The 60,127-nt window shown below is 48.4% G+C and overlaps 8 protein-coding genes across 12 annotated transcripts; 5 read left to right on the top strand and 3 right to left on the bottom strand.

The window, feature by feature from the left end:
* The first annotated feature begins 2,351 nt into the window (after positions 1-2,351).
* LOC106894453 (C-C motif chemokine 4-like) lies at positions 2,352-3,514 on the top strand. Its single transcript, XM_014953100.1, has 3 exons — positions 2,352-2,548; positions 2,731-2,845; positions 3,018-3,514. Exons 1-3 carry the CDS (start codon positions 2,470-2,472, stop codon positions 3,121-3,123), a joined length of 300 nt encoding a protein of 99 aa, XP_014808586.1. The 5' UTR covers positions 2,352-2,469; the 3' UTR covers positions 3,124-3,514.
* Positions 3,515-4,439: 925 nt separating this feature from the next.
* Positions 4,440-5,556, top strand: LOC106894479 (C-C motif chemokine 13-like). The gene is made up of 3 exons (XM_014953133.1): positions 4,440-4,512; positions 4,955-5,072; positions 5,457-5,556. The coding sequence occupies exons 1-3, from the start codon at positions 4,440-4,442 to the stop codon at positions 5,554-5,556; spliced, it is 291 nt and encodes a 96-aa protein (XP_014808619.1).
* Positions 5,557-6,438: 882 nt separating this feature from the next.
* LOC106894466 (C-C motif chemokine 4-like) lies at positions 6,439-7,406 on the top strand. The gene is made up of 3 exons (XM_014953119.1): positions 6,439-6,572; positions 6,862-6,970; positions 7,132-7,406. Exons 1-3 carry the CDS (start codon positions 6,500-6,502, stop codon positions 7,223-7,225), a joined length of 276 nt encoding a protein of 91 aa, XP_014808605.1. The 5' UTR covers positions 6,439-6,499; the 3' UTR covers positions 7,226-7,406.
* A 5,261-nt stretch (positions 7,407-12,667) lies between these two features.
* Positions 12,668-13,638, bottom strand: LOC106894467 (C-C motif chemokine 4-like). The gene is made up of 3 exons (XM_014953120.1): positions 13,505-13,638; positions 13,104-13,212; positions 12,668-12,942 (listed from the first exon to the last, which is right to left on the bottom strand). The coding sequence occupies exons 1-3, from the start codon at positions 13,575-13,577 to the stop codon at positions 12,849-12,851; spliced, it is 276 nt and encodes a 91-aa protein (XP_014808606.1). The 5' UTR covers positions 13,578-13,638; the 3' UTR covers positions 12,668-12,848.
* LOC106894392 (PHD finger protein 7-like) lies at positions 13,597-15,229 on the top strand. Its single transcript, XM_014953025.1, has 7 exons — positions 13,597-13,618; positions 13,833-13,951; positions 14,051-14,152; positions 14,461-14,585; positions 14,668-14,827; positions 14,947-15,053; positions 15,187-15,229. The coding sequence occupies exons 1-7, from the start codon at positions 13,597-13,599 to the stop codon at positions 15,227-15,229; spliced, it is 678 nt and encodes a 225-aa protein (XP_014808511.1).
* Positions 15,230-15,722: 493 nt separating this feature from the next.
* LOC106894455 (C-C motif chemokine 4-like) lies at positions 15,723-16,698 on the bottom strand. The gene is made up of 3 exons (XM_014953103.1): positions 16,565-16,698; positions 16,159-16,267; positions 15,723-15,997 (listed from the first exon to the last, which is right to left on the bottom strand). The coding sequence occupies exons 1-3, from the start codon at positions 16,635-16,637 to the stop codon at positions 15,904-15,906; spliced, it is 276 nt and encodes a 91-aa protein (XP_014808589.1). The 5' UTR covers positions 16,638-16,698; the 3' UTR covers positions 15,723-15,903.
* Positions 16,699-29,116: 12,418 nt separating this feature from the next.
* Positions 29,117-54,210, bottom strand: LOC106894473 (merlin-like). Of its 3 annotated transcripts, XM_014953124.1 has the most exons (21): positions 53,835-54,210; positions 53,270-53,359; positions 52,760-52,865; positions 49,435-49,683; positions 47,842-47,959; positions 45,958-46,083; positions 45,483-45,605; positions 41,759-41,842; positions 40,966-41,034; positions 40,663-40,745; positions 39,379-39,454; positions 38,783-38,920; positions 36,966-37,040; positions 36,066-36,179; positions 35,528-35,650; positions 34,780-34,997; positions 33,771-33,873; positions 32,914-33,041; positions 32,175-32,325; positions 31,271-31,480; positions 29,117-30,278 (listed from the first exon to the last, which is right to left on the bottom strand). In XM_014953124.1, the coding sequence occupies exons 4-21, from the start codon at positions 49,440-49,442 to the stop codon at positions 30,243-30,245; spliced, it is 1,983 nt and encodes a 660-aa protein (XP_014808610.1). In that variant the 5' UTR covers positions 49,443-49,683; positions 52,760-52,865; positions 53,270-53,359; positions 53,835-54,210; the 3' UTR covers positions 29,117-30,242. The 3 variants fall into 3 exon arrangements, with proteins under 3 accessions (XP_014808610.1, XP_014808612.1, XP_014808611.1); XM_014953126.1 differs by lacking the exon at positions 49,435-49,683; XM_014953125.1 differs by lacking the exon at positions 53,270-53,359 and having other exon boundaries at positions 53,835-54,153.
* A 66-nt stretch (positions 54,211-54,276) lies between these two features.
* MRPS17 (mitochondrial ribosomal protein S17) lies at positions 54,277-57,935 on the top strand. 3 transcript variants are annotated; one of them, XM_014953129.1, is made up of 3 exons: positions 54,277-54,347; positions 55,743-55,889; positions 57,198-57,935. In XM_014953129.1, the coding sequence occupies exons 2-3, from the start codon at positions 55,767-55,769 to the stop codon at positions 57,486-57,488; spliced, it is 414 nt and encodes a 137-aa protein (XP_014808615.1). In that variant the 5' UTR covers positions 54,277-54,347; positions 55,743-55,766; the 3' UTR covers positions 57,489-57,935. The 3 variants fall into 3 exon arrangements, with proteins under 3 accessions (XP_014808615.1, XP_014808617.1, XP_014808616.1); XM_014953131.1 differs by lacking the exon at positions 54,277-54,347 and adding an exon at positions 54,471-54,493; XM_014953130.1 differs by lacking the exon at positions 54,277-54,347 and adding an exon at positions 54,810-54,990.
* Positions 57,936-60,127: the final 2,192 nt, after the last annotated feature.

Genomic DNA, 60,127 nt, shown 5'->3' with positions numbered 1-60,127 from the left:
TTGCAGGTGCCCACCTCCCCCCTCCCCCTGGAGGGCTCAGCTCTTCCCCCCCCCCACACCCCCCCCACCCCCCCTCCCGAAGCTCCTACCACACCAGCCGTGGTGGGAGGGATGTAGGGATGCGGCAGCATTTCCTGGGGTCTGTCACCTGTATCCCCCACATTTCCTGGAGGGATTTCCCCAGCCACGGGATTTCCCAGCAAACAAAGGTGGTAAAAGCCAGAGCTGGCAGAGGCTCAGGACAGTGCCCTGGGAGAGGGGGCAGGCAGAGATGGAGGCTTGTGGACTGTCCCCAGCGGCTCTGCTCCTCACCACACTCTGAAGCCAAGCCCAGAGCCAGAGCTGTGATTGCCAGTGAGGAGACGGCACGAAACGGTGGAATTAAGGGAGGAAAGGGGGTTTTTTTCAGCCCAGACCACATGTGGGACTGGGAAACCTATGGGGCCACCCCAAAGCAGAGACTGGATCCACTCATCACAGCAGTGGATCTGCCCACGTCCCATGCCCTTTTCTGCACCAACCATGGGAGGGCTGATCAACTGGAGTGGGGGGGGGAAGACCAGTTTCTCCTAAATTCATCAAGAGCCACCAAAGCACCTGGTTTTGCCTCTGGCCCCTCTGAGCCCCCATGGACATCCCCTGCTCCAGTGCCAGGTCTGTGCAAAAACCAGCACACCCTGGCTGATGTGGGGAGGGAAACGGGGGATATTTCTCCCGAGACAAAGGCGGGACCCAGGAGTGCTCAGGGGCCCAACCAGGGGCTGAAAATCCCCCATGGTCCAAGATTCCTCCTTTGCAGGGTCCACTCACCCCCTGGGGCAGACACCAGTGCATCAGGACAGAGGGATGCTGCAGGTGCCAGGAACGTCATCTCCGGAATTCCCCAGGCTGATGTATCCATGTTTGGCATGCCAGTCTTTAAAAAGTGCCTTTCCCAGAACTCTCTTTTCTTTTCCTTGTTCTTCTGTTTCATTTTCGTATTGCAGGGACTATTTTCTACCCTTAGGAGGCCACTTTTACCTCATCTGGGCCAGAAGGTCCTCAGTGCGTGGGGGTAAGAAGGGGGATAAAGGGAAAGGGTGGATTCAGGACGGGAAAGCCGAGCCAGGCAGCTGAGCCAGACCAGGACCAGAGGCATCCGCTTCCCTCCGCTCCCCCAGGAGAGATTAAATGGGAGTTGGGGTGATGAGGGGAAGGCGCCCTGCTCCATCAGCCGGGCACAGAAACACAAGCCCCCTCCTTGTCCGCACCCACCAGCCCTGGAGCATCATCCAGCCCCACTTGCTGCCCGCTCCTATTATTTATTCCACTTGTGCACTCCAAAAAAAATTGAGGCTGGTTTCCGGGAAATGGCTTTGGAGAAACGCAAATGGAGAGACACACATGGTCCCACCGTGGAGATGGCCCCTCCTCCCATCAGGACAGGTCCTTGCCGGGACCAGCACACCATGTTCTTCTCCCCAGCTAGGTCTCCCTCCATGGTGGGGCTGCACCAGGGTGGCCAAAATGCCAGCAGGGTGCCGTCAGCGTCCCCTGCACGGTGGGACGTGGCTGCCCACACAGCTGGGCTGGCGGGGATGTACGTCTGCATCTCCCTGCTGCTTCCCACCGCCCGCCAGCTGCCGGCAGCTGGGATGTGCCTTGGGATTTGTTGAGACGGGGGGGGGAGAGGGGGCTTTTTGGACAGCTGCAGCCAGGCAAAATCCACTGGGGAAGCCTCAAACTGGCCCCTGCCTTTCCCAGCACAGCACAGCCAAAAACACGAGCTGCTGCTTTGGTGCCGGGGGGAGGGAAGTGGAGCCCCGTGTCCAGCCTTTTCTGCACCCCAACTGGGACTAAACACCCCCAAAACCAGCGCCGAGCTGTGTATGTGCCTGGCACAAACAAACAGAAGCTGTTTCTCCACGGCTTTTGTGAGGAGGAGGGGATTATTTGGCCATTTGTCCCCTGGGGCGGGATGCAAAGCAATAGGATGCAAAACTTTGTGATGCAGGGGGAGGACGTTGACCACCAGGAACATGTGGGGCTGCTGGGGACCCTGCAGGGTGCTGAGCCTGGCCCTGGTCCCATCCGAGGGAGATCCCCAGACCCTCTCGCCTGCCACAGGGTTCCTGCTGTGGGGCACACAGCCAGCCCAGGGGATGGAGATGCAAGCCAAGCTTTGGGAGCAACCCTGCCACTGGAGGTAGGAGGTCAAGAAAAATCTCAAGCCTATCACAGGGAGGGCAAAAGCACAGCCCAGGAGCAGGTTTTTTCCCCTTCCCGGAATTGTGCTGGGAGGGGATGAGTGTTGCTCACTCTCTGTGCTCTGGGACATGGCAGGGGACCAGGTCCTCCCCCTGACCACGCAACTGCTGGCCCTGGGGGAAGCCAGCCCCGCTGCTCCCCCATAAAAGCAGCCCGGTGGCCGTGACCCCAGCAGACGGCGGCTCTGCCCGGCGCTACCGAGGGGCCCTCCTGCAGTCCGTCATGGCGAAGGCAGCCGGGGTAGTTTGCACCCTCCTCCTCCTCCTCCTCGCTGTGCTGTGCTGCCAGAGCCTGGCTCAGAGTAAGTACTGCCCCCAGCTCTGTTCCCATGGGCTGGGGGACAGGGACAGCCCCCAGGGCTGTGGGGACAGGTTCGCTTTGTGCATGGCATGCAGGGGGGCTCCCCCCCGAGAGCTGCTGTTAGGGTGGGCTGAGGTGGAAAGCGAGTGTCTCCAGGCTAAGCTGAGCTCACGCTGTCCCCAGGAGCCCCGGCCATGCCGGACAAGTGCTGTTTCAACTTCCAGATGAGAAGGATCAAGAGAGACAACATCGTCGCCTGTTACCCCACCAGCCCTGAGTGCCCGCACCAGGCTGTGATGTGAGTACCCTAAACCCGGTCCTGGGGGTGAAGCACCTCTAGACCCTGCCAGACCCCACGTCTTGCTTTGATGGGTCCAATCCTGGTCCTCTGTACCTCTGAGCCCCTCAGAAACTCAGCGCCGGGGTCCCCATACCACCACCCCGCTAACCCAGTCTTTTCTCTGCCCCAGCTTTAGGGTGAAGAGCGGGAAGGAGATCTGCGCCCAGAAGAGCAGGCCCTGGGTGAAGAGGTACCAGAAGAGCTTCCAAGTCAGCTCCTTCTCCATCCCCAGCTAGAAAGGCAGCCAGAGGCAGTGTGTCCCCTCCACAGGGGACGGGATACCACGAAGGTGACCCCCTTGGCAGCGGCAGCCACGGGAGCACCACATTTGGATAGAGCAGCTCATCGGTGACATCTTCCCCACCACGCTGTGATGACCCTCACCACCTCCCTGAAGGCAAAGGGCCTCGGCCGTCCCCGGCACCCCACTGGGATGGGGTGTGCCAACCCCATGGGGTGCTGGGGTCCAGCCCCACTGCCAGCCCCCCAGGCTCTCAGCCCCACTCTGCCTGTACCCTTCGCAGGCAGCAGCAGCGTGGGGGTGAGGCTGCGCTCGCCGGACCAGCTGCAGCAGAAGGGTTAAGGGGGGAGCAGCTCCACGGTTATTATTATTTTTTTGTACAACACACTGAATAGAATTAAAGGTAATCTCCTGCATGCAAACATCTGGCTGTGCAAGTGTCTTGGGAGCAGGCAGACCCTGCTGCTGGCTCTCCTACCTGGGTGTTAAATCACATCTCTAAGTGCTGGGGTCAGTAAGCAGCTGGGGAGAGCTGAAGCCCCAAGCACGTCCCTGTGAGGGAGTCCAGGGGGTGCATGGGGCCAAACCATGTCCGTGTACATTTTGGGAAAGCTACCAGAGAGGCAAGAAGCAGGCACAGCCCATGAGGAGGGGGCTTCCCACGCTCCTCATCAGCCAGATCCCTGGCCCAAATTTGACCAGAGCCGCCCCTCGGGGATACCAGGTCGGGCCCCACTGACAGCCCACATTCCTGGGATGCCATAAGGAGATGTGATGGGCACTGCCACAGTGACGGACGCTGTGATGGGCAGCCAGCGACGGGTCTCAGGGTGGGCTGGGATGAGCCCAGCCACTGCTGAGCTGCTCACCCCGGTGCAAAATTGCAAGAGAAGCATCACAGCCAAGCTGACAATGGTTGGTTTTTTTGTAAATAAACTTGCTGAGGGCTTCAGGAAGGCCAAGCATCATCCTGTGTGGTTTGCTGGTGGCAACAGCCAAACCCAAAATAGACTGCCAGCCCTGGTGCATCACCAGCGATGCAGAGCTGTCGGCTGCTCACCACACTTTCCAGCAGCCCTTGGGTACCACAGGGGCCAGAGGGGCTGGGAGAAGGAATTTCCATTCACTGGTTGCCCTTTATCAGTATCTCTGGGTGGTTTTTCCCCTGGGGAGAGTCCAGAACTGTCACGGAAAGCCTGGCGGGCGTGGGTATATCATGATGAGGTGCCAGCAGGAGAAGCAGGTAGTTCTCAGTGACCCCAAGTCAGTAAGAGCTGCCATCTGCTGTGCTGACCAAGCTCCAGGTTGGACATGAAGGTCTTCTCCTTGGCCCTGATCACTCTGCTGCTGGCTGCAATCTGGACTGAAAGCCAGGGTGTCTCCTGTGAGTATTGACATGGAGCCTTACCCCATACCTGCCCTAGCTTCATACCCAGCTCTTCCACTGATGGGCTTTGGAGGGGTCAGGGAGAGGGGTGAGAGCTTCAGCTCCTGCTTGTGTCATGGGTTTGGGGCGATGAGGGGCTTTGCCAGCTGCCCAAGCATGGGGCTGTCCTGGTTTTGTTCAAAAGGAGCAAAAATAGGCTCGGGGATGGCTTCAGACTCAGCACCCCAGCTGGGGAGCGCAGTAACAACCTCCCCCCCAGCAGGGAAATGGGGGGCTCCCACCCTGGGGCAAAGCAGCACTGCTGGGGATGCGAGAGGGGACCCCTTGTAGCAGGAGGGAGCAGAAGAGTCCCCAGGGGAGCACCCACACCCCGCGGGGCAGCATCCACACCCCTTACACCAGACGTGGGAAAGCACCAACCCTTCTCACCTCCTCTCAGTCCGCAGCCCCTACGGCAAATGCTGCTACAAGGATATGTTCTTCAAGGATAAAATCCCTTCCTCTCTCATCAAGAGCTACCAGAATACACCTCCCCACTGTTCCCGCAGAGCTGTGCGGTGAGTACCCCCTTCCCCCACCCAGCCTTCCTCCCTGGCATCCTGCTCCTCACCCTCACCTACTCACCTTCCCTGCCAGTGGTTCTGCCTTTTAGGCTAACCTAAAACAAGCCACCTGCCCTGCCCTGGCTCTTTGCATGCACACATACACACTCTCCCCTGGAAGCTTTATCCCAAATAGCCCCCAAATCCCCCCATTTCAACTGCCACCCAGAAAAATGGGAAGGAAACCAAGGTTTCAGAGATTGCTAAAAGTCAGCACTTTAAGGGGATGCAGGGGGGCAGGATGCTGCAGGCATTCCCAGGCTGGTGGGGGAAATCCAAGGTAGAGCCAGATCTTGCATTCCTCCCCCCCCAATAACACAGCTTCTCTCTGCCCTGCAGTGTGGAGCTGCTCCAGGGAAAGAAGGGCTGCGTGGACCCAAAGGAGCCTTGGTTCCAGAAGTATCTGCAGAAGAAAAAGTCAAACAGCGCCTCCACGTGAAGCTGCCTTTCATTTAAACTCTATTTATTTGCATCTTGTAATTATCTGCACGTTGGGATCTTGTCCCCTCCCCTGCCATCGCCCCCTCCACACTTCTGTATGTCCCTCCGTGGGTTTAATAAAAGACCTCATGCTGACCTGCAGCTGGAGTGAGAGGATGGAAAGTTGCTGGGAGAAAGCAGGGCTCACACCAGGGCTGGGCATCCCCGTGGGGGACCCAGGAATAGTCCGGCAGCACCTGGGAGGGCAAAGGGCCAAGCTTGGTGCCCCCACCTCCCCCCCAAGATGAAGCAGCCCCTGCGCGGGTGTGAGGTTTAAGGGTGCCCTGGGCAGATGCCCCCCGACCCCACGTGGGATATGGATGGAGATCGGGATAACGGCAGGTGCAGGCTGGCAATGGGAGAAAGGTTGGCTTTGGGGGCTTGGCTTGGTGTCTTCCCAGATAGATCAAGGGCTTATCCAGGGATGGCTACAAAAGGAGAGGGACCCGGAGACTTAGCACTGTCCTTCAGCCCCTGCCAGACCCCAGAGATGGGCAACCATGGGGATGAATGTGTGGGGAGAGCTCCAGGTCCCTGGAAACCGCATCATCTCGAGGAGAAAATCCACCCGCAGCGCCGGGAGGGGCAGGGTCAGTGTCATGGAAGTTTGGGCTGCGTCTGATCCCCACCGGGCACGCGAATGGAATCTGAAAGTGGCAGCCGCGTGGCTGCACTTCCCCTTCTGCGGTTTCCTTGCCTGCTCCAGCTCAGCAAATCTGGGCGATCCTGACATAATTTCCCCAGTATGATGCTCTCATTTTCTTTCCTTGAAACCCCGCGCCCGCCCAGTGGCCGGGGATAAAAGGAGGGCACGGCCAGAGGGGCCGAGCATGGTGCAGAGGAGAGCCCTGCAGCCCCCACAGCTCCAGCTCCGCTTGCGCATCCCAGGCCCCCGCAGCAGCATGAAGGTCCTCGCAGCCACCCTGGTCACTGTCCTCCTCGTGGCCACCTGCTCCCCGTCCCAGGCTCATCTTGGTGAGTCCGGCACCGCTGTGTCCCCCCGGGGCTGGGTGTGACATCCAGAGAGTCCCATCCCCATCACCAGGGAGCCTGGGGCTGTGGGGAGGGCTGGCAGCAGGAGACACCCCCAGTGCTGGGACTCGGGCTTGGGTCTCAGGCCAGTCTTTGGGGGCCACCAGCATGGAATATGACCCAAGGCTGGGGATGGGAGATGGCAAAGCCCTGGGCAAGCCCAGATGCCAGTGGGGTCAGAGCCCGTGCTGTGTCTCAACGGGGCTCTCTGTCTATCTCTCTGCCCTCACAGATGGTGTCCCGACTGCGTGCTGCATCAAGTACCAGAAAAGACCAGTCCCACGGGCCCTCATCACCTCTGCCTACATCACCAGCAGCAGCTGCAGCCAGCCGGGAGTGATGTGAGTGCCCGGGGTGGGATGGTTGGGGGAGGGCCTTGAGGGTGGCTGGGAGGGGGACAGGGACATGGCTGGGGACATGGGGAGGGGGGGACTGCTGGTGGAACCAGGCACAGGCACCCCGCTGCCCCGGCACGGCACCAACACGGGTTTTCTCCCAACAGCCTGGTCACCAAGAAGAATAAGGAGCTGTGTGCGGACCCCCGGGAGCCCTGGGTGCAGGCGCGGCTGAAGGACTTCCAGACCCCGAAGAACTGACCTGTCCCTGCTGCCACCCACCATGTCCCCGGTGCTGCCCCCAGAGGGCTTGTCTTCCAGCCCCAGGCACGCCAGAGAGTACTTGAACTGCAGCCTTCTTCAACAGAAAATTTATTCTATTTAACTTATTTCAGTTAAAGTAAATATTTTTTGTTAATAAAAAGGAAACTTGAAGAATGAACTTCTAGGATGGATTTCTTTATGTGGTCTAGCGAGGCAGTTGGGTGTCGAGATGACCTCCTCTTGCTAGGCCGAAGGACCTGCGCCGGAGGGGCCGGAGTCCTGGCCGGCTGCAGCGAGGGGCACTGCAAGGGGCAGGGAGGTGATGAGCACAACCAGCCCAAGCCATACTCCCTCCCTCCCTCCCCAGCCCACAGCCCCACGCCTGTCTGCAGGTCCCAGTGGGCTGTGGTGGCCACTTGGCCCCGGGGACCCTGTCCCTCTGGGTGCACCACTCAGCGGTGCGCGTGTCACTGCAGTCGCTGCACTGCCAGGACCTGGCATCTGCTCCCAGGCCCGAGCAGCGCTGACGGGTGCCCTGGGAAGCACAGGAGCTGCAGAGTAGAAGTCTCCTGGGCCTACGGGGACCAGTGTCACCGACACCCCGTCTCCTCTGCCTCCTGCCCTCCTGCCGGGCAGAGGCACTGCTCAGCATCACAGGAGCCGTGCTGTTCCTACAGGTCTTCAAAGTAGCCGTCCAACTCCCAGGCAGCGTCCCTGTGGGAGCAGAGGAGAGCTCAGGCCTGGGCTCCTGGGGACACCCTGCCGCAATGCGGGGAGGCAAGAGGGGGTGGTCCCGAGCCTCACGGAGCGGGAGGGAGACAGGGGGGACAGGGGGGATGGCACCGACCTGTCGGGGATTTTGATGCCCAGTCGAAACATCTCCTTCTGAAATGTGCCCATGTCCTGGCACAGTGGGCATCTGAAGTGATGGAGGGCAGCAGCCAGCGCCTGGCCCTGGGGCAGAGATGGCATCAGCATCAGTGGCAGTGGGCTCCCATGTGCTCCCCCAGAGCTGGGTGCCGGGGTGATGACAGGGGTGCTCGTTTCAAGGGCCTGGGGGTGATGCCACCCACCTGGATGCATCGGCGGTGGAAGCAGGCGCTGGTGCAAACAGGACACATCAGGGTGTCATAGCAGGGCCGCTCTGCCACCGCCTCCAGGCAGATGGGGCAGTTCTGGCCCTGCTGCAGCGCCCGCACCCGCTGTACTGGCCGATGCTTCCAGCAGAAGGACCTGCGTGACGGAGGTGACAGTTTGGCGCCAGCTCTCCTCCAGCCCAGCCCCGTCCCCACTGCTGTGGGGCAGCTACACTCACTTGAACTCCCCAAAGAACTGGGAGATGCAGCCCCGCTCCATCCCGCAGGGGAAGTGGAAGGTTCGGCGGCAGCGCCGGCGCCCGCAGGTGACCGATGCGCCTGGCAGCCGGCAGATGCAGCACCTCTGGGGGAGGAATGGAGGTGGACGGTGTTAGTGCCGCGTGCCCCGGGGAGCCCAGTTTCCCCTCGACCAGCACAGCCCCACCACGTTCTGGTGTGCCTCCTGGCCGGTGACATTGGGCCACGGCCAAATCCACCGACTCCCTCCACATCCCCAATTTCCATAGAAATGGTCCTTTTGGGATGGATGGGGATCTGGGGGTTACTTGCTGATGGCTTCCAGAGCATCCCTGGGGGGTTACTGGGCTGTGCATTGCAGGACAGAGGCATGGGGACCACAGTGGGGACACACGTTCCCCTCCCTGGCCTCACCTTCTGTGCCACCCGCTCCAGCTCCTGCCGGATGTCAGGGAAGAGGAAGCCATAGAAACCCTCTTCATCGGCTCCTCTCTGCATGAGACCGCTGGCGTGGTACTGCAAGGGAGGAGAAGAGGGCACATGGCAGGGGCTGTCAGGGGTGCAGGGCTGGGAACTGCAGCTGCCGGGGACCGGTGTAGGAAGCAAGGGACTCACCAGGCAGTTTTCATGAACGTAGAGCCCGTCCTGCTGGCACAGCTCTCCAACTATCTCTGTTTCAACATCTGCCCGCCGGCACAGCCCACACGCTGCTGGGGGACAGCCCCAGCGTCACCCCCAGCACCGTGCTGCCAGGGTGCCCGTGGGGGTAACGGCAGGAGCGGAATGGGGGAGAGGCCGGGGCAACTCCCCACAGCACAGGGGCCTTGTCTTGCGTGGCCGGGCACCAGCCAAAATCCCCTCTGGCGGGTGCCCGTGGGGATGCTCATCACTCACTTTGCTCTTTGGGGTCTTGGCGCATCCGTTTTGGCTGCGGAGGTGCACCGGAGAGTCCTGCCTCCTCATCTTGGAGCCCGGCAGGATCCTGGGCAGGGGGTGACTGGGGGCGACTTCGTCGTCGTGCTCTCCTCTCCATCACGGCTCTTGACGAGACGGAAGGGGTCGATGGACGTGGAGACGTTGGTGTGGTTAAAGACCACCCAGATGCTCCAGCGCCTCTGGCAAACACACTGCCACGCTGGGGGCAGTAGTGCAGGGGCATTTATACGGCCTGGGGGCTTTGTGACATGGCACCGCACACACGCGTGTGTCATAAACGGGGTCCCACAGGTGCCCGGCAACGCCCGGTGCTGCAGCAGGACCAGACCAGCTGCCTCATCTGCCTGGGGGCGGTGGTAGAGTGGCCCTGCTACGACACCCTGGTGTTGGGCTCTGCACAGCAGCGGGGCTGGCACCCCGCAGCCCATGGGGATTTGGTGGCAGTTGCTCCCTTTGCTCCCCCAGGCCCTGGAGACTTCTACTCTGCAGCTCCAGTGGCTCCCAGTGCTCAGGTGTGGGAGCAGATGCCGAGTCCTGGCAGTGCAGTGCCATCGCCCCCTCCACGCTACTGTCTGGCCCTCCGTGGGTTTAATAAAAGACCTCGTGCTGACCTGCAGCTGGAGTGAGAGGATGGAAAGTTGCTGGGAGAGAGCAGGGCTCACACCAGGGCTGGGCATCCCCGTGGGGGACCCAGGAATAGTCCGGCAGCACCTGGGAGGGCAAAGGGCCAAGCTTGGTGCCCCCACCTCCCCCCCAAGATGAAGCAGCCCCTGCGCGGGTGTGAGGTTTAAGGGTGCCCTGGGCAGATGCCCCCCGACCCCACGTGGGATATGGATGGAGACAGGGATAACGGCAGGTGCAGGCTGGCAATGGGAGAAAGGTTGGCTTTGGGGGCCTTGGGGCTTGGCTTGGTGTCTTCCCAGATAGATCAAGGGCTTTTCCAGGGATGGCTGCAGAAGGAGAGGTGTCATGGAAGTTTGGGCTGCCTGAGTTTCTGTCTCTCTTCTCGTTGGCTGAGAAGTTGGAGTTGGAGCTCACATTCTTCCCGACCGCCCGACCTCTTACAGGTGTAGTTCGCCCCTTTTTCCAAGAGAAGGCACACACACCCTACTCTACAAAATCATTTTCCTAAACACGCCTTGGATTAGGTGATTACGCTACACATTATTTCACAGTCTTTGCTACCATCTCCTCGGCAGATTTGCTGTCCAAGACGGGTTTCTTTGGCCCAATTGACACTCCCCTCCCCTCTGGGTTCCCGTGACGAAGGCCGTGTTCCAGGCTGTTTCTCTTCGCCCAGATAACGCTCTGCCAACGAGGATCCCTTGACAGACCAAGGGCATTTCTGGGGATTAATCGGATACAATTTATTAGACTCTACTACCACGAAGACTCCTGTGTTAGTACTGACACGCTAACAAGACTATATTAATTAGCTGAAGCAAAACTTAGCTCATGTCCCACAGCTTAAGGTACAGAATAACGCTTGTGTTATTAGACATGTAGATGACATCCTAATGATTCCACTGAACCTATACTCTCAAAACTCTGATGGGCCGGCAGTGAAGTCAGTCCTGGAGGCAATCTCTGGTTCGATCGGGCTGCGCTACCGGCCCGGCTGTCTTTCAGTCTCCTGAGGAATGCCCAACATGGCCGCCATTTGTAGCATGTGAAGGCACGGCCCTCCTCGGTGATGCAGCCAGAGCCGTTTCTTCTAACAAACAGGCAGCTTATCTAGTCCTAATGTATCTTCTATGCCGAATGACCCGATCCTGCAGCCCCCAAGTGCCAGGGTGCCCGTGGGGGTAACGGCAGGAGCGGAATGGGGGGAGAGGCCGGGACACCTTCCCTCAACACAGGGAGCACGCGGAGAGCGAGAGCGGCAGCGGTGAGCGCTGCGCCTTGAAATGGGATCGCGATGGGGCTGGTGAGGGGGCTTCCCGGAGCCGGAGGAGCCGAGGAAGAGCGGAGAGACCCGAAGCGAGTCGGGAATCTCGCGAGGGAGCCGAGAGGGGGACGTCCCAGGGGGCGGGCCGGGCGAGCCGCGGCACGTTTAGAAGCGGCCAGAGACACCCTGTCAGCGCGCGCGCGCGAGGGGTCGGGGTGTGGTCTCGTGCGCGGGAGTGGGAGTGGGAGTGGGAGTGGGAGTGGGAGTGGGAGTGGGAGTGGGACTGGGACTGGGACTGGGACTGGGACTGGGAGGGGGAAGGGGAAGGGGAAGGGGAAGGGGAAGGGTCCGTTCGGGTTCAAGAGAGGAAATGGTGGCAGTGTCCCCAGCATCTGACAGATGCACCCCTGTTGTCACCTCATCACCCAGCTCCAGGGGAAGAAGGGGACCCCACTGCCACTGATGCTGATGCCAGCTCTGCCCCAGGGCCAGGTGCTGCCTATTGCATGGCAACGATTCCGCTGCCCACGGTGCCAGGACACGGGCAAGTTCCGGTATGAGGTGTTTCTTTTGGGCATATAAATCCCTGACAGGTAGCAGCCTCTGCCCGGCAGGAGGGCAGGAGGCAGAGGAGATGGGGTGAGTGTCGGTGACACTGGTCCCCGTAGCCCCAGGGAGCAGACGATGCCTTCCTCTCCCCCTTGGGGCAGGGATGGAGGTGCCCTGGGGTGCCAAGCAGGCAACTGGCGCAGGGTGCGTGTGGGCAGCTCAGCCCCAGCTGCCGGGGGGGTGCAGCAGGGTGGAGGTGGGCTCTGCACAGCACCGGGGCTGGCACCCCACAGCTTGGGGGAATTTGGTGGCAGTCGCTCCCTTTGCTCCCCCAGGCCCTGGAGACTTCTACTCTGCAGCTCCTGTGCTTCCCAGGGCACCCGTCAGCGCTGCTCGGGCCTGGGAGCAGATGCCAGGTCCTGGCAGTGCAGCGACTGCAGTGACACGCGCACCGCTGAGTGGTGCACCCAGAGGGACAGGGTCCCCGGGGCCAAGTGGCCACCACAGCCCACTGGGACCTGCAGACAGGCGTGGGGCTGTGGGCTGGGGAGGGAGGGAGGGAGTATGGCTTGGGCTGGTTGTGCTCATCACCTCCCTGCCCCTTGCAGTGCCCCTCGCTGCAGCCGGCCAGGACTCCGGCCCCTCCGGCGCAGGTCCTTCAGCCTAGCAAGAGGAGGTCATCTCGACACCCAACTGCCTCGCTAGACCACATAAAGAAATCCATCCTAGAAGTTCATTCTTCAAGTTTCCTTTTTATTAACAAAAAATATTTACTTTAACTGAAATAAGTTAAATAGAATAAATTTTCTGTTGAAGAAGGCTGCAGTTCAAGTACTCTCTGGCGTGCCTGGGGCTGGAAGACAAGCCCTCTGGGGGCAGCACCGGGGACATGGTGGGTGGCAGCAGGGACAGGTCAGTTCTTCGGGGTCTGGAAGTCCTTCAGCCGCGCCTGCACCCAGGGCTCCCGGGGGTCCGCACACAGCTCCTTATTCTTCTTGGTGACCAGGCTGTTGGGAGAAAACCCGTGTTGGTGCCGTGCCAGGGCAGCGGGATGCCTGTGCCTGGTTCCACCAGCAGTACCCCCCTCCCCATGTCCCCAGCCATGTCCCTGTCCTCCTCCCAGCCACCCTCAAGGACCTCCCCCAACCATCCCACCCCGGGCACTCACATCACTCCCGGCTGGCTGCAGCTGCTGCTGGTGATGTAGACAGAGGTGATGAGGGCCCGTGGGACGGGCCGTTTTTGGTAGCTGAAGCAGCACTTGGTCGGGACACCATCTGTGAGGGCAGAGAGACAGACAGAGAGCCCTGGTCACAGGGCACAGCACAGGCTCTGGCCCCATCGGCACCTGGGCTTGCCCAGGGCTTTGCCATCTCCCATCCCCAGCCTTGGGTCATATTCCATGCTGGTGGCCCCCAAAGACTGGCCTGAGACCCAAGCCCGAGTCCCAGCGTTGGCGGTATCTCCTGCTGCCAGCCCTCCCCACAGCCCCAGGCTCCCTGGTGATGGGGATGGGACTCTCTGGATGTCACACCCAGCCCCGGGGGGACACAGCGGTGCCGGACTCACCAAGATGAGCCTGGGACGGGGAGCAGGTGGCCACGAGGAGGACAGTGACCAGGGTGGCTGCGAGGACCTTCATGCTGCTGCGGGGGCCTGGGATGCGCAAGCGGAGCTGGAGCTGTGGGGGCTGCAGGGCTCTCCTCTGCACCATGCTCGGCCCCTCTGGCCGTGCCCTCCTTTTATCCCCGGCCACTGGGCGGGCACGGGGTTTCAAGGAAAGAAAAGGAGAGCATCATACCGGGGAAATGATGTCAGGATCGCCCAGATTTGCTGAGCTGGAGCAGGCAAGGAAACCACAGAAGGGGAAGTGCAGCCACACGGCTGCCATTTTCAGACTCCATTCACGTGCCCGGTGGGGATCGGACTGGGCTGTGCCGGCGGGCAGATGTTGAAACAGAGATAGTTGGAGAGCTGTGCCAGCAGGACGGGCTCTACGTTCATGAAAACTGCCTGGTGAGTCCCTTGCTTCCTACACCGGTCCCCGGCAGCTGCAGTTCCCAGCCCTGCACCCCTGACAGCCCCTGCCATGTGCCCTCTTCTCCTCCCTTGCAGTACCACGCCAGCGGTCTCATGCAGAGAGGAGCCGATGAAGAGGGTTTCTATGGCTTCCTCTTCCCTGACATCCGGCAGGAGCTGGAGCGGGTGGCACAGAAGGTGAGGCCAGGGAGGGGAACGTGTGTCCCCACTGTGGTCCCCATGCCTCTGTCCTGCAATGCACAGCCCAGTAACCCCCCAGGGATGCTCTGGAAGCCATCAGCAAGTAACCCCCAGATCCCCATCCATCCCAAAAGGACCATTTCTATGGAAATTGGGGATGTGGAGGGAGTCGGTGGATTTGGCCGTGGCCCAATGTCACCGGCCAGGAGGCACACCAGAACGTGGTGGGGCTGTGCTGGTCGAGGGGAAACTGGGCTCCCCGGGGCACGCGGCACTAACACCGTCCACCTCCATTCCTCCCCCAGAGGTGCTGCATCTGCCGGCTGCCAGGCGCATCGGTCACCTGCGGGCGCCGGCGCTGCCGCCGAACCTTCCACTTCCCCTGCGGGATGGAGCGGGGCTGCATCTCCCAGTTCTTTGGGGAGTTCAAGTGAGTGTAGCTGCCCCACAGCAGTGGGGACGGGGCTGGGCTGGAGGAGAGCTGGCGCCAAACTGTCACCTCCGTCACGCAGGTCCTTCTGCTGGAAGCATCGGCCAGTACAGCGGGTGCGGGCGCTGCAGCAGGGCCAGAACTGCCCCATCTGCCTGGAGGCGGTGGCAGAGCGGCCCTGCTATGACACCCTGATGTGTCCTGTTTGCACCAGCGCCTGCTTCCACCGCCGATGCATCCAGGTGGGTGGCATCACCCCCAGGCCCTTGAAACGAGCACCCCTGTCATCACCCCGGCACCCAGCTCTGGGGGAGCACATGGGAGCCCACTGCCACTGATGCTGATGCCATCTCTGCCCCAGGGCCAGGCGCTGGCTGCTGCCCTCCATCACTTCAGATGCCCACTGTGCCAGGACATGGGCACATTTCAGAAGGAGATGTTTCGACTGGGCATCAAAATCCCCGACAGGTCGGTGCCATCCCCCCTGTCCCCCCTGTCTCCCTCCCGCTCCGTGAGGCTCGGGACCACCCCCTCTTGCCTCCCCGCATTGCGGCAGGGTGTCCCCAGGAGCCCAGGCCTGAGCTCTCCTCTGCTCCCACAGGGACGCTGCCTGGGAGTTGGACGGCTACTTTGAAGACCTGTAGGAACAGCACGGCTCCTGTGATGCTGAGCAGTGCCTCTGCCCGGCAGGAGGGCAGGAGGCAGAGGAGACGGGGTGTCGGTGACACTGGTCCCCGTAGGCCCAGGAGACTTCTACTCTGCAGCTCCTGTGCTTCCCAGGGCACCCGTCAGCGCTGCTCGGGCCTGGGAGCAGATGCCAGGTCCTGGCAGTGCAGCGACTGCAGTGACACGCGCACCGCTGAGTGGTGCACCCAGAGGGACAGGGTCCCCGGGGCCAAGTGGCCACCACAGCCCACTGGGACCTGCAGACAGGCGTGGGGCTGTGGGCTGGGGAGGGAGGGAGGGAGTATGGCTTGGGCTGGTTGTGCTCATCACCTCCCTGCCCCTTGCAGTGCCCCTCGCTGCAGCCGGCCAGGACTCCGGCCCCTCCGGCGCAGGTCCTTCAGCCTAGCAAGAGGAGGTCATCTCGACACCCAACTGCCTCGCTAGACCACATAAAGAAATCCATCCTAGAAGTTCATTCTTCAAGTTTCCTTTTTATTAACAAAAAATATTTACTTTAACTGAAATAAGTTAAATAGAATAAATTTTCTGTTGAAGAAGGCTGCAGTTCAAGTACTCTCTGGCGTGCCTGGGGCTGGAAGACAAGCCCTCTGGGGGCAGCACCGGGGACATGGTGGGTGGCAGCAGGGACAGGTCAGTTCTTCGGGGTCTGGAAGTCCTTCAGCCGCGCCTGCACCCAGGGCTCCCGGGGGTCCGCACACAGCTCCTTATTCTTCTTGGTGACCAGGCTGTTGGGAGAAAACCCGTGTTGGTGCCGTGCCAGGGCAGCGGGATGCCTGTGCCTGGTTCCACCAGCAGTACCCCCCTCCCCATGTCCCCAGCCATGTCCCTGTCCTCCTCCCAGCCACCCTCAAGGACCTCCCCCAACCATCCCACCCCGGGCACTCACATCACTCCCGGCTGGCTGCAGCTGCTGCTGGTGAAGTAGGCAGAGGTGATGAGGGCCCGTGGGACGGGCCGTTTTTGGTAGCTGAAGCAGCACTTGGTCGGGACACCATCTGTGAGGGCAGAGAGACAGACAGAGAGCCCTGGTGAGACCCCAGGGCACAGCACAGGCTCTGGCCCCATCGGCACCTGGGCTTGCCCAGGGCTTTGCCATCTCCCATCCCCAGCCTTGGGTCATATTCCATGCTGGTGGCCCCCAAAGACTGGCCTGAGACCCAAGCCCGAGTCCCAGCGTTGGCGGTATCTCCTGCTGCCAGCCCTCCCCACAGCCCCAGGCTCCCTGGTGATGGGGATGGGACTCTCTGGATGTCACACCCAGCCCCGGGGGGACACAGCGGTGCCGGACTCACCAAGATGAGCCTGGGACGGGGAGCAGGTGGCCACGAGGAGGACAGTGACCAGGGTGGCTGCGAGGACCTTCATGCTGCTGCGGGGGCCTGGGATGCGCAAGCGGAGCTGGAGCTGTGGGGGCTGCAGGGCTCTCCTCTGCACCATGCTCGGCCCCTCTGGCCGTGCCCTCCTTTTATCCCCGGCCACTGGGCGGGCGCGGGGTTTCAAGGAAAGAAAAGGAGAGCATCATATCGAGGAAATGATGTCAGGATCGCCCAGATTTGCTGAGCTGGAGCAGGCAAGGAAACCGCAGAAGGGGAAGTGCAGCCACGCGGCTGCCACTTTCAGATTCCATTCGCGTGCCCGGTGGGGATCGGACATAGCCCGAACCCCCACGACACCGACCCTGCCGCTGCTGGGAGGACCCCACCAGCCATGAAGCAGGCTGTGGTACAAAGCTCCGTCGCCAGAGTCGTGAGGGAAATCCCAAGCTGGCAGCCATGAAGCAACACCAGCAAGAAGCTCCAGGCTGTGATTCCCTTTGCAACAGGAGGGAATCTAGGCAGCGATTCCCACTGCCCTCCAACCACCCCATTCATTGCAGCCTCTTGACAATCAGGTTGTTGCAACTACTGTTTGCCCACTTCTTCCCAAGTAGGACAATTTCATACAATTTAAGTTCTCTCTACTGGCTTAGCCCCAAAAAAGCAAACAAATCTATGTCAGGAGACCATGCATTAAGAGTAGAATCTGGAGGGAGGAGAGGATGCTGCTGGTACCCACCAAGATCAGCTCATTGCAGGCTTGCAGATGAAGCCCTGAGGAGATCATAGCACGACTGAAAAAGGGCAGCATTTGCAAGCCCAGAAGGTAATTCCCAAATGCCGGTGCACACCCAGAAAGAAAGAGCTGCCAAACTTGTTGCTTTCTCCTTATTTTCTCTTTTTCTGGCCTTGCCATCATGCTGCCCCATGGTACCACAAAAGGTTTGGTGCCCAGCTCCCAGCTGTCACACCAACCCCTCGCCTCTCACTGCTGGCCTCCTGACCCTTGGCATGACTAATTCTCACCACCCTGATTCAAGGGGAAAGTCTAACTCACCAAGAAGCTGAGCAATGGCTGCATCCATCCTCCCATCCCCACCGCACGGCAGGAGTGATGCTCCCCATTCACACGCAAGGATAAACCTCTCAGTGGCTGCAATGGCCATTTGCCCAGAAAATCTCTTCCTGCCAGCAGGTGCCTTGCTTGAAGGATGCATCCTTCCAAGCTAGCACTTGTCTAGGATTGGGGAAATAGGTTGTGATTGTTTCTTTTAGAAAAGATGGCATGGAGGTGAGAATGGGTGAATGCATGGAAATCATCTCACTGGAGATGCTCAGGAGGAGCTGGTCTGGCCTCAAGGCAGTGGTATGAACAGAAACAACCTCTCCAGCTCCCTTCTCCAACTGCCTTTATCATAGGACCATAGAATGGTTAGAGTTGGAAGGGACCTTAAAGATCACAGAGTTCCAACCCCCTGCCCTGGGCAGGGACACCTCCCACCGGACCAGGTTGCTCAAAGCCCTGTCCAACCTGGCCTTGAACCCCTCCAGGGATGGGGCAGCCACAGCTTCTCTGGGCAACCTGTTCCAGTGTCTCACCACCACAGTAAAGAATTTCTTCCTAATATCTAATCTAAATCCCCCCTCTTTCAGTTTAAAACTGTTAGCTGTCATCCTATGGCTCCAATCCCTGATCAAGAGTCCCTCCCCATCTCACCTGTAGGTGCCTTCAGGTACTGGAAGGCCATTATAAGGTCTCTCTGGAGCCCTCTCTTCTCCAGGCTGAACAACCCCAGCTCTCTCAGCCTGTCTTCATAGGAGAGGCGCTCCAGCCCTCTGAGCATCTTCGTGGATGCTCAGAGGGCTGAGACCCTTCCTCCACTGGACCCTTTGTTTCTGCTTAAGCCGCTCTGTGCCTGGGGCTACAAATGAATAAATCCTTTGTAACTAATAGCAACCAGGATCTTCACCTGGGGCATGTGAGGAGGGCTTGGAGGAGAGGTAGTACCTGCTGTAAATGCTCCTGTTTGTCAAATGTCACTGGACACACAAAAGCAGAGGGAAAAGCTGACTTCCTCAGGGGACTGAAGATCTGCATGAGCTTTTCTGTTAATGCCATTGCAGTCACTAAGAGGTTTCTATTAACCTCAAAGTGTCCTCTGCATGCAGAGCAATCCCAATTTCAGGGGTCAGCCAGCAGAAGCCTTTTGTGTTTTTATGAACCTCTCAGCCTGTAAATCCACATGTCTCCCAGAAAGACCTGCCCCAGACCTCTGCCTTCCAACCACCCCATTCTGGCACCTCTCCTGCCCTCACCAGAGCCAGCTTTGCTTTGTTTAACAAGGAGAAATGTGAAGGAGGACATATGCATGCAACAGGCTGTTATAATGAAGACAACCAGCAATTGCTCTCTGGGTTGGCTGTAGGAAGAAGACACTGAGCTCCCCAAACCCTGAGATACTTCTGGAGAGAGCAGCCCCGAGCCAGGGTTGAGCTGGGCTTGGGCAGGAGAACCGAGTCATGGGATGAGCAATGGCAGTGGGCAATGCTGGTGTGGTGGGAGCCCCTTTGCCTGGCCAAGCAGGGAGAAATGGGGTGGGATAGGCAAGAGAGTAGCAATGGGAAGCAGCAAATGCCAGGGTGGTGGTAAGGAATATCCCACACCCAGCAAATATTAGAAACTGAGGTCATCACAATGACAAGCAGGAGCGTGATGATCTGTGGGCATTGGCCTTAGCAGTTAACCAGAGGAAAGCTTGTCATCCGGTAGGAACCACAGAAAATCTCACAATTGCAAAGATAATTTCTGATGGAAAAGGTGAAAATATTTCCTCTTTGCTGCACTAGTTGGTCAAGCTTTCAGTTCTCCATTTAGAGGAGAGCCGGATGGGACTTCTTAGTGGATGCTGATGAAATACTTTCCATTCTGACTGGAACTGAGGATATTTCAATGAATTGCACAAAACTGCAGCTCAGCAAAAGTAGATAGTTTGTGTCTAAGGAATTAAATATAAGGAACTGATGTAAAGGGAGAGTGAAGAAATGACTATGGTTTTATTTCTCCTTCCATGGAAGCCCTCTGTAAGCAGATGACTTCCTAATCCACCTGAGAAACACAAGAGAAATTCAAGGGTAGGGATGGGGGGAAGGAAGAACCCGGCTTTACAAATGCAAATTCGAAAAACAAAAGAAAGTAAAAACCCATTAGTTAGGAAGGGCTTGTCTCTGCAAAAACAACACAAGAGGTTATGGCCAAGATCTCAACAGAATCAAAGTTTAGTGCACACAGGTGAGAAAAGGGAGAATAAATAAGAGAAAAAAGAGAACAAATAAGTAAGGAAGACGTAGATAAGGCAGGTATGGTCAAGCAAAAAGGCCCCAAAGATTCCCCTAAGATCCTCCTGAGCCAGGCTGTGGCCATGGCTGGTGATTAGCAGGACAAACTCAGAGTAGGAGAGGTAGCAGAAAGGCAGTGATGAGCAAACATGATACTAGTCTTGCCTTTGGCACTACCTTGCATGTGTCTCCTCAAGAAAACAAGGGAATTCAAGTGTAAAAAACACATTACAGCCAGGGGCTGCAAGCACAGTTGAAGAGCAGAGGGGCCATCATACTGATCCGAGGGCAGGCACTTGGCAAGGCAGAGGGGGACAATTCAAGGAACAGTGACATGCAAAGAGCTGCCAGAAACTGCAGGGACAGCGTGCAGTCAGAGCAGCCCCCCCAGCTTTGCTCAGTGCTGGGGTGACAGCTGCTGGTGAGGAACTTGCCTCTTAGGGCCTCCCTTTTCAAGAAATAGTGATAGGAGAAGAGCAAGAAAAGAGCAGCAAGCCCCACGTCCGGATGGGGCAGCCAGCCAATGTCTCAGGATTCATTTAGACTAGAAAAGAAGACGAGGGATGATCTCTGGCAGAGAGGACAGCATTGCTTCTGGTCCCCAAGCCTGCTGAGGAAAGCTGAGAGACAACTGCCTCGTACCACCCGGCTTTGGGAAAGCCTCCCCAGCTCTGCAGGGAGTTTACCCCGAGGTACAAACCCCTGCCAGCCCGCAGGAGCAGGCTGTGTTGCTGCCCCTGAGTCGGGGCCGAGGGATGTTCTCTGCACCCCTTCCAGGTGCACGTGGAGGTGGTTTGCAGCGCCCAAGGGATCCCGGCTGCCCTTCTGCCTTTACTATGCACCAGCATAAGACAGAAGGAAAACCGCAGGCAAAAAGAAATCAAAGAAACTGCCAATGCCACGATCTCATGCAAGTGTAGAGAAAACCACACGGCGTTACGAAACATCCGTCTGGGAAGTGACACTCATCATTGATAAAAATTATGCAAAGGGGTCCCGTGGCTAGAGGTTACAAGGAAAACACAGATCAGCTACCAGTCTCGCCCCGCGCTGAGCTGTCACTGACCCTTGCATATATTGTTTTATGAGAATAACTCAGCATTCAAAGTGGAATTCCTAAACCAGACTGTGATAAATGATTTTTTCCTCAAACAGGATTCCAATTAGAGTTTACAATTTATTAAATGAGTAAAGACAAGCAAACAGCGCTGGGTGCACCGGGAGTCTCCGCTCAACCAAGGCACACACGTGCCAAGTCCCGTTTTGGGGTTTATATCGCTTCTCCTAATACATATTCATATAAAGGTTGGCCTATGCTAATGATAGGCGTGTCTTCTTTGGCGCATGCCCTCCTCACCTTCTGGAATCTTCTATGAGTTTTCCTTCGCTCGCCCCCAGGATGACCCCCAACTCCAGGCGTGCGCCCCACAGACCCCTCCCGCTCAGCACCAGTAACAAAAAAATGGTTTCCTTAGGGGTTCTTACAAGAAACAGAAACTACATACATACAATCCCACTTCTCCCAAGCCCATGGTCATACAAGGACAAACAGAACAGTTAAAGATATTAACACGAATCAGATGAACACATTTCACACAGACCCCACTGCTACCCTCTTAATTCAAATTCCCAAATGTCCCTTCCCCCTCAGAGGACCCCGTGCCGTGCCCTGCGCAAAGACCCACAACCCAGGACAGGGATTTTTCTATGGTCCTGGATCAAAGACAGACCTCTTCTCCCCCCGGCTTGAGTGACTTCTATGCTAGACTGGAAGGAAAGAGAGTGGTCAGAGCAAAAATAATCTCTCCCCAGGCAGGAGGTTGCAGCACACAAAGTCTGTGCCCACGTGGGGATTAGTGAAGTCCAACAAAAAGAGAGTCATTTGATCCTGCAGGCACATGTCCCTGCCACCCTCCAGACACCTGCATGGGAGCACCCTGCCAAACCGGTTTCAGAGCACAATAGGTGAGATGCAGGGAGTTGTCATCCGACCCAGCTTCATCTCCACCTTGCCTTATCTGTGCAGAGATAACTTGGGGGGAGCTGATAAATGGCTCAGCCCGGGGGTTGTCTTGAGATTGCATAACAAACAAAATGCCCTGAGTCCCAGACCACCACTATTCAGGCATAATCCTGCACCCCCACAGAATCAGGATATATAAACCGCAAGGTATGGGGAGAAAGATGGGGGGAATCTTCCAAGGATACAACTGGCCTGTAGGAGATTCGTCCCCCCCTTGTCCAGGACGCTGTACAGGGTAACTTCCCAAGGATTGAGACACCTTACCTGAGAGAGAGGGTAAGTGACTAAGAAACATAGGGATGGTATCTGGCATGCTATTAACATTGTGATTGGTGCACTCTTTTAAGGTGTTCATATCTAGCGCGCTTGCAGTTTGTGGTGTTATTTGTCGGAATCATTTGTAGGCTGCAATAGTGTATTCCACGAATTGCTTTTAAATTGCAATAGTGTAATCGCCTTGTACACATAGAACCTGCAATAGTGACGTATTGGACCTGTGAGTCAAGTCCAAATAAATTGCTAATTTGAACCTCTCAGTGAAGTCCTTTTCCCGTTTCGTCACACCACCCAGCACAGCTCTATCAAACCAGAGGGATGCTCTGATCTGGTTACTCTTGGCTCTACGTCTGAGAGCTTAGAGACCACCCCAGGGGATGGTGTCACCCAGAGATGGCTGCAGCTTCACCTTCTCTCACCCCCTCCCGGACTCCCCCACACTGATTCTAAGTCCCCAGCCCCAAGCACCTCTTGCTCTTTAAGGCAAGGAGATACATTCCTTTAAACAAAACCAGGGAAGAGAAATGCCCTGTGATCAGGGTGAGCATTTACATGAGAAAGAGGTACCCTGCTTCACCTACAAAGTAAACACATCCCTCTGCAGGTAGCAGGATTCAGAGCACAAGGCACAGTGAAACAGGGGGGTTAGCAGTTCCCTCACCAGCCCACCGACACCTTCTTGCCACACTGTGATTTCAGCGTTGTCCAGCCCTACCTCCCCAAAACAGCACCCACAGCCTCCCCCTCTGCCCGCCCACCATCCTGCTGTTTGTGCCCTGCACCCCGTCCCCAGCCCTGTGCTCAAGTGGAGGAAAACCCTGGGGCTGACTCTCAGTGGGACCAGCTTGGGGTTTGCAAGGACACACAGGCTCTGGTCACCCAGACGTAGGGATCTAGAGCTCCTCTGTGCACACATCGTTGGGACTTTAAAAAGAAGTAGTCTGTTGGCAAGAAGTGATTTCCGTTTTGAATTGGCAGACACCAACAATCATTACCTCCTGCACCCAGACGGCAGATTGCATAAGCCCCATTTCCATGAAAACAAGCTAAAAATAATAATAAAAAATAATCTAAACTTACACAGCTGGGGTTATCTCATAGCACTTTCTTCTCCACTTTTTGCCCTTGATGAGACCTCCTGGCAGAGAGTTTCACACGTTAATTATGCCTTGTGTCAAAATATTTCTCTCTAGTACAAGGTTTCTGTCTTTAAATGGCTTTAACCACGTAGATGTCCCTTTCTTCTTCTGCATGAAAGGGCAAATAATCAATATTGAATGTTTACTTTTAAGCTCCCTTCATCTATTTACCCCACTCTTTTCAATCTTTCATCTCCAAGTCGCTAAATGCTTTCATCATCTGGCTTAAAGTCTTCTGTGTCGGCTCTATCCATCTCAGAGTCAAAATGATCAGAGCTGAATGTGGCATGTGGAGATCAGCCTGCTGGGTTCTACAATGACATTATGGCATTTGGAGAATTAGGTTCTGTCCCATCCTTCAGGCACTCCCACATTCTGCCTAATCCTTGGACTTGCAGCACCAAAGATCAACTCTAGAAAATAAGGAGATGTTAAGTTTCATTTTCTAAAGAAAATGGCATTTAGGGGACCTGAATGTCATTGAAGAGGAATGGAACAGAGACTTCTAAGTCACACAGGCCAAATACTCAGGACGCAAATACCTTTAAAATCTGTCCATAAACTAAAAAAAAACCCACAGTCCTTTTTCTTCCCCAAGTAGCTGTAGTTCATTTGACCTTCAAACCAGAAATTAGTATTTCAAATGACTCCTGGGTGAATTTCACCAGTTAGCAGGTTGCTCCATCAACTATCTCTGTTAAACCCCAGTCTCCTCCAACCCTGATTAATGTAAATAATCTTGTATTTTTGCAGACATATGCCTCCCACTGAAATCCCCTCTCCATATCCTCGGGCATGGCACAAGATACAACATATTCGGCGTACATCAGGCAGTCTTGGTCCTGACACACACCAACACTAACCTAATAGCTGCCTTTTATAAGCTCAACAGATACCTGCAACGAAGGAAATGCAGTAGATCTCACTCGTCTGGGCTTCAGTGAGACATTTGAAATGGTGCCACACAGTAAATTATTAGCTAAGCCGGAGAAGATGTGACTGGCATATGAAATGTAAAGTGGGCAAAGGGCCTCCTGAAAGGGGCATGGTGATTGCTTCAGCTGAAAGGGGATGTGCCAGACCAAAGGGGGTTTACCAGTGCAGTTCCTTGGGCTTCTGCCTCAAAAATTATTCTGCTTAACATTTGCATTAATGATCTTTGGCACAAGAAGCAGGAGAATGCAAAGGAAATTTGCTGATGAGGCAAAACGAGGTGCTATCATCAATCTCGAAGAGGCCCAGGATATCACACAGAAAGATTACAGTGACCTTGAGAGGCGAGTAACGGGAGAAGGGATTTGATTCAGCAGCACAGACTGTGATCCTGCTGCTGGGGACAAGGGATAACAGTAGCAGCCCTTCCAGTTTGGGAAGCTGTCAGCTGGGGTTGTCTGGGGCAGGGAAAGACCCGTGCTACAAATCACGGGACTGTGACAAGCCCCTGGTGTTATATATGACATGAGAAGAGTCAAAGGGGAAGAGCTTGGGTAGAGGGGTTAGGAAAATGAGGGGCTGATCCGTGTGAAGGCATCAGAGTCAGCACCAGGGGCAGAAAAAAGGTGTAGTGGACCCTGCTGAGGTGAGGAACGTAAGGGGAGAAACCGGCTGGGAATACAAAGAGATGGGAAATTAGATTTCCACATGAAAGGAGTTTCTCATGCAGATTTCTCACCCAAGCAGGGCAGATAAAAAACCACCACCACCACTCACATGGATGTTGGTCCTACTGGGCAATCAGCACGCTGGAGAAGCCAGCCAGATTAGAGGTGTGACCTTCCTCCGGAATTTGAACCAGTTTGTCTTTACAAGGGCCTATTTGTGGAGGCATTTGAGAGCCTGCTTTCTTATTCTCTTATTCCCAGGACAAGCACCCGGTTCACTTGTTCCCCTCGGGGACCAGTGGTGGTTTCAGTGGTTGTGGGTTTTTGGTATGTGATTAACTGCTTCACTCTGAAATCCCTCTGGCCTGCTCAGCCCCATTACTCAGTCTGGAATCACTGAATAATAGCACTTCTTACAAATTTCCTCCAGAGTATCCTTTTTTGGAGACTCTCATCTCTACCAGCTCCTCTTCCCTTGTCCATGAGGAGCAGGGCAGAGGCAGGGTCTCTCTAGTGCAGACACCCCCCTCTCCTAAGCTGACTACTCGCTGCTTCTGCTCCCCAGGAGTCAATTTAATTTTGTGGTTGCAACTTCTTTGCGTTCCCTGTGTTTACCCAGCCCAGCTCTCTGTCCTTGCTGCCACATCCCCAGGAATGTGGTCACCTTCACTGCAGCACCCAAGTACATTGATTCTCCTTTGGGATCATCAGGGGTTTCTATTTCTTTCTTTTCGGTTTCCTCTGAATACTTGGCCCTGTGAGTTCCTCAGAGCTTCCTGGGCTGCTTCTCTTGCTGAGTGAATAATTTTTTTTTATAACACTATTTTAAATTTTCAGGCTTTTTCTCTTGGCTTCCTCTTTCTCTGGAATCTCCCTTTCGAATTTACTGGCACAAGACTATTTCTGGGGTCAGCTGGTATCCTTTTCCCCTTCCTCTTTTCAACCACAGGACATGGGACTGAATCACACCGTAGGCAGGATCATTTAATTGTCCCTCCAGGTCTCTCACTCCCATGCCCTCCCCAGCACCCACAGGTGAACCCCAGCACCCATAGGATGCCCCCGCTCTCACGGCCCAGCCATGAAGCTGTCTCTTTGGACAGTCTCTTCCACTTTTTAGTTGAAAGGGACCGATTTTCTCTTCCGTTAATTCCCCGGTGAGAGCAGAGAGGCTTATGGCCCAGCAGGTAACAAGCTGTCACATGTTGGCTTTGATTTTAAGGCCCAAGCCTGGAGTAATGGCAACCATTAGCCCTTTACTGTCCTTTTAAGAGACAGCTCCTTCCTGCAGATTCCTCTGCTGGGTGTAATTCAGCAGGACAAAGCCTTCTCCTCCCAGCAGAGGTATCACTCTGGATTCAGAACGCTCTTTGGTGTGAAAACCACTTTCTACCCCAGCCTAAATGCCTCTGTGCAGTCCTAGGGGTGGGATCCCCCGTGTGCCCACAGCCCCTCTGAAAAGCTAACCTTGCTACCCCTGAAAATGCCTCGCAGGAAGGTGGAATGGAGGCCAAAGCATGCAGAGAGTCAGAAATAACCCCACAGGGCTCAGTCTTGCATCTGAGCCTGGCTTTTGCCTGTAGAGCTGCATGAAAAGAGTTTGACCTGTGATTTGGACTCTTCACACACACGCCAGGACTGTGCTCCCACCACCCTCATCACCAAGAGCAGCAGGCTTGGAGAACACATGGCAATGGCAAATGAAAGGTGGTAGCCTAGTGTCCCCCCCACCCCACGCCGAGGTTTGAGCAGAAGAGCCAGGGATGCTCTGGGAAGGACACACAAGGTTGGCAGTCATGAGTCCCTCAGAGCTTCCCAGGCTTGGGGAAGTCTTGCTGAGTCAATAGTCCTTCACCAGCAGCCCGTGCAGGCAGGATGTGAACTCATCCTGCTGCTGGTGACTGGACTCCTTAACAGCACCAGCGTGGAGTGGAAAAGGCCAAGAGCAGCTGACTCAGGGGTCAGCCACAGGCACCGTGGTGCCCACATTCCAGACCCTGGATCCAGACTAGGTGGCTGTGAACTGGCTGGTCTTTAACAGAGAGGTCCCTGGAGAGGACATGCTGCCTTTAAGGACTCAATGGCATTTGCTCACTCCCAGAGCTCAGACCAGGAGCACCCTGCTGAGCAAGAACAGGCTGTGTCCCATCTAAGGTTTTTATGAGGGCAGGGAGAGCCCCTCGGGGTTAGAGCAAGTGGCTTTTCTGAGAAACACAGAAGACAGGGCTGGGAAGAGTCATCAACTTCCACAGATTAACACTCACCGTGTCACTCTAGGCACAGACTTCCTTGCTCTCCAGGTGACCTACTAGCACTTCCTCACTGCTGCAATGCTTTTTTTTTTTCCCCCCACATTTTGCTGTAGTTTGAGACCAGGATATTGTGTCTTATCCAGCATGAAAACAAAGGATGAATTTGTTCTTTGCTCCTTGCAGTGACCCTCGCAGACTGTTCTCAGGCCTCTCTCACCCTCGTTAGACTCGCACCACAATTCTTCCACGCTCTGCAAATTTAACAAGCCTATGCTTGTTTCAAATAGCATTAATAAAAATATCACATAGCACCGGACCTGTGGGGTCCTGCATGCTTCTGGCAGTTATGGATGAAATCCACTCAATAAGGGCATTTTCACAGTCTGATGATGACAATGATGTGTCAGAACTATGGCAGGATTTTTTTGGTAATAGGGGGAGCTAACTCATGCCCGTGGGACTAAGCTGTTTGGGCAGCAATCAATTCTCAGAGTATAGCACTCGCACATTTTGAATCCCCATCAAAAATTATGTCAGGTTAAACTCCAGGAAGAGAATATGAGCAAGTTCAGGCTAGTGTGGGAACACAGAAATTGGCAGCGATTCCCAAGGAGCAAGGCAGGGTTTCCGAGCTGCTGTAGAGCACATCTCAGCCACGTAGCAGAGCGGCATTGCAGCACCATCTGCTGCCTGCTGCCTGCAGGTCCACAGGTCTTCAGCGTAGCTGCATGTTGGGCCTCAAACGTTCAAAGATGCTGACAGCGTTATCAGGCCAATACCTCGCTTCTTACGGTGACAAATCTTGCCATCACTGATTGGAACAACATTCCTGTGTTGTCTTCCCTGCTTTGGGAAAACCAGGGCTCACACTTCTCATATTTTCTCCAACTGAAAGACAATCTCACATCCTCCTCAATGTTAACTGCCTGTTTTAAAAAGTGGTCAATACTGCAAGTACGAGCCTCAGCAGCACTAACATACAACATTTAATTGCTGCAAATATGTATTTAGGTTTTAAGCAAACTAACACCCAGGTGGCACTTCTCTTTGCAGTGCCTGCCCAGCAACAGCCCAGTACATCTGACTTCATCTCTGGTTGTTCAAGCATTTCTCCAGCAGATCCCAGCTCCTCTTGTCCCACCTCATCTTTCAAAGCCCATAGAAGTACACAGGAACATGGTGCTGCACATGGACAACACACAGCAAGAACACCTGCAAGCCCACGGGCTGAGAAGAGGCTTACACAGACAGACTTCATTTTTAAGCTGGCAGCAGTGTGACCCTCTCTCCTTTTCTACACTGTGACATACAGGAACTAGTCTGAAGAAATCAATCATGCATATGGAACAGTTCTCTTCCTATATGCCCTATACCATGATGCAGCTCAGATACCACAGCAAGAAGCAGCCTTGGCACACATGGCCTCTAGCACAATTTCCTGTCTCACTGCTGTCCAAGTCCTGGCCAGTGCCACCTACCCAGCATCTGCCTCTTCAGTCTGACACCTCTGACAGCTTCTCCATCTCACGCACAGGGCTTCTCCCAGACAGATCAGAAACTATTGGCTATTGAGTGCATAGTTTGCAAACATCTCCCATCAGGCAGAGCTGTGAAGAGAATTAACAGCCTCCCCTCTCTCTGCACACCAGAAGCAGCAACTACTCTCACAGCTGGGAGAACGACCACACCAGGACACTGCTGCAGATCGCTGTTAGGTGCAGCTCCATGCACTGTCAGGACTGGTAGGAGTCTGAGAGCAGAGCTGGCTGTGGATGCTGTCCCCCATGGTGCTCTCAGCCTGTTGCAGATGTGTACAGAGGAGATTTGTGTGCTTGTTCTTACAACTTGCCTTGTTAATGTTGTAATATTGACACAACGTTCAGTTCACAGCTGTTACTAGCAAGAGGAAATTGAAGCTTTTTATTGAATGTATTTTTTTTAATCTTAGCTTTTAGAACAAGGTATTTAACAACATTAACATTCATTTTTACATCGCATGTGACATGCTCAACTGTGCTACTACTTTAGCTACAGCTGCATGTTGTCTGCTTCCCCAGAAGTCCTCATACCAAGATTTATGGTGAAACAGACACTTAAACACACAAAAAAACAGAAAACACAAGTAGGTTTTACTAATGAGGCAGACATTTCACTGCATTTGCCTCTCCATCAGAAACAAGTCCAACTGTAGCAGACACCAATAGCATCTTTTGTCTTTGTCTAATTTGGAAGCTGTTTTACACCGAACTGGGGAACAAGTTAATGTATGCAAAGTTTGCTGGAGCGGCAAAAGCAACAGAAAGTGTTTGATCTACTGAGAAACTGTAAAGAGAACAGAAGCTTTGCATTCCAAACAAAGGATTCCCCCAGGAATGAGAGGTATTTGAAGATGTCCACTTCTACATCTGGAATTAAAAGCTGAGATTTCTCACAGAGAAATGCAAATCAATTAAGCGAACCAAGAAATGTTTAGGGAGAAAAGGGAAAATATTTGGCAGGCAAACACCAAGATATCGAGCAGCTCTGTGGGAGTCATGTCCCATGGACCAAACCAAAAAACATAATTAGTCTATTGTGTAGGTAAACACCAAGCTCATGTTTTCTTTTCTTTTTTTTTTTCCTCTCATCCCAAACATCTCCTGAACACTTGCTGCCCAGCATCCTTTGTACAAAAGTAGCATACCACCCTGATAAGCCAGTGTGTAAAAACACACCCGAGGGAGGAAGGTTTAGCAAAGTATAAAGTGTTTCTTCAAAAGTGCTTAAGTAGTAAACAACACTCCTCAGGGTTTGTATGCTTACCCTTGTACCCAAAGGCACTTGCCATTTTACACAGGCAGTTTTAGTGCTCCCAGCTTCTGTTACCTGCTTTGGAAGCTGAAAGGCACCGCTCTAACTATGGTGGCACCGCTCTCGTCCCCGTGTCTGGCAGCAGACATTGCTGCACAAGCGTCCTCCTGTAGGTGCATCATGCGGCAGCCAAAAAAAGGCCACTGGGTTCTATCAGTCTGGTAGGGAAATGAGGCTTCAAATGTAGATCACATCCGAATCGTGCTGCTGAACCTAAAGGCAAGTCAAATAGGAAAAATTAATTTTGCCCTGAATGCCTACTTGAAGCAAAGTAACTCCCTTTGGTCCAGTTCTTCCTTTACCTCTGACTCCACAGCCTTTTGCAAGATGCTCTGCTATAGCTTTTTCTTCCTTCTGAAGCAGATTTGCCTCAGCCCTGCTATTCAGATTAGGTTAGTCTTAAAAGTTGCTTCTGTTACTTGCACTAAAAAGAGCTGCTTCCTCATCTGTTGCTACACTTAGTTGCATTCCTTCTAGCTCTAAACATACAATCCTGAACATGCAGGTCTGGAATATTATATATTAGAGCCTCCAACGGATCCTAAACCCTTCAGTTTTGTTCATAGAGAACAGCAGCAAATACATCAAGCTTTCTTTATTCCTAATACCTTGCACAATTAGAGGAAGCTGATTTCCTTCCCTCTTCAAGGCCACATGGCTTTACAGTTCTGCTTGAATGCATACTAGATTCTCCAGTCTAATGAGATTTAAAAGCAGGTTGTTTTTCATAAAACCTGACTCATGAGCTCTTCGCGACCCTTTGACAGGGAACACATTAGAAGAGAAATGAACTGTTTGCAGTCCAGGCATTTATTGGTATGTTACTCCCTGCCCCTTCAAACCAGAAGACAGGCACAGTGTGTTTTAAAGCCCTCAATACCTGGGAGCACATTCTCATTTCCAAATCCTGCTGATACAAATAAAATTTAACACAGATCCTCCTCCTTATGGGCGTCTCTGTTTCATTTTCCAAGGCTTGCAGCTTTGCATTTCAGCTCAGACCATAAATGAGAAAAAACAAGTTGCCTCAAGTTATGAACAGTCCCAAATTGTGCACCAATGCAAGGTCTCCAAACCCTGCATTCACCATTTGAGAGGCTGTGACAGAGCTGCATAAAACAGGTCTCTAAAGCCAGACATTCTTTACCTCTCTGAACTCTGAGCTTTTAGTCAACATTTGAGAATTTACTTACAAATCTGTTTACCTTTATAATCTGTTTTCTGGTTCCTGTGCCCACACTGTTGGCAACCAAGGAATTTGCTTGAAAAGATGACTTTTCCACTGGCACTGTGTGTTGAATTTTGTTGGTACAAGGCCAGCTGCCTGTAGTATTTAACGAGTAAGCAGGGAAAGGTCTTTGAAGATTCGTATCTAATGAATCTCTGGTTTCAAAGGTTTTCATCCATGATGGGGTCTTTAAAAGAAAAGAACACATGGAAATTTAATGCCCTCTTTATATCAACACTTAATAAGCCAAAAAGAACATCAGATGCATAGTCAGAAAATAAAGGCCATCTTCCCTCATAATTTTTCCAAGCCTCCCTCCTCTCTCTAAAAGTGTTGACTCAGAGCCATTTTTGCTGCATGTGGAACAGCCTGGAAAGACAAAACCAGCCCTATTCTTGCACTGGCTCAGGAAGAGGCTGGAGTGTTCATATAAGTAACAAGAAATTTATGACAAAAATCTGGGTTTAGTTTCTCACTGCCTTAAAAAAAAAATACACCAAGGCTTTTATGACTTTTCTCAACCACAAAGCATGTGAATGAGGATGTGATGCAAACTTTGAGGAACCACATTTAAATGTGTTATTAAGTTACACCAATTTAGTTTGTTCCAAGACCTTAAACCCTTACTGTGATTTCATAATCTGTGAAATAAGATTAATATTTTTTGCTTATGGTACTGGTATCCTGCCCAGGAAAAACTTCTTAGATTTTGTTTTGACATGCATTTTCCTTATCTGTGTTCAGGCTTTTAATATTTTATTATCGAGGGTACTAAACCATGTGCCTTGAACTGGAATACAGCAACTACCTTTGGCACACCCACACGATCCTCTTTTATGGTTTATGCTGAAAAAAAAGTAGCAGGTCTTTAAGGTACATACATTTCCTAAGGAGCGATCCAAGGATCCCAGTACTTCATTCCAATGAGAGTAAAGCCCAGACTGTTTTTCTTCTAGTTTCAAAGCGTGGATTTCAGACTTCAGTTCTTTCAGTCGATCTTCAAATTTTCTGCTCTTTTCTAAGTAGTCCAGCCTGTAGTCCACACATTGGAGACAAAAAGCTTGTTGGCATGACATGGCTCAAGAAGAGGTGTGCATGGAAGCAGGAGAGAGAAAGTTTTTTGTTTACTTTAGCTATCAAAAAACCAGAATTAAAGTCCTGCACATGTCAGCCCAACTCCACCGACCCAGTCAGAAGGGGGCTCACTTCTACCCTTCAGCATTCATACACTTACTTTTTATCAAGCATTTCCTTTCAGAGCAAGAGAGAAAAAAACCTCTCGATGTATTATACCAAAGCAATACCCTACTTTAACACTAGAGGGAAACTTCTGTCCTCTAACATGATGTTACTCCAGCAAAGCACTTCATCCCTGACAAAATGCTCTCCAAGGCAGAAGGGTTCTGGACTTGTCATGGCTTGATGCCACCACAACACTCTTCCTCTGTGTAAATAACTAGCCTTAGACAGACATTATCTACACCTTCAGCCGTATGTACAAGGAGGAGGCTATCCTGAGTTGCTAAATGGATGAACTATGATTCCCTGAGATTTTTTTTTCCTTTCTGTACTTTCCATGATTAATATTCTCATTTATTTACACCATAATCATACTGATACCTCTCTCTCTCTATCTCAAAGGATAGTCTCTTGAGGTCAATGTCCTTCAAATCCAGCTTTATGGATCCTTTGTCAAAGTTGGCATCTCTGGTGTCAGTTGGTGAATATTGCGGGTACTTGACCATGTGCTGAAAGAAACACCACAAGCACTGTCAGTAAGATCTGATTGTGTGATTTTGGGTTTATCTCCTCAGCTTCTGCAAGAATTCCATGCTGAGCTACATGATCTCTAAGGTCCCTTCCAACCTAAACCATTCTGTGATTTCCTAAGTTACTCATGGATTCTGAGACACACAGATGCTCCTGCAGCCCTTCCCCCCCTGCCTGAGTGGAATCAGACGAAATGCTGAAGTTCACAACCCACGTATCCAAGTATCCTGGTTGCAATGTTAATTTCTATTTCAGCAAAATCCATTCTCAGCAAGACTGGAGCAGAAGAGGGAGTTGTGGCACACAGCCTTAGCTCTGCTTTCCTGATGGAGAGAGCTTCATCAGCTTTGCCTAAAGACACTCATGGGCAACTCAGATGCCAGGCTGGCTCCGTACAACCACCTCAACAAAGCATTGCCTGAGACAGCACAGAGTCAGCATTAGGCATGAACACAGGGAAGACAATCTGCTCCCTAGGTCCCAACACTAGTCCTGTTTTTCACTTTTCTCTCACTTTTCTTATCATCCTGACCCACTGCTCTGATCCATCCCAGCTGCCCTGTGTTCAAGCATCAGTTGGTCCTATAGGTGTTTGTCCCCCAGCTGGATGCAGACATGCCACTACTCATCTTGATGGGGCTATATAAACGCAATCAACATCTGACTGTCTCTGAAGATGAAGGGTGCCCAGTAGAGCAGAAACTTACAGGATAATTAAGCCTGGTTATGTCTAAGAGTTTCTGCTTCGCTTTCCGTTCAGCCTCTCTGGCTTCATGCAGATCTTGTTTCAGATGTTCTGCTTCCTTGGCTCTGTAAGACAAATATCCTGACGTGAACGGCTGATGATTTCCAGTATAGAGCAACACATGGATTTCAGGGCTATGCACCTCACTAGCTTCCAGAGAACAAGATCCATTACTGTGATTACTGATTCCTTTACCCAAAGACCCTTGGGGAAGGATGGTCACATGGAGAACTAATTGGTCACAGCATGACACATGCTTTCAAAGACAACCCTGCACAAACTGGCTGAATTAACATGTTTTTTCTACTCCTAATTTCCATGGTCTCAGTTATGACCTGCTGATACAGATTCTCCAGGCTGTCAGAGATCCTCCCTGAGGTGGGGAGAGGTGCAACAGATCTGCTCTTTATTTTGGCAAGCTTTTTGGCAGTATCTTAAAACAAGCAGAAGGCCCTTAATAGCAAGGTTAAACATCCTCTGGCAACACTGGTCTGCTCTGCATCTTCAGGCAGCACAGTGCTACCGAACACGCAAACACTTACAAAGGGATTTATATTCAACATGACTTTACCTGGTTTACACTTCCCAAAGATCTAAAAAGGATACAAAAGACCATCACTTGGTACTAACAAATTAAAACAGTTTCGTAACTCACAGGCTATAGAGCTTGGTAAGTTTAGATAGCTAGGCAGACAGTGCTCTTTTGATAATGCAATATAGAAAATGCTTCTGTATTCTGGATCTTTAATACTAAACAACTCTAAAGCCTTGCATCTATCCCCTGTAAACTTCTTGATCTGCATCACAACCACTGGTACCAGATGGAACAAACAAGACGTCAAAAGGTTAATCCCTAAGTGTTGCTTAGGGAACAACCCCTCCCTCCTGGGCTTAGCTCTGAGAAAAGCCACACTCTCTCCCACCCAGGTATCCCAGTAGAGACCACACAACCCCAGTCAAGCAAATCTAACCTCCGGTCAGACTCCTTCACCAGCTTCACTGCTATCAGCTCTGCCTCCCGCATCTTTTGCTCCATCAGGCGTTTCTCCTCCTTGGTTTTCAGAGCTGTGATCTCCAGCCTCTGTCGCTCTTGCTCAGCTTCTGCAGCATTCTGGGCCAGCAGTTTTGCCTCTTCTTCTGCAATTTGAGCTTTCTCGGCCAGTAACTCTGCTGCTTCCTGGGATCGGAGCTAAGAAGAAACTACGTTTCTTAGTTAGCATCTACAAAATCACCCCTGGAGACAGTCGAGAAGATGACATCTTTTCCCAAAAGATCCAAGTGATAAAAATATTATACATTAAAATACTGCTCCAGAATTGCCCAACTTACTTCCTTTCACTTCTACAAAGCAAGGAGATACATCTGCTTAGAGTTGGACAAAGACATCAACTAAAACCTGACACTGGCCCCTTCAGCTGCCAGTATACCGTGCCCCTTTCTCCCAGTTTCAACTCCAATGTTGCTTCCTTTCTTCCCTCTTAGCATGAAGAAAGCACTGCGAACCAAATACAGGGAGCGAATGGCTCTCAGCAAACAAAGATTATGGCAGATCAGAGTTTTCCTCGGTATTCCAGGCTGCCCTCTCCACCAGTGGTCAGAAACAGTCCAGCCTTGTCTAAGCCATAATTCCTGGTGTTTCACAAGAGTCATAAAAAAAAAAGCTTCCAAACCAAGCAAGCCCATCAAGCACAAGAATATTCAGACTAATGTGCTACTCACCAGGGCCTCGTTGGCCTGCCTGGCTTCATCTTCCAGCTGGAAAAGACGCCTTTCCAGCTCCTCTTTGGCTCGCTCAGCTTCTTCTCGGAGCTGCTTCTCCCTGGCCAGCCTTTGATTCTCCATCTGGAAACAGAATGAGCAATATCACGTTTGTGGGTTTGCAGCAACATCTCATCTGGGCCCGAGGCAGCACAGCATATGAATCCAATGAAGAAAGGAACTGCTCTCTAGCTGGTGGACTGATACTCACCAGAGATGCAATGCTGAAGCTGCTTGCACTTTGCAGCACTGAAGTCCTCTAACAGGTAATACTGGTTATTTCAGACTGCTGGAAGAGCACTTGAATCGATCTGTTATGTACCCCAAATCTTTGACATCACCCATTCAGTTTCACAAACATCCTTTACATCCTCAGATGCTGCAAACACACTAGAGCTGTTCCCACATTCAATCCTGCTGCACTTTCTCACCTCCCACACACATATCGATGCAGTGCATGGACAGTGTTTTCAACAATAGAGGAGGAGAAGGAATCTACCTTTTTTCTAGCTTTTTCTTCCCTGGCTTGTGCTTTCATTTGCTGGATCTCTATTGAGTCCACTTTTCTTCTCCTCATAAATAGGTCGTGGTTTCCAATGCACAGCTGCAAAATCTGGATAGGAAAAGCGAAACAAATGTGGTTTTGATGTACTTGTGCCCCAGCCAGAGGGACAACAACCCCACACTGGCCTCGCAGGGCAGAAGCTGACAATTCTGACTCCAGTACAAGTGCTGGCAGTTGCTGCCCTTCCAAGAAAACCAGCATCTAGGGCAAGCTCATACCAGGTACATAACAGTCTAGAAAAGTTCATAACAGGATGAGGGGTCCCTTCTGTCCTTCACCCCACTCTTGTTCCGTTTTCCCAAATAAGAACAGGCAGCAGATCTCAGCCAAGAGTACACAAGATGTAGCTGTGGGAATGGCCACCTGTGATGGCCCCTCCACAAGCTCATTGAGCATTGATCTAGCCTTATGCCTCAGGTGGTGTTAGGAAGCAATCAGTGATGATAATTAGCCAGTTGATTAGGTCCCTTCCTTGTTGTTCCTCTCCCAGAAAAGGAGAGGTAGTAGCTGATTAAGAACCCACAGCATGCAGACAGGCAGATGCTGCAGTGGCTTTGCACCTTTCCACATGCTACATTCTTCCCTTCCAGCATCTGGATTTCCTTTTGTGATTTGGGCCTTCTTTCACATCTCACTTTCCACCCATCATCTCCCCTTCCCAGAGAGGACAAACATGTGCACCCTGACTTCCCAGACAGAGCAATCCTCAGGAAAACACCTGATGACACTCAATGCTCCCTGGCCTCTCCATAGGTTTTACAAAGAATATTTCTCACTCGTACATCAGTCAGTATTATTAGGCACAGTTTTAAAGCAGGAAAGCAGGACACTTACCAATTTGTTCACTTTGAGTTGAGAGGAAAAGAACTTGAAGACTTCTGCTTTTTTGTCAAGAGGTTTAATAGTTAACTATACAGGCAAAAGAAAAAGAGAAAGATACACAGTAAGGAGGAGGAAAAACAAAGCTGAAGCTATTAATACTAATGCAAACTTTAGCCTATCTCCACTTCTCTCCAGGGAAGCAGTGATTTAGGACACACATGTGATGAAAGTGATGCAAAAATGTTTTGCTGAAAAGAATCACAACCAGGGCTGCTGTTCCACAGGTTGCTCATCTGCTGCAGTAGCAGGCTGGTAGAAGACAAAGCCTCCACAGACCCACCCTGGTGCCAGTTTGGATGGTGGTTTTCATAATTATACAATCTGTGCATTGCGAACTATACGAAGAGCTCTGGAACAAGCACTGGTTATCAGGAAAACAGAACACATTACTAATCCCCAGAAGCAGTGATATTCTTAAAGTCAGGGAGATGTCAAACACCCCTCTGAATACCAATCACTGCAGGTGTAAACAAAGTATATCAAGGGCCCAAAGGACTTGTTCTTCTGACCATCAGCTGAAAGTCCTGGAGCTCCTGCTTTCTCACATTTTCAGTCCTATCTCCCAAGCTGTTTCCAGAGGACGGGAAGGGCTTTCATGCTGACAGGTCAGTACACACTGTTTTGCTTCATATGTTGTGCTCAGTTTAGCTGCATAACAAAATATGGCTCCATTCTTTAAGATCCTGCTTTCTGTGACTCATGGCTTAGTTAGCACTCTATTCCTGTAATTCATTTGCAACGCAATGTATAATTTCAGGCCATCTGAGTCACCAACGTCCTACAGCTTGTTTCACCCCGTAGGTAACAACTGGTTGAATGTGTTGCTGCCTTGCAAGGAGCAGGGCTGTGAATTGTGTCACTGAATACAGCAGAGCTTTAATACAGGGCTGCTCAATTTCCCAACAATAAGGACTTACAGCAGTTTATTCACTGAGCAGAGAAGTTTCGTGTCACGTAAAGATCAAAAAGTTTTTGGAGGCAGAACTCCTGTAGACTGCCCTGCCTGATTTAGAGTCCAGACAGCAAATCTCATCCTCAGTGTTTTTCAAAAGGCCCACAGAAAATAGAACAGGCTGTGCCGTCCTTTGGCTGACAAATTCCAGGTATTCCACTACCAATGTAGCTTCTTTGGTTTTGTTTTTCTGATTACAGCCTTCCACGTAAGCACATGATTTGTAACAAGACTAAATTTCACCCACTCCCCACCATGCTTTCTGTAAGTAAAAGATGGGCTCTGAAGCCCCAGTGAAATTGCAGTGGGAGGGCTGTGCTGGACTGAAATTTCGCACTGACAAATTGGCAGAATTCAGGCAGAAAAACATGTACATCTCCCTGCATGTCCCCTTGCCAGGCGTGCTTCAAACCTCTTCTACGAGGACAGCTTCTGCATACAAAAATGGCATTAAGCCTTTACAGATCATCTAATTCCTGCTAAGATAACTGAAGCAGCTAGTCACGGTGGCATTCTTAATATCTTTTACAGAGATCAACACGCTTGTTTTGCAAAGGACAAGCAGCAGGGAAGGAACCAGAACAGTGGGCTCCACAAGTCTGGAGAGCTCAGAGCAGCCTCTGGCTCCTCGGGGAACCGAGGTTATGCAGCACATCTGAAAGGCAGGTCTGTTATTTTTAGTTTTGTAACAAAGCTCCCTAGGATTTTCCCCTTCTCCCCCAAATTATTTAAACAGAGATAGCTTTCAGCCTGTTCCAAGAATCCCAGTCCACACCCATACACATATAAAAAGAATAATATATCAAAGCCATCATACCTCTTTCTCACTATAGGAAATGTTTCTGATAGCACTCCACTCAAACGACTTATTTGGAGAGAACCTGTTGTTAATGCTGTAGATATGAATACCTTTGGCATCAACTCCAAGTAGAAGATCTGTATAGTTTTTATTTTGCTAAAAAAAAAAAATAAATAGATAGCAGTAAAAGCCATTTATGGCAATATTTAAAAAACCACAAACAAGACCACACTTATTCTAACACATAGATATTATCCGTATTTTTCAGAAATTGGTTTTTCCACAAAATATTATGAATGTTGTCACTGCTAGCTAAAAAACCCAGTCCTCTAGGTTGACTATAGCAGCTCAAACTTTTAGATTTTCTCTCCTCCTTCCTGTTACATACCCAGAGCTACTCCAGACTTGTCGGATTGTAAAACATTAATCTTAACTGTTTTATTCACCTCCTCATTAAGCAGGCAAGTCAACCAAGTCAGGACAATCAGTACACATCCCACCATCAGCAGAGAAAAGCAGAAATCAGGAGCCCTAGTTCCAGACTCCCTGGAGGATTTTAAAAGGACAGTACCATCATCTACAGCAATTGAAAATTGCTAAAATAAAGCACTTACAGCAATTGGAAAATAATTGACACCATACATTTCCAAGTCTTGGGCAATTTTCAGGTAGTTCATTTCAGCTTCATCCCTAGGGAATAAGGCCACGATTATACTTGGAGATTCCTTTCCAACCTTTCTGTCCTTTCTACGTTTCCCACTCAGAAAAGAACAAGCAATCCATTCCTTGTACTTTCTTTAATTTTGCCTTCTTATTCACAACAGTAGAAAAAGGACCTCTACAGAATAAAGACAGGAAAGCTGCACCGATTTTGAAATCACGTACAGTGCAATCTTTATTAAAATCAAGTCCAGACTTATCCTTGTGTTAGTGCTGCCACTCCATCATTATTACATCTTGGAGACACAGCCTACTATTGTTTTCTATGACATGAGGATATTTCCTTCAGGAAATAGAGTTCATGGTGAAAGGAGTCCTAAAAAAATTCTAAACAGCTTTGGGCAGAGGCCAAAGAAGGATGAGAATCTCTCCACCACCATTCTTCTCCCTTCAAGGTGAGGCATCAGTAAGTCCTGAGGAAAATATGCAGTAAAAATAGTGCTAAGAAGCATCTAGAACAGCCAAAGAGAAATGGAACTGAAATATTAGGAAAGGCTCCCTCTGGGTGCCAACAGCTCCTACTTCTTGTTTAATTGAATTTCCAGACATGTAGAATGTGTTAGAAGTAGCTGAATGCCCACGTGGACTAGCATCAAAACTCACTCCTGGAATTACAATGCCATGTCTTCACTGTTTTGGTTCTTTGCTGAGTGTGGCGACACTCTTTTTCACAAGGTATAAAATCTATCAAACTCTTTCTTTTATTCTAGAGGTAGACTGGCATGATATGGCTCCAGAAAGGCAGCTGCCTCATATGGCAGACACAGCAGCAGCTCCAGGCTGACAGCCTAAACTGAAGAGATTAATCTCACAGGGCACACTGCAAATTCAACACAGCTCAAACTTTCTGCAGGAACTTCTCTCTGCTGGCATACATGGGCTCTGATGAGACAGGACCCTGTGATTTTACATATGTTAAGTCATGAAACTCTGCAAGAGCCCTCTGTTCACTTCAAAACAAGTCCAGTTTACAAGCACTTGAAGCCCTTACACAAGACACTTTCTACCCCAGATGAGTGGGTCTTTTTACCCTTAGTTATAAATTAACCTATTAACATCACAGCTTGGAAACCAGTTTTTTCTTTGTTCACTCTACAAAAGCCAAATTTCACTGAGGACAGCAAATAACCAGTTACTGAAACGTATGGGATTTCCAAAGAATGAAACACTTTCCATACCTAGCGATGCCCCTGTGCTCAGCATACCAAGCAGTAATCTTCTCTTCCCACATCTCTGCTGTCAGCTGATACTGCCTGAGGACCTACAGACCAAGGAAGGAGTTTGGTTTCCTTTGAAGATACAAATGCACGTGCTGTCTCTCCCAAGCAACACGACTGCAGCAATGCAGTTCACAGCTCGGTCATTTTGCCAAGTTCGGGGCAAACACAAACAGTTTCTAATGCTCTGGTTAATCCCACAGCAATATCTGTGCTGGGAAGAATAGATTCAAAGATTTGGTTTGATACAGAATAAAGACTTACCCTTTTGGGTAAAAGTTCATCATGGGCTAGAAAGCCTGGCTCATGAAAATTTGGGTCGTAGTCACCATACTGTCCCAAGAAAAGAAAATAAACTTCAGTTTGATGTGATTGCTTGAAACAGAGTTTATTTTGGTTCTCCTATATAAAGGGCAACACATAACAAACAGGCTCCCCTTGTCTGTTGTCCATGGAAGCTCCTGTGGCTCCGGTACCACCACTAAGGTGCCCTATAACCCCAGACTTCAGTTACCGAGAGCTGCTGGGGCTGCAGATCTGAAGGAATCTCCAATGACTTCACATCCTTCTCTGAACTACAGGCTACATTTAGGAGTATAAGCTCCCCTACTCCTATAGCCTCCTGCATATAGGCTGGGCTGCTGCAGAGCCAGCCCTGCTAAGAATTTGTGTTCACCTCCTGCTATTGTAGATGTGGGGCTCTTGGTAGCACAGAGAGTTTTTTGGTGAGAGACACCAAAAAACATCATGTCCTTCCATTGGGAGCTCTGGTATCAGCACTTCTAGTATCCAATCAACAGGAAAGAATTCTAGCTGGGATTACATTAAAATGTTAGGGCCAAAGAATTCCCCTAAGTTGTGAAAGCATAGTATATAATATCAAAATCTTTGTAGTGGCATCTCATGCTTATTTTTCTAGCTGTGCCTGAACCTCACAAGATGACCTACTTCTTTAACAGCAAATTTTAACACTGCTGTGTTTTACATAATACTATGTGTATATATTGAAAAAGAAAAAAGAAAAATCAATAAAAAAAGAGGACATCTATGCACAAACCTTGGCCTGAACAGCATAAGAAGCCAGTAGAACTGTTGCTTCTGGAGAACAATAGATTTCCTCATCCAGTATTTGTTTCTTAACCTAAATCAAGAGAAAAAGGGGGCAAGTTAAAGAAGCTCAAATTCATCAGGACTTATGTCAGGCTTGAAATGAAACTAGACATGCCCGGACTTTGACTTGGCACCAAATAACACTGAGTTAATAACAGCAACAATAAAAAGGCATTCAGAAACACAGGAAGCCTTTACTTGGCATTACATTTAATTAAAAAAACCCCAACTTTTGAAAGTTAAAAGTATCTTAATTCTAAGTTCATAGAAAAGCCAGTCAACTATCCCCACACATTTATATAAGGAGTCCTGAAAAGGAATGTGTTATAAAACATGAATTTTATTGTCTGCACTTCATTCCTTTTAACGATTCTTCTTTTTCTTCTTGCTTGTGAAGAATTTGCTTTACAACATGTAAAACATCACATTTTAGGTTGGAAGGGACCTCTGGAGGTCATGTAGTCAAAGCAGATCCAACTAGACCAGATCACTCAGGGCTGTCCAGCTGACTAGTACTGCCAGGAACAGAGACATGCTGAAAACCATGATAGTATGTTCTCAAGCTTTTCACAATGAGAGAATAAAGGAGACCCCACAAAGGGAAGCCAACTAATAGAGAACTTAATTCAATTCGAGTGGTCTAGGCACAACAAAAACATAGGGGGTTAAAAATAAAAGCCTAGTATAAATGGCATAGAGTCTTTTAAAATACTTTCCATTTTAATAATCCATGGTGCTACCAAGATCAGAGGTGTAAGAGTTGTAAGATGTTGCTTGATTTTAAATCAGTTGGGTAATTTCTACTTAGAAACCTGAAGAGGGAAGGGGAAATTATTCTTCACAAATTCTCCTCTCAGGTGTAATGTATTTAACCTACTAACAAGCACAAGACAAGAGAATTTTGCATAATGCACAGTCTTAAACATTTCCATAAAGAAAAATTACTTGAGATAGCACTGAGCTATCTTTACAAATACACTTTGGCACTGTAGGTACTGTGAACTGAAATGAACCGTAAAGAAAGTTTTTCTTTTAAATTTAGTCTCTGGTGAGCACAATATATGAACCTGAGTTACAGTACAGGGAAAATTCTTTCTAGGCTGTTAAAATGGAAAGAATGAAAAGACTTTCTTCCAAATTGGAAAGCTCCAGCTTTCATACTCCATGGTGCAAATCATACATTTCAGAATTTAGAACAACTTAAGATAAATCCCCCATAAGTGGGGTTTTTTTTCTGATCGGGTCTTACAGGGACATTTTGTTATACGTCTTTATGAAGGAGCAAATTACCTAATCTTTAAACAGAGAACATTTAGCTTTAGTCATTTACATTTATTCACACATTTTGCAAAAAGCTGTTATGCCACATTAATTTGTAAAGGTCTAAGTCAGTAGAGCTGAAATCTGTAGGCATCCAGATGTCTGTACATGTTTTTCCTATTAGCATCCAGGTGTGATCTTAAGTTCTTATAGTCAGGAAACTTTGCAAGTTCAAATTTGTTTCAGTCTTGTTTTTCTACTTTGGAATGAGAAGAATTTGCTAATTGCATATCTGCTAGTCAAGGCAGGTTCAAGGAGAAAAGAAAAAAGTGAAAAAAAATCAGGATTAAAAGACTAGGAAAAGAGTTGTCCCCTCTCATTCCTTTCCAAAATTAGCTCAAGAAACAAATTGCCAAGTGGTTAAGGGTTCTGGATGAAGTTCTAGTTAGTATATTAACCCTCAGACAACAGCATTTTCTCTTTACTTCATTAATACATCCTCCTCAGGGAACAACTGTATTTACTGTGTTTATTTACAGATGCAGACTGAATGTATTCCATGCACCCAATCTACGTGCACAGACACATACTGCTGAAAACTACCAGAATAAAGCAACACACCAGAAAGCTGTGATTTGCAGAGGACTCCACAGCAATTCAGCAGAGAAGCTGGATGTCACAGACATTGGAACAAACAGCTGACAAACACGTGACTACCCAAAACTCAATGCAATATACCTATTGCTAGAGCTACTGAGCCACAGCATGGCTTTGCTTGGTCAATGCACCTCTATTTTGATAATGAAGCATTGTGCTCCAAGAATTTGCTCCTTCATCTACTTTTTAATGGAGCTAAGAGAACTCTTAACAGTTTCTGGGACAAAAGAAAACCAACTGGCAAATAAGAAAGCTGCCTCTCCAAAGCTACAAGCATCAATGCATGTGTGAGGTTAACTTCATTACTTTTACTGGCTTCCATCTCAAAATCTGTAAATTTGTAAGAACCACCATGGTGTATAGACCAAGCTGTGTTCATAGAGCTAACAACTCTGCTCTTGAGCACAGTACTGCTGTCCTGTAGCTCCTCAGTAGCTGCTGCTGTGGCAGAGCTGAAATGGGTTCTGTTATCTGTAATGAAGATTTGTCAGGGCTGGGGATTTATTCTGGTAGCACAAGTAGAAGACAATTCAAACCAGGTAATTTGACTGGCAGAAGTCAGTGTGTGCAAGTCTAGACTTTTCAGAAGAATACCAACATCGTAGCAAGGGAACAGCACTTCACATGCAGGGGCTATCAGACAGCATGATGCCTCCAGACTTTGTCTTTGGAAGGATCACACATTGTGGTGAACCTCCTGTTTGAGTCATGGCTGTGTATGCTGCTCCACTCCTTTCAAGACTTGCTAGATCAACAAACCTTTGTTTCAGAATGGCTATCAAATTCTATGATCTTTTTTCCCCTATAATCCCAAATGAACATTTAAGGAGGACAGGTTAGGGAGTTCTTGTTTTCTAGTGATTGTGCCTTCTACACTCATACCCAACAAGATCTCCCAGTAACCACCTAGTCTATTTTTAGGAACTTGCAAGTTTTAGTTTCAGGGATAGGCTGTGGTCACAGGTCTTGTTCTCTCTGCAGCTGATATGGGTGAAAAAGCTTATTGTCCCCAACTGCTTATCACCATTCCTTTGCTCTTCTCCACCTTCACAACTGCCACCATAATTGCTTGTGTAGTCACTCCCCCACACAGTGTGTACATCTAATAACAGGTCTCTTCTAATTCTGCTCATTTTGAAAGAACTAGGTTAGGGTATGGTTACACAAGAGGTTAAACCAGCAGGTCTAAGACAATGATGACAAGGAGCTGTTGAGACTCTCTTCATCCAATTTAGCCGCAGCCAGAGCACACCAGATGACAGAGTCCTCAGCATAACTTCTGAAGCTCATAAAAATAATGGCTTTACTTTATCAGTTTAGGCAAAAATCTCACAATTCTTCAAGCATTGTCAGCCTTGCATGGATATTTTCTTTTTTTAACACATACTATAAAAGCAAAACAAGTCTGGAATACCAAGATGTGGAATTATCACCCAAACAGCTAGGTGTAAAAGTCATTTTACATGAAACTACAGGTTCTAGCAATTTAATTCCCATTCCTAACACAAACACTAAGGGAAGCCATCAAGAGAACAAAAACCTGCAGAAGGCGGACAACATTCAGCTTTACCAGTACACACAACCACAGCAGTCAGAAAAGATGTTTGTATTTCATAGAAACGAGATCTTTAGAGACACTGATACAACTGCCAGCAGAATCATTCTGAGACTAACTGCTGCCAGCAAGATCAAAGACAAATCTAAAGGACTCGGGTAAATACAGAAGGAATTCACGGTTAAAAACTGTTCCTGACCTGAAGGAAGAATAAATGCTGGGTAATTTCCTGTAATAGTTCCTCTTCTACCTTCTCTGGGTAGAATTTAGCCAAAAAATGAAAGCTAATGGGATCTTCTTTGGGGATTTCTTGATCTAAAACCTGTTTAAAGATAAAATAAAGTCAGCAGCAAAAATAGCACGTGTCTCAAAATAGTATTCCAGAGGATAACCAGAAAGCAGACAATAAGCAGCCTTTCCATATTTCAGAAGGACAGGCAATGCTGAGCTTTACTCTAATAGCAATCAGTGCAGATAGTAGTTATCAGTGTGTGATACTTCAGGCCAAATGTGATAGAAGCAATCAGACCAAATAACACACAAAATTTAGTCTTAAAAGAAATGATACTGTCTAAAATTGAGTTTTCACATAACACATTCCTTCAGCTCCTATGCTAAAAAAAGTAAATCTTTAAGTAGAAAATTGCCATGCTGTTATTTTTTGTTTCTTATACCTTTTTGTCCATCTTTAACCAGGTGCACATTCCTTTTATTGTGTACTGCAAACCAAAAAACCAAGTCTCCCTTAAACCAAGCGCTCGGCACACCAGATCAAACAAGTCCTTTCCCTTCCACTTCATCTAAAAGAAAAAGAAAATTAAGAAGAACAGGTATGTCTCGAATTAATTTGCTACATTCTTAGTCAAGCAAACCAGGCTACCATTTGCCTTTCTCCTATGAACTCTTATTTCAGCTTTAGCTTTTCAATGAAATACGCTTATTGCTGTCTACAGCAAAGGTGCAATAGTTAAAATGCTCAAACTCCTCTTCCTCTCCTCCAGAGAAGCACTCGCAGAGCAACTGTGGTCATTCAACCACACCATCATGCACTTTATGAGCACAGGGAATGAGGATTGTACCATTGATTTCCTAGGACATGGCAAAGCTTTATTAATATTTGTAAAAATCTTATTCACTAGTTTATACAAATTGGAGAGACTGAGAGGCGGCCAGGGGAAATCAAAGAAATGTCAGGGCACAGTGCAGAAATGCCAATCAAAGCAATTCCATCTTCCATATGCCTCAGTTATTTTAGTGGTGCCAAGCCTTTATGTTACTCTGATTTAAATGAACAGGAGCCTGTTTTATAGGGTAATTTCCTAGCCTAGCTCCATAGAGAACAGAAACTGTGATTAAAGGCCTTGAAACTCACACACATATGACATCTCATTTTCACTGAAGAGGCAGCACATCTGTTTCTTTTCTCTGGCTACATGTTTAAAAGGTTATTTTGTCTAATTGCACAGGTCAGCCACTAAAAACTTATTGACAAATAAAAGAAATTTAAGGCAATATTTGGATGGAAAGAAGGAAATCATCCCAGCAAAAAAGCAGTATCTGGGGAGAAGGAAGGAATACATCAAGCTGTATTTGATAACAAGGACTCTGATCTCTGAATCAAATTTTCAAATCCTGTATTTTCACAACTCTGCCTGCAAGTATTCTAGATCATTGTGACTGCTTGTGACTAATCTATTCTGCCTCTGAGGGGCCTAGTAAATGAAATACTAAATGCCCCACAAGACAGTCTAGTCTTTCATCAGGAACACCAGTCCCATTAGACCTCAGGTTTCTAACTCCTCAGAATAACTGTATGCCTGTCTTTGCTTTTGCTGGATGATTAGAATTAATCAGGCACAGTTCTGTCTCTTCAACTGTGCAGCCCAATTCATTCAGCAATTGATCACTTGCAATATTTGTTTTCTTCCTTTTCTTTTTTTTGCAGTCATGATTTCTCTAGCCAATTCACAAAATAGCACTAGCTAATAAGAGAAAAGCTAGCTTTTTCATTTGATCATTTCTCTCTTCTGCCCAGAGATGTAAACCAGCCATAATAGCCAATGACATGAACTGGAGTTTACAAACGGCAAATCACATTTGAAAAGAATGTCCCAGATCAACTGAGCACAAAAGTACCATCTTATAAATTATTTTATAAGCAACATCTTAAGAACAGCTCTGACCAGATTTCTTTATCCAAGCCAGCAGTGTCTCAGAGCCATGTCACTTACCAAAGAAAGAATTTTGTGAAGTAGTAAGCAGGCATACTTACAAAGAGGCCCTGCATCATGTGCTGGAATGCTTATGAAGAAATGAGACCTGCTGCTAATTTAGCTGTGTCATAGTCAAATGGCTTTCATGGAAACAGCTTTAAATTCTGAATAGTCAGAGTTGTTTAACAGAAGAATGCATCTCAGTCTAATTAAGTCATTGTTTATAAAAGTAATAGGTCAGTTTTCAGACCATCCATGAACTGATAATCTGAACTTTTTAGATTTATGCCTTGCTAATACAAAAGTCAATCTCCATCTTTCTAGCATTCTGCTGAGGACTCTTACCTCGCAGCTGAACTCCATTTCAGCATCCACTGTTATAATTTTGACTTTAAAAGTCTTCGGCTGTTTCTTCTTCAGGCCTCGGATGGACATATTTTTTAGCTTATGAGGATAGCCACACCTGAAATCAAACACGCGTTACATTTAGGGCTGGAAATTCAGTAACATTTTCTTGGTTAGATTCCAAAGTAGGATCAGTCCAAACTTGCAAAATAAAGTCACCTTCAAATACACATTTTTGTGTCCAAGACTATAAGATTGAATGTTGAAACAAAACATTTCGTTTACTCCTTAAAAAAAAATAAATCAATTGCTCCTGTCTTTCTTCTCTGACTTTGGCAAACACTGGGCTCCGAGAGTACTAGAAAGAACGTCATTCAGAGCTCATGTTGCAGGATCCAGGGCCTGTCCCTCACTGCGACTGAGGGCATCTAGGAAACCTCCAGTCCAGCCCTCATGCTCCATATAATCACACACATCCGTGCAATCCAGCAGCCTCTTGCAACAAACCACTGCAATGGATGAATGTTTACAGTTTCATAAAGGTAATGCCTGGCTTTTGAATAATGCCAACAGAAGTACGACATTCCCAATCCCTTTTGCTGTATCCAAGCAAAAGTGCCTTTTGCAGTAAAGGTCTCTGCACCTTTACTCACCAAAGGCATCAGTGGAGGCTCCAGTTGTAAAACCCAGCATAGAGCTACATCACACAGCAAAACCTTATGATATCAAATCCAACTCACTTCTCCATCAGTTATGGCTCCCTGAGCAACTAACCTATTGATTTTTTTACAAAATTACATCTTGATTCCCTGAAATGATACAAATGCCAAGAACATACGGAGTGAAATTAAGCTGGATTTACCCTGTTCTTTTGGGCATACTAACTCACAATGATGAAAGCTATTTAGAACACAATTTTTTTTCTACTGGAGTTCTTGAAGTGAAATGAATTTAATTTTGCAGAAGCTACAGAAAATTCCTTCACAAATCTTCTATTCTAAATGCAACTGACTGCATGCCATCAAGGAAATTGATGAGACGTGCTATTTCCACAGCCATGAGGGTTCTGTGGATACTGTTCAAACCAAAAGCTGGAAGTTGGGGTTAAATGATAGTGTGAATCTGCACTATGCAGTCCTCACGTTTATTTCTGAGCCCAGGAAATCAGCCTGTAAAGTTTTATTCTTGTATTTACTTTATAAAATTAACAGCTTAGACTTGCACAACCTAGTTAGTATCTGTGAACTATATAGGTAAAGAAGAGACTGAGGCATTCTCGGTTTCCTACAATATAAGACTATTACAGTCTGGCAGACTTCCAGTCTCTCCTTAAGGAATTCCAAAATAAAGTTCTAGCTCATACTGAAAAGTTCCATTTGTCTGTACCGTCCAGGATTTTATAAAATACCTTGTCCCCTTCTTTGCTTCTAGTGAGCTCTAAATTGGCTTGCAAACATGATTATTTTCCACTTACTCTGAATATATGCCCCTCATCCAAAAATTTCAAGTAGCTAAATCGGAGGTAAAATATATATGGAAGCTTTTTTTTCAAATTGTAGGGAAGTTGAGGCAGAGAACAGATGAGTTAGTTACCAAATCATATGGACGTCAGCAGCAGAGTTGAGAACAAGTACTTGAGACAACTCAGAGCAGGGAAGAAAAGCTCAGGAGGAAACTCATCTTTCTGAAGCCATTGAGACCAGTTGAAGAGTTCTCTCCCTCCAGTTGGCTCTGATGAAGCTTCTGCTGAAGTCTTGTTCGTTTTGGGGTAACACACTTCAGGAAAGATAATGGGCTAACTGGAGAGAATCCAAAAGAGAGATCCAAGGGCTAGAAAATAATCTGGTAAAATGAAAGTACTGGTTACTACAGAGAAGGGACAAGTGTGGTGAGACTCTATAACGTCTGTTCTTCATGACCACAATTAGGTGGTTAGGACAATGAATAATGGGCTTAATTAAATTGCAGACAAGTTGCACACAGAAAAAATCACTAACAATGAGAATGTTATGACACTGGAAAAGCATAGGATGGAATTTCTATCTTTTTGAACTTCTATCCAAAACAGCATGACAGTATCTACTCCCACCTCGAGACTGGCATTTTCCCAAGCTGGTCCTTCTGCTGGTCCCTGCCACTAGTCCTGGGACAGCCCAGTTCTCACTGCCACAAATCAGTGCAAGCCAGGGTGCTTCAGGGATAGGAATATCCAGAGTCCAAATCCCATCACCCTCAGAGTACCCCCTTATCCTCAGGGAATATTTTTTTAGAGGAGTGAAAAACAGATCTTGCCACAGAGTGTTTCCTCTATAGTTTAGGCAACACCTCAGTGCACACGGAGCAGAGCTCAGGTCCTCTCTATTTAGCATAGAAAAGTGTTTTCAATTAAGGGCAAAGGAATATTTAAAAACCAGAAAATTACCATAATAGTATGGTGTATTGTGACCACAGTAATATTGGAAAGCATCGTGAAGGCATCCGAAACAGCAGTAATTATTCCAGTATTTTTTTTGATCTCTAATCTGCAAGTTGCAACACATCTAACAGCAAAATTATATTTTAACCTGTTACATTCCAAAGGTCTTTCCTGTCCAGTTTTCTTCAAAACCCAAGATTTACTGTACCATTGGATACAGCAGTTAAAGCATGAGAACTACAAACTACTATACAACACTGGAAACAACCCCTTCATCTGTTAGTTCTAGAAGAAACACCAAGGCTGAAGACAAAGGAGAAAAAAGCTTCATAATTCATATTTAATAGGTAATTTGAAACGGCCAATTGAATTAAACAGGAACTTGGAGTTATGGCCAGTACAGAACATTCTCAAAGAGTTTCATATGGAAAATGCTGAACAGATAAAATTGAACAACTGCAGAAGAATGTAATAATTTTCTCAAAATATGACAAAAACACCAGAACCCTTCATTTTTACTTTGAAGTTCTTTCTTTTTTTCTTGTATAACCTGGTTGAAATGACAATGTAATTTGTTCAACATTTCCAATAGCATTTTTCCTTTCCAGAATTTTTATTCCATGGAAAAGTACATTCTGACTCACAGTGAAAAGACATTTTTGAATATCAAATTTTCCCAAGCAATGTAAACTGCATTTTAATCAATAGCACTGGTAAAGAAATAGAAAAGGTTTTCACTCTTGAGTGTCAGATAAATGACATGTCAGATACTTACAACAGAAGCAAAAGCACTTAACAGTCAAGTTTGTAGAAAAATAACTTTTTCAACTAAGAGAAATCTTGCTGAATAAGACAATCTGGGTTTGCAATCTTTTGTTTAAATGCAAAAGCAATCCACTCTCTAGGTCCCTGCTAGTAACATTTAACTGTGAATCACGTGCAACGTGTTTCAAGGTAGAGTTTCTGTCATTGAGTTCCAGTGATTTATTTCTGCAGTTGCCAGAGGGGTCTAAGCTCAAGACCCAGAAGCAGCAAAAAGCAATAGATCAGAGCGTGTCATAACCTTACCAAATAACACATTAATCCAAAATAGGGTGGGGTGATAAAAGATTCCCGTCCAGCCAGAATCTGGCAACAGATAGTTCAGAAGCTGTGAATGTTCACAGCTTCTCCTGCACCTTATAAAAACCAACAGAAAGACGATAGAAGCTTTACTTGATGAGGGGAACAGAAATGCAGCCACGAGGACTGTAATTTGCAGGAACTAAACGGTCCTGACTCTGCCTTTTAGGCATGTTCATGTCCAAGATGAAAGAACTGACATCCACTAGCTCTGGCTGGATTATAGTCTTCTCCCTTCCTGACAATGAGAATCTAGTGCCTGAGCCAAACTGGGAACAGCAGGCAATAGCAAGAAGAACTGGCCAAGCGACTCTTGCAAGGACTGATGCTTATCTGTATCACAGCACTAGATGGGCAGCGTTACACCACCATGTTGCACATTTGATTGAAATGGGAAATAACTCACACATCAGATACCACTTACAGTATTAACTGAAAAGTACAAAGGGAAAGAAAATGAAATCAGCACTCCCTCCCAAAAGCTCAATAAATCCACCAGAATTCAGTACGTTAGACATACACGGAGAAACACCTCGATGAACAACCTTCCCAAGAGTGAGAGTACAATTTACTTTCAGTTTGGCACTTCCAAAGTAAACGGATGGTTTGCAGGGCTCTCCACAGGACAAAGATTTCCCTTCACATGGCACTCGCTCTCAGTGACAACTGTGCATGAGCTATTACCATCCAATCACACTTGGCTCAGTCACACTTCAGTGAAAAAGCATCTGTTTTCACACACACCAAAAAGCCAGCACCACTTTCTAAGGTGAGATATCCTTAGTCTCAGCTGCAGACAGGCTAGGAATTAATGGTAATTGTGATACCCCTCTCATATCCCAAAAGCAGCCCGCTCTTAAGGACCAGCACATGCACAGGGGCACCAACTGCAGTATCTGCTAGCAAAGTCCCTAAACGAGCTGCAAATATAAAACCCTTGGGAGTGCAGCGTGTTTCTTCAGAAGCAAGGTTTGGGAAGTACTTTAAGAGCCACCAATAGAAGATGCTTGAAGCATCAACTGCAAAAGTACATTTATGTAGGCACTACTACAATTTGAAAGTCTCCTGTCACTGCTGAAATATTTACTGCAACGCTTAATCACAGATTCCCCTGACTCATTATGTTTCTCCCAGTTCCTGAATTTCTATACTTAAGCTCAGAAATTAATGCAAGAAATTTGAATACAGACAGTACAGGAAAGCGTTGTGGGCTTTTTACAGTTGTTGACTCACACTTCTGCCTGTGCTCTCTGCCCTGCCCCAGTAACAATGTAAGCAAAGAATTCACTGTTTTAAAATGGGTCAGCAATATAAAGGTTTTTCTTACCACTCAGTCTAAAAAGAAGTTATCTAAAGTCACCAGATAGAATCAAGACTTACCTCACAGATCATTTTCTGAAGAAAGATAAGAAGAAAAAAATCTTTTTAATCCAAAATTCCGTATTTTTCAGCAGACATCAATATCCAGCCCTTAGAAGTTATGCCACTGAAAATAAAATCCAAGAACAACTTTTATACTTGATCCCCTCTCCTTTGTTTCCTATGAACTGCAGCATGTTAGCGCCCTCTGAAAAATCAAAGAATTGCTTTCCCAGGTGATACGAGAGGCTCTTAACCATTTCCTGCCTATGCCAGCAAGACTCCTCCCAACTTCCAACCACTGTAATTCGAGCAGTTAAGACACTAAAATAAGAGAAGCCCACGAATCTTGACTTGGATATCTGTAAGAATTGATAATGAATTTCCAGATAGCTCCTTCGATAGTAATTGATCAAACTATTTCAACAGTGTTTCCAGTCATACAAAGAATAGCCTGTTTTCACCACACCCAGCCACCTTAAAAAGGGAAGCTGCACGGTGTTGTCCTATTGAGTAAATACAATTCCCTACCTGCCCTCTTCCTGTGGTGAGAGATGATGGGACAATAATGCCTGAAGAAAACAAGCTTGAAAAGCAGGCAGCAGCCAAAATACTTGCCAGCTGAAAGAGATAAATGAACACATTTAAATGAAAAAAGGGATAGCCTCAGCCTGAAGTCACAGGAACACAGACAAGTTCCATGAGCTGCCAGGAGCACCACAAAGGTTACCTCAAAGTTACCACAAAGGCAATGGCAAAGTCAAGACTTTTTTTATTCCGTTTGTAAGGTAGGTTGTTTTTTTTCAAATGTCCTTTTTAGACAGATTTACAGAAATGAAATTTCTACTGAGGTATGGATAAATAAGGACAACAGGCCAACTCTCACTTCATACAATTATTCCAGATTTACATAGAAAACTTTCAAGATTTAGCTCATTTACTTAACAGAAGGTGAAAGCGCACAGAACTACTCCTTCTGGAAACAGACCTCAGCGCCATTCAGCCACAAAACCAGGCTGTGCTAGCAGCCAACTCCATCTCTTGAAATCCAGCATGTAAAAACAGCCCCTCAGCTCTCACAGTTCTACCTCCTCACCTCCTTCCAGGGGCTCCAGACCGAGGCCTGCTGCAGACCATGCCCAGCCCTGCAGGACTACACATAGCTCCTGAATGTAGCACCTAGATCAGTTATTTATAGCAAAAACCAGGCTGGGTTGAGCTGTATGAACCCACAGGGGCCAGAGGTAGAGCGGGTCTCCCCACAGACAATAGCTCCCAGAAGAACAAGGGGCAGTACCCAGGCCCATTCCCTCATCTCCCCTGGCTACAGGCCTAAGCAGTATCCCCTACTACTTTCAGCCTAGAACAGGGAAAAAGCCTCAAAAGCACTAGCTTTATTCACTTAATATGCGCTGATACAGCCTCCATATAGCTACCGCCCCCCTCCCTCGCCCACTTTTAACGAGCTCTAAGGCGCCTCCTGCGCCTTTAAATCCTCTCAGGAGGCTCCGCCCCTCCCCGTCGCCGCGCGGCTCTTCCGGCTTCCGCTCCGCCCCTTCCGGCTCCGTGTCTTTAAGGCCCCTAAGGCGCAGCGGCGGGAGTTTGGCCGGTGAGAGGGGCTGAGGCGCGGCTGTGGAGGGGTTCTGGGGGTGTTTCCTGGGCCGGAGGTGGTCTCTAGGAGGCGGTTGAGATGCTGAGCTGAGGCCCGGTGCCTGTGAGACAGGGCCTTCACCCCGTAGCCCCGTTGGCAGGGAGGTTGCTGATGCTGGGCCTGGCGGGGAGGGCTGTGGAGACCCTTTGGGGGGGGGGAGGGGGGGGGTGGCGGCAGGTTCCCAGTCTGTTTGAACTTCCTTTTTTATCGTCTTCTTCGGCGATAAAAGAGAGATTTTCTTCGGCTTAGCTGTCTGCCATCTGTCTTCCTGGTAGCCCTTGTGGTTTGTGGGTGTTCCTGAATTTGTACACGTTTGCCTCTCCCCGGCCTGGTCACTGTGTGGTAGTTGGTGGTTAGTCCTGTTTGACAGAAGGAGGGCCTCTCACACTAACCCTCTGGTTAATTTTACCCTCTGGTAAAATCAACTGTGAATATTGCTGCTTGAAGCATTTCATCCTATGGATGCGTCTCTGTATCCCTAAACTTTTCTTGTCATGTGTTGCAACATCAAAGCAAGTGTCATTAGATCTTACAAAATGGATGGATAGAGAGTTCAACAGGTCTCAGTTGTCCTTAACTGCATGTAGCTGGATGGAAAAAGGTCATTAGTCTTAATCAATTTTCATATTGGTTCAAGCTAATGTTTAGCTATTTATTTTTCCTGTGACTCTTGTAAGAGTTGTGTAGAAAGCTCTCCATAATTAAACAAAGCCAATAAGGTAATGCAGTGTAATGACTTACAGGAAAGAACTGACTCAAAAGTGACTACACTTACTGTATGTCAGACAAATCTGTGATATGTCATTTATGCTTTGAGAAGTTTATTACCTTCCTTAAGTTTCATCATCTGGGCTACTAATGAGATCCACAGAAGCAAATGACTTTCTGAACAAAAGTTACAGGCTACTTGCTGTTTGGGTTAACTCTGGTCATACTCAGACCTGATGAGCAGTTCTCCAGCAAAAACAGCTGCTGGGGTATGAGTTAAAATAATAATAGCTTCCACAGCTCCACATTTCTGTGTATTATGTAAGATTGTATATGTGACAGTTGGTATGATTCAAAGGAATTTTGTGGATTTTGTGGGATGTTTCATTCTCACACTATTACGTCCATTTTTCCTGCTTTCCCTGGTAATGGGGACATATTCAGATCCCTTCTTATATGGTAAAATGAGGCTGAGGTAGTGCAATATATGGAGTCTTGAACTGCTTCTATCTACTCTGTTTTTCCAACATAATGACCTAATTAAGCTGCTAGTCTGAAATGGAAATCGTAGTTTTGATATTGATCAGAAACTGGTTATGGGTGGGTTTTTTTGTTAAAATAACATGTCTGCTTGCTTGTTGCCAGGCACTGGATGACCATAATTAAACAATGTCTGTGCCACGTGGAGCTGTTCACGCGAAGTGGATAGTGGGGAAAGTAATAGGAACCAAAATGCAGAAAACTGCCAAAGTGAGAGTGACAAGACTTGTGCTAGATCCTTACTTACTAAAGGTAAAAGCCAGTTAACATCTTGTATTGCATGGTAATTTTTGTGGGGAGGAATGTTTTATTCATTTGACTCTTAGAATTGTTGATAGTTCTTTATAATGCAAACTCCTTAAGAAGTTTACGTAATGATTTTGCTGTGGGGATGACTGCAAAGGCTGAAAAGCAGTCTGTTGTGAGGAGACTTCCTTACAAATTATCTGCTAAATGTATTTCTTTGAAATGCTTTGTTAATGCACTTTATTTTATTTCAGTTGAGAAGATAAGTATTTGTTGTTTCACACTTAGATTTAATTTTCATATTGGTTTAGAATATACTTTGGTTTGGAAAGTTGACATTGTATTAGTCACTTTGACAATGAATTTTGCAGCAGTCTTTCTGTATTCATAATTGTAAGCATACTTAGTATTTGAATCTGTACTGTGATGTGCTGGATGAGCTTTGTATTTATCGCTTCTGGTCTGTGCATTTCAAATGGGGACGTTAAAATTAGTATTCCCTCCATTTTTAGAAAGGGGAACTTGCTTTTGAGGACCAGAAGGTTAAGGATAGAGTCAGGATTAGATAATGGGTCTTAGATCCCAGTCCACCACTTCACCCAGTAGGAGAACCTGTTAATTTCTCTTTTAAAAGAAAGGTTCTGAATTCTGCTGCTCCAATGAGAATAAATATTGAATTTTTAGATTAAAGAATTATTTGGGCAAGAAAGCCTTCAAATGACAAACTTCAAAATACTGATTTCAGTCAGGGCTGATGAACTTTAGACGTATTAGGATGAATAAGAATTAATATCAGTTCTGGAAGTTCTGTGGTCTGCACAATAAAGTCATTCACCCTGGGAAAGCCAAGTCAGCTCTGTTGCTGAAACGTGTTGATGTGAAACAGCCTAAGGAGAAGAAAGGCTAAAACGGCAGAACTAGAGAGCAGAGAGGCTGTGGGAAGTGGTGGTTCTAGGAAAGGGAATCTATGTTAAGTGAAGAGCTTGGTAGTTTTATCTGTATCCACATGTTCACTATGAACAGCTTTTTGTCCTTGGCTTTTCCTTCCCCATCTCCTTTTTCTAAAGGCTCGGTTGGCAACAACATCCTGACCAGAGAGACTGTCAGGGGAGGGTGGTGCTGTGCTTTCTTTGGGGAAACAGTAGAGTGCACAGTTGCATTGCTCTCCATGAGCCAAACTGAATCTCATTTTAAAAAATATGTAAGACTTTACCTCTCCTTAGTGAAATCTAGTTTGTTTTATATTAGCTATATGTTTGCCAATTGCTCAATTTTGAAATCTAATTCCAGTGTTTCCTTTTTTTCCTTCTACAGTTCTTTAACAAACGAAAAACCTATTTTGCCCACGATCCATTGCAGCAGTGTGTTGTTGGAGACATTGTTCTTCTGAAAGCTTTGCCTGAGCGAAGGAGCAAACATGTGAAACATGAACTGGCTGAAATTGTTTTCAAGGTTGGAAATGTCATAGATCCAATAACAGGAAAGCCCTGTGCAGGAACCAGATTCCTTGAAAATCTGTCAGATTCGGAAAATCTGACGGAGGCAGATACTACATATCTAAGTGAAAAACTTCAGGAACTTAAAGTTTGTTCAACAGACAAATAGGGAGGGAAAATATTTAAACAGAGGGCTTTTCAGCTTGTCTCTGTTAGGGATGTTTGGGGCCCTGCTGTTGTATGTTAAATGTTTCAGTGAAATCTGTAGTCAAAATAAATAGTAAACATAGTTGTTTATAAGAACAGATGTTGATAGGCACCTCAAATCTTTAAAGGAAAATACAGAGAAAATGTGAGTTTAGTGTTAACACTTCATTTTGTTGCATGTAGTTTTGCCCTGAGCCTTCACACTTTAAAAAGCCAGTTGCTCTCTTGGAGTGACTCTTCTGTATTGAGAAAGACAAGAATGTAACTGTATAATGTTTAAGTTCAGCAGGAGAGTCATTATATTATTTGATTGTTCTGTATTTCAGACAGACTGCTGTGGTTTGTAGGATTACTTAAGATAATTCTATTAAACATTTCTTTTGAAAGGAAGTGTAGAATTTTAAAACCAGCTACCTGCATGTGTCCTTATTTCCACTACTGTCGCTCATACCACATTGCAGTATCTTCTAACTTCCAAAATCCCTAACAAAAACAGAGCCACTTGCCTTTATACTGGCACTGAGGTGAGAATAAGAACTTTGGGTAGCTTAGCCTGGTTGCCTTTGTAACCTGTCCAAAGGAAGTATTTAGTTCTGGGAGAGGTGGATCTCTTGGAGCTGCCAGCAGGAAATAGAAGCTGATGAGAATACAAAGCCAAAAAAGTAAAAGTAAAGATGGTTAGATTTAGTCTCATCAGAAAATCTAATTAAAACAACATGTTTTGGAAGAGGTACAGGTACTGATTTGCAGCATACTTTAATATGAAACTAGAAGGCCATAGCAGTTAATGATTAAAGATCACTTTATCGTGCTACAGCTCTGGTGATTTTTATATCCTGTCTTCCAGGACATAAAGCAAATGAGGAGTGTGTGGCTGGTGGAGCAGCCTTGTGTTGCTGGTTTTTTATTCAGATCTAAAGGGGCATCTGCCTCAAAACCCAGCATTTGTGGGGATGGCGTTCCTTGCCCCTGTATGGAGGGGAGAGAAATCCTTTTTGAGATGTCTACCTGTGTAATTGGTCTTCATTTAAGATCAGATGTTAAACAAGGTGTATCTGAACAGAGTTCCTCTCCCCTAATACACCTTGCTTTAAGAAACTGAGCCAGCTTACACTAATGAGCTACCAGTTGTGTTCTCTTCCATGGTTGGAGTGGTGTAAATCACTTGCCCCTTAATTTCCTTCACCTGCACAAAATCAGTTTCAGCTGCCTGCAGACTGCTGACAAAGTCCAGTTAAACTCAGCAAATTATTTGGGCCAGGAAGAATGAGGAACTTAAATTTTCTTCAGTGCTTCAAACAGAAAAATACAGCTTTTTGAATTCTAGTCCTCAGGTACTGTCCTGCCTATCGGATGGATAAGCTGGGATGTCAAGATGCCTTGATTCACATGTCTGAGGGTAAATCAATAATGTTATTGATTATAAATCATTGAGGTTGTTCTTGGTGTTATGTTTGTTGAAGTGGATGGGGTTTATGTAAATCACTTGGTAACTGTAGCTGGCTGATTAAGGTCCTCATTGAAGTGGAAGGAAACCTGGGCTCTGACTCCTGCTCCAGTGAATGTAAAATGTGAAACTTCATCCCCAGCAGAGATTGAGAGAAATCAGACCCAGCTGGAAGGTGGCCCTGGGCTGTAGGAAACACACTTAACTTGTATCCAGGCAGGTGGAAAAGGAACTTCACCCTCTGTACTTGGGTTAGGAGTGGGAAGGTACTTGTTTGGTTAATGAGTTGCATCTACATCTAATTGGGGAAGCAAATCATCTTTCCCTGTATCTCCTGTGGCGTTTGAGTATCTATGAAAATGTCCTATTTTTTTTCCTAAGATTGGTTCATCACAGAGAGTTGTCAGTGTATTTCAGCGTACAGGTGGGCTCTGGGAGGGCTGCTGGAGAACTCAATGTGCTGTCGGGTCAAAACGTGATGAAATGTACATCGTTTGAAGTGTAACTTGTTTTTTTAAGAACGATGGCAACTGGAGGGTAATACTGGTTTTTGAAGAGGCACCACAAACATTGTATTTTAGTGATGCTGAAGCCCATTGTGTGGTGCCTCTGATTTACTCTGTGCTGATAGAAATACCTTAAAATGGCAGTGGAAGCTGCGTAGCGAAATGATTTAAACGTTATATGTGCTATGTAGAAAGATGAGGTTTGCTCATTAACTTGTTTCTTGTTGATTGGCTAGTCGCTTTTAGAACTGCCCTTTAACCATTAGCCTAATTATAAGTTTATTGTTAATCTAGAGCTATTTAAGGATTTGATGCTGGTGTGCAACATCGATTTAGCCAAATTAAACACCGCGGCAGCTGGAACGGAGGGGGGAAAAAACATTTCAACTTTCTGCGGGTGAAAAACGAGTCAAAAAGAAAGGTTTTGCACGTGATTCAACAAACGCCTGCGCTGGTTCTTAAGTGTTTTTCCGGCGAGACCCCAAAACCAGGCTGATTCACCCCAAAACCTGGGGGGGGGAGTGGTGTGTGTCTCCAGCTGGGGGCGCTCTGCGCATGCGCGGCCCTGGCTGCCCCCCGAGGGGGCGTGGCCAGAGGACCCCCCCCTCCCGTGGCGTTGCGCCCCTCGCGTCCGGCGGCGGCGCTACA

The sequence above is a fragment of the Calidris pugnax genome, unplaced genomic scaffold, assembly GCF_001431845.1.
Source record: "Calidris pugnax isolate Ruff unplaced genomic scaffold, ASM143184v1 scaffold133, whole genome shotgun sequence".
In the NCBI taxonomy this organism is placed as follows: domain Eukaryota; kingdom Metazoa; phylum Chordata; class Aves; order Charadriiformes; family Scolopacidae; genus Calidris; species Calidris pugnax.
This window is presented reverse-complemented; position numbering and strand designations above follow the sequence as displayed.

What these genes read in the sequence shown, in the direction of transcription:
- LOC106894466 (XM_014953119.1), top strand. Translation starts at nt 6,500, where the DNA reads ATGAAGGTCCTCGCAGCCACCCTGGTCACTGTCCTCCTCGTGGCCACC. An exon ending in CCCGTCCCAGGCTCATCTTG is followed by an intron (nt 6,573 to 6,861) that starts GTGAGTCCGGCA and finishes CTGCCCTCACAG; the next exon opens with ATGGTGTCCCGACTGCGTGC. An exon ending in TGCAGCCAGCCGGGAGTGAT is followed by an intron (nt 6,971 to 7,131) that starts GTGAGTGCCCGG and finishes TTCTCCCAACAG; the next exon opens with CCTGGTCACCAAGAAGAATA.
- LOC106894453 (XM_014953100.1), top strand. Translation starts at nt 2,470, where the DNA reads ATGGCGAAGGCAGCCGGGGTAGTTTGCACCCTCCTCCTCCTCCTCCTC. An exon ending in CTGCCAGAGCCTGGCTCAGA is followed by an intron (nt 2,549 to 2,730) that starts GTAAGTACTGCC and finishes CGCTGTCCCCAG; the next exon opens with GAGCCCCGGCCATGCCGGAC. An exon ending in TGCCCGCACCAGGCTGTGAT is followed by an intron (nt 2,846 to 3,017) that starts GTGAGTACCCTA and finishes TCTCTGCCCCAG; the next exon opens with CTTTAGGGTGAAGAGCGGGA.
- LOC106894392 (XM_014953025.1), top strand. Translation starts at nt 13,597, where the DNA reads ATGCGCAAGCGGAGCTGGAGCT. An exon ending in TCCACCGCCGATGCATCCAG is followed by an intron (nt 14,828 to 14,946) that starts GTGGGTGGCATC and finishes TCTCTGCCCCAG; the next exon opens with GGCCAGGCGCTGGCTGCTGC. An exon ending in GGCATCAAAATCCCCGACAG is followed by an intron (nt 15,054 to 15,186) that starts GTCGGTGCCATC and finishes CTGCTCCCACAG; the next exon opens with GGACGCTGCCTGGGAGTTGG.
- LOC106894455 (XM_014953103.1), bottom strand. Translation starts at nt 16,637, where the DNA reads ATGAAGGTCCTCGCAGCCACCCTGGTCACTGTCCTCCTCGTGGCCACC. An exon ending in CCCGTCCCAGGCTCATCTTG is followed by an intron (nt 16,268 to 16,564) that starts GTGAGTCCGGCA and finishes CTGCCCTCACAG; the next exon opens with ATGGTGTCCCGACCAAGTGC. An exon ending in TGCAGCCAGCCGGGAGTGAT is followed by an intron (nt 15,998 to 16,158) that starts GTGAGTGCCCGG and finishes TTCTCCCAACAG; the next exon opens with CCTGGTCACCAAGAAGAATA.
- MRPS17 (XM_014953129.1), top strand. Translation starts at nt 55,767, where the DNA reads ATGTCTGTGCCACGTGGAGCTGTTCACGCGAAGTGGATAGTGGGGAAA. An exon ending in TAGATCCTTACTTACTAAAG is followed by an intron (nt 55,890 to 57,197) that starts GTAAAAGCCAGT and finishes TTCCTTCTACAG; the next exon opens with TTCTTTAACAAACGAAAAAC.
- LOC106894467 (XM_014953120.1), bottom strand. Translation starts at nt 13,577, where the DNA reads ATGAAGGTCCTCGCAGCCACCCTGGTCACTGTCCTCCTCGTGGCCACC. An exon ending in CCCGTCCCAGGCTCATCTTG is followed by an intron (nt 13,213 to 13,504) that starts GTGAGTCCGGCA and finishes CTGCCCTCACAG; the next exon opens with ATGGTGTCCCGACCAAGTGC. An exon ending in TGCAGCCAGCCGGGAGTGAT is followed by an intron (nt 12,943 to 13,103) that starts GTGAGTGCCCGG and finishes TTCTCCCAACAG; the next exon opens with CCTGGTCACCAAGAAGAATA.
- LOC106894473 (XM_014953124.1), bottom strand. An exon ending in GGCAGGCCAACGAGGCCCTG is followed by an intron (nt 34,998 to 35,527) that starts GTGAGTAGCACA and finishes GTTTCTTCTTAG; the next exon opens with CTCCGATCCCAGGAAGCAGC. An exon ending in TGGATCGCTCCTTAGGAAAT is followed by an intron (nt 31,481 to 32,174) that starts GTATGTACCTTA and finishes TTTCTTTTAAAG; the next exon opens with ACCCCATCATGGATGAAAAC.
- LOC106894479 (XM_014953133.1), top strand. Translation starts at nt 4,440, where the DNA reads ATGAAGGTCTTCTCCTTGGCCCTGATCACTCTGCTGCTGGCTGCAATC. An exon ending in TGAAAGCCAGGGTGTCTCCT is followed by an intron (nt 4,513 to 4,954) that starts GTGAGTATTGAC and finishes ACCTCCTCTCAG; the next exon opens with TCCGCAGCCCCTACGGCAAA. An exon ending in TGTTCCCGCAGAGCTGTGCG is followed by an intron (nt 5,073 to 5,456) that starts GTGAGTACCCCC and finishes TCTGCCCTGCAG; the next exon opens with TGTGGAGCTGCTCCAGGGAA.